Source organism: Lampris incognitus, chromosome 2 (genome assembly GCF_029633865.1).
Source record: "Lampris incognitus isolate fLamInc1 chromosome 2, fLamInc1.hap2, whole genome shotgun sequence".
NCBI lineage: Eukaryota > Metazoa > Chordata > Actinopteri > Lampriformes > Lampridae > Lampris > Lampris incognitus.
In genome coordinates, this window is record NC_079212.1 from 15868846 (window position 1) to 15940934 (window position 72089).

A 72089-nucleotide genomic window follows, 5' to 3' on the forward strand; every position below is an offset into this window, starting at 1 on the left:
TTCAGCACCGTCACTGGAACCTCAATTAGAGCCTAAACAGGCGATGCTCTTTTCGTGCACTTCAATTGTTTTAAAACGACAATATGATAACAATTTAGGTATTGTCTCGTTGATCCGTTCAACACAAGTATTTGTCCTTTAAATGCGTGATGAACGTCCAAGGCCCAAAGCGGTAATTCCTACAGTATGGTTTTTGACAAGTACCTTTCATACGTCTTAATGTGTGCTCAATAAACGCTGTGTCCAAGATGAACTGATTCAACTTTCTGTGATACCTTTCGTGTGACATACTAACATCCCAATTCTCTCCTCTTCCTCCTCCACGTCTATCACTGGTAACCGTGGAAACAGCCAGACGGGCCATGATCCAGATTGATGACACAGGCAAAAAATCTCTCACAGGGCTGATCTGTCGACAGATATATGCACATGATGTGCGTCTATGGCCCCATGCATCTCTGGCTCTGTCTTTGTGCCGCACCCCCCGGATTTCAGCAGACTGGCTCTGTAGGGGGTCTCCCATCAAAAGACTGGAAATGGAAATGATCGGCAAGCAGTTTTCAGTTCTTTTGATGTAGGGCTCGCGGGAATGTGGATGCTGGTGTTTCAGCTCAACAATCACCCCCCTGACACCTCCAACCCTCTTTCGCACCTCCCCAACCCCCACCCCCTATCTCAGCCTCCCATCCCCACTCTCTCAGATCTACACATCTCCCTCTTTTTGCAGAGACGGCGATGTGCTGCTGTTCATCCCAACTCCTGAGAACGAACACGTGGTTTTAAAATAATTCATTACTGTGCAAACTGTTTCAGCCGACCATCAATCACCCCGTTTCCCACAAACTGGTGCAGCCTCGTGAATTGTACGGTTGTCTAATGAATCACAGAAAACACTTTCACTTTTAAATAGCCATTTAACTTTCAACAGATTTCCTCCCCCCTCCCCCCTCTGGATCTTGACTGAGTTGGCCTCACTCATTTAATCAGTTTAATTGCCATGGATGAATGAATGAGAGCGTGCTCTGCTCTGTAGTTTGTGATTGTCGTCTTGCAGCTCATTTTCCATGGCCCTCGTCTTCCTCTATGTGACTTACAGACTTGGGAAGCAGCGCCCTCTAGTGAATTTATTCGCACTATTCCGCCATTGTGTTGAACGTTTTATCATGCAGAGTTTTCTTCTTTCTTTTTCTTTTTTTGTTGCTTATGTAAATATGCAAAGATGTGAATCGCAGTTATTATTTGTTTTGTTTTTTTTTGTTTTTATGTGAAGGCAAGAGATGGCTGTGCTCAATAAACACCAACAGAAATGAGAGAGAGAAAAAAAAGACAACCGAGGATGATAATCAGAAAACTCTTAGTTTATTAAGTTGTCTGGTACTGGGGGAATTGGGAATTAAGAAACATTTACTTCAAGTATGACCAACTGACCAGTAGTCGAACACGAGGATAGTGCAACGTCGTCAAAAGGTTTGCAACAAGGTGCTGATCGCAGCATCAGAAGGCACTTAAGGCCAGTCAGTGAGCTGATGAAAAGAGCTGTGCTATTAAGAGATGGACATGCCATTACATTGTATAGTGCTACTAACTTAATTGTGTTCATACCGTGCAGTGGTGCAAGCCAAGTTCACGTTAGCTTAGCTTTAGTTAGCCCTCATTCTTCAACGTGAGAGCCACTCAGCACTCTGCCTTGTCAATAATAATGTCCACTCCACTTAGCTGAAAAGCATGTCTTAAAACGAGAAGCTCCCATCATACACTTCATCATTAATGTCGAGCCAAGACTCCCACTGGTCTCAAGCACTGGTGTGGCACGTCATGCATTTTATTTCCTCCTTAGGATGGGGGGGGGGGGGTCAGCTGAGACAAACCTATGACAGGTCCATCGTGACACACACACACACACACACACACACACACACACACACACACACACACACACACACACAGAAGTACCACATAGGAGAAGTGTGTTGAGTCCCTCATATTTAGATTAAATCAAAATTTCAAGGATTACAAAACATGGAAATTGGTATTTACAAATATGTACAACTTAAAATAGCACCTCACAACTCCACTCATAAAGAGTTTGGCATAGCACAGTGGTATATTCTGGGTTTTGTTTTCCTCCTTGGAGTTTGTTCTTCAGCGTCCATGTTGCATGGCCTTATTTTCTTTTGGTTCCAGCGTCAACACAGGAAAGCAAAATGTTTTTAGCCCGGCTTCCCAGCCCTGCAGCCGAGCAGTGGAGAAACGGAGCGGTGCCCCTCAGTGTCTCGCCCTCTGTGGTTGGACAGAGCAGGACGGCAAAAGGGATGTGAAGAGAGAGGCGAGAAAGTTAAGGATAAGTGGAGGAGAGCAACCCGTTTCTCCAGTAGTATGTGTTGATATCGCGAGGTTTTGTTTTTTCCAGTCATCCTCTGAATATAATGCTGCCCCAGTAGCCATGTTCTCATTCAAATGTTAGGCAAATTTGAAGGGGACATTTGAAAAGCCAAAATTAAAATGGAAATAAGGTGCATTTCCTTTAGTGGGTTTTAAACCAATAAACAATTTCTGTGTGAACAGGACTCTAGAGGATGACGTAATCAAAATCAGAAAACAGAAAAAAAGGAGTTGATGAAAACTATTTTCCATTTAAGAATTCGGAACATTTTGTCTCTTACTCTTTATGCACAGTCTCTTTCAATGAATCACTTCGATTCTTTTTACCTCAAACAAGCAGAAACTTTCTTGGTGATATTTAGGAACCCCCCCCCACCCAAATTTTTTTTTTTGCATTTCCATTTAGCATGTGTGTGTGTGTGTGTGTGTGGGGGCTCTGATGGCCTGGCGGCCTGTCTAGGGTGTCTCCCCGCCTGCTGCCCAATGACTGCTGGGAGAGGCTCCAGCATCTCCGTGACCCTGAGAGCAGGATAAGCGGTTTGGATAATGGATGGATGGATGGATGGAACTTCAAAACTCTCATTAAAATAATTGTGGAAACATGATTTCTTCTTTCGGCTTATTCCCTGTTTCTCAGGGGTCGCCACAGCAGATTTTATAGTTTCCATTGGTACCCTGTGAGGGCACAGCACCAATGGAGGCCGTTGTTAACCCAGGCCTTGACCGATCTGGTCCTGTCAATCCGCATACAGATTTTGCAAAATTTTACATCGGATGCCCTTCCTGACACAACCACTAACCCTATGGATGGGGGCACAGGTAATGCGCTGGATGCCATCCCAGTACTCATGGACTTACACCCATCATGGAAACATGACTGATGTAGAGAAACTCTCCCCCTCTCTCTGTAACTCACCTCCATAATAATAGATCACAGCAAGGCAAACTGCAAAGCTGAAACAGGTCAGGAAGAACATGGGTCCTGCAGAGAGAAAGGAGGAACAGAGAGTGAGATTTCCCATCACCAGCTATAATGGCAGTTCAGCACTTACAGTCACCTTTAATGAATGATGCGGATTACGTAAACTGTCTTGATATGAAACGACAGGCAGGATCCAGATTATCGACCCGACACTACTTTGAGACAATATGCTACATTTAACTGAAAACAGGCCAAGTATACAGAGCGGGAATTACCTAAAAAGTACATTTTGCTCTAAACTGTTCACACCCCAAAAGATGTACGTCTAGGCTGTGTAATTTATACACCCTGAATGACCCAATTCCCTGTCTGGCACCACCTTTGACCTGTTGGATGCACTGCTGACTGTTCAAAGGAATGCAGGGCAGAGAAGGCCGTTTTGGAGGGGCGCCACACGTGAGCTCAACTGACCCACAAAACCAAAGGACTGGATGTAATTGGACAATGAATGGTCGAACGGCGCAGCGCACTGGGGCCTACATTGTGATGCTAGGGGTTATAAGGTTCAGCAGACAACTAAGTTTGGTGAAGAACAAAGCTTGACCGGGCTTAAGAGGCTTATTTGAGGCTGCAAATGGATCAGCGAGAGGTAAAGAAGAATTCCAGCCCACACAAACACAAAAGCGAAAGACCGCTTCACTTAAAAACTATCTGAGAGGTCGTGCAGCCATACTAACCCCCTAAAAACTAGAACAACAACAGACAGATTTACGCCAGTACTGTCGCAGTAGTTACCTTTGTCTGGCATAGAACCTCACAACCGCACTATAAAGACAGCAGATGTAATGATCTAGTCAGAAGCGGTGCAAAATGTAGATTAGATTTACCCCTGTCGTTAAGCACGTATTTCTCTGGGCGTACCGCTGCCAATTTAGCCCGTTTTGGGTCTGCCATCTCTGGAACAGAAAAAAAAAAGTTACTGAGCAATACCCACACATTAAAATCACATGTGTTACACCATCAAACCCACCAGTTGAATTGCAGTGTAGGTCTAAAAGTAGTCCATTAGCTTCTCTCAGTATCTTAAATAGGATGAGCTACCACAGCTGACAGTAAGGCAGGGGGACAAGGTGAATGCTCAGCAGGGGAGGGAGAGGGGTCAATGCTACGGGACACCGTAGAGGCGTCTTGTTTAATTCGCTTAATGTGGTTCAGTTTGTTTACATGATGGATAAACTCGAGACCGTAAGTTGGAGAACATGACAGGGAAGCAGATGGGGGGGGGGATGCACAAATGCGGGAAGACTAATTGTTACACAGTGTGCCACACTTCGCACCGAGACGATGAACATTTAGGTAATGAGGTAGCGCAATTACTGTAATTGCTTCATCCACAGGAGGTTGTTTCAGAGAATGAAGAAACAAGATTGTGAATTTGTATGATGCCCACCCACAAACGCACACCAATACATGAACGCAAAAGACATCTATTTCAAATGTTGTCTCATATTCACCCAAGAAAACATACATTTTTGCCTTGAACATGTGAAAACTTTGACAATGGTGCGAGATATTTCCACTTAATCCAAAAGCAGTTTCTCTCATTTCAGGAATTACAGAAGAACTGACACCAAATTAGACATAATACTCGACTAGTACCAGCAAAATAACACTGATTCAAGTTTTGTTTTTTTTTTGAAACAAGGTGATTGGCATGATAAATGAGGGAAACTCTCTCATCCTGTTAGCCACTGGATATTTCCAGTTGAAAGAAAAAAATTGGATAGTGTGCTTTTTTCCCTTTTGTTTTTGGTATGTACACGTCATAGTCCTTTTAGGCAAACAGTTTTTAAAGTGGTACCCTGAAGATCTCAGGTTACTGCCATGAAATGTCAAACAGTTGACTGTGCAAAAATCATACTTACAAAACGCCCATTTTCACTATACATTCAAAATCATTCACTGGTATCCCACCCACCTTAAAATCATATCTGAAATCATTTTCAGATATGGGTTTTGGGGAACTATAGGTTCTTCCAGAGGATTTCCCATCTCTTAATATATACTATACTTTGCAGTCTTCAGCATTCTAGAATGGATGACGATCCCTTCTCAAAGCAACGCTTACCTCTGCGTTGGACCCTGGTGGGCAGACTGAAGTAGATATCCTCTGCGTGGATGTGAAGGCCTCTGTAGAATTCATGGCATGCCTCCTCACCTTTCCACTGTAAGTGTTTTAGCAGCTCGGGCAATCTCACCTTGGTGGGCATGCTCAGGTTCCTAAACTGCAGAGACACGCATTATCTTTAATCAATATACAAATGATGAACTTCAGTTAAAGCTAAAATCATAAAGACTTACATGCAAACAAGAGTCACTTTGGATGACTTTGGATAACTTGCTATTTTCAATGGTTACTGCCGGTCTGATGAAAAATCATCCAGCACATTGTTTTACATCTTCTACATTGTTTTACATCATCGCCATTGCAGTTAAATGTATAAAAATGAGGTAAGTTTGAAGAGGAGGCAAGTTTTTTTGTGGCCAACATGCAGATATGACAGAACACACTAGTAAAAGAAATGTACCAAGCTAATGTTAAGTAATTGATATTAAAACATCAATCATTGTGGGGAAAGATGCTGCCACAACACAACTGGAGACTGTTTTGTTTCGATTGGACCTCATGGATTTAAAGCAGCTAAACAATGCAGTTGTTAATTCCATGACTGACACGTAGTTGCTAAACTGTAACCACGTGTCAGTAAAAGAAACAAAAATGACAATCTTCAGGATTATATCAAGAAGTAGTTAGAAAGCCTAAAGATGGGATGAAAACTCCAGTTATGTGTCTGAACAACTCCATCCTTTGCATGTCTAAATGGTCTTCTCTCTAACTAATCACCTTGTGGGCCTCCTTGTCATTGAGTATCTGAGGGTAGATCCTGTTGAGCTGCAAGACTAGTCTGTCTACTAGCTCGGTGTCCATCCTCTCCTCTGTGCACAGAAACTGGGCATCCTTCTGCAGCTGGTCCTGGTAACCTTCAATGTCTGACCAAGTAAGACAGAAATCACAGTACCGTATGAGTGAGTGAGTGAGTGAGTGAATGAGAGATAGATAGATAGATAGATAGATAGATAGATAGATAGATAGATAGATAGATAGATAGATAGATAGATAGATAGATAGACTTCTACATCTCTTATTGAACCCATGGTGAATTACTGACCACAACATTTTAAATGATGCATGCTTTGATCTACCACACACGTTCATTTACAGCAGTGCTCTAATAGCAGGCGTGTCGTATTTTTGTTTAATCGGAAATCCCTCTTAAACTCGTTTTGGCATCAGCCCTGATCTGAAAATAAACGCCTAAGAGGTTTACTCTCTCCTTTTGGATGTGATAGTGTTTTCACATGCTGGGCGTGTAACAACATACATTAAACGCCGTCTCAGCAAAAAAAGGGGAAAAAAGTGTTGAATTATCTATTTGGACTAAACAGGACACCATCTGAGATGACGCAATAGATAAGGAATGTAAATATACCCGGCTATCATATTAGTCTTGCTTTATTTATGCATAGATAATGCAGAGAAACTATTTCAAGGCTTGATCTGGCGTTAAACATCATGTTTTTTAATGGAGCATAAATAAGTGAGTGATAAGTGATTCGACTTTTTAACGATATAAAGGAAGGTGTTTGTCCTACCTTGTCGAAATGTCCTACCGTGGCAAAAATTCAAAAGTAACCCCAAACTCTGCCCTAATCCCAATCCGCGCATGCGCAATAACACTTGGTCGAACCGCCCGGCAGTCAGAATGAAATGTAAAAACATGATGGCTCAACAGGTAGCGGAGCCGCCGATACGAGAGAGCGTCATTAGCATACCGCCGCTCCCCTGTAACTCACGGAAACCACAGCTCGGATACAGGAGGACGGCAAAGCTCTAGAAAACAAGCACCGGCGTCATAATCCAGCTCGACAAACCTTCCATCGTGCTGACAAACGGGGTATTCATTCACGCTCCCGACCGAGCACCTCTTCACGCACTTAAAACTCCCTGATCTTCCCGATAGTCTTTTTGTCCGGGTGACATCACAGGATTATCCACAGACGCCGCCTTGTGGCCGCCGCTGCACATTGATTTTCTTGGCTGCAGGACGAGTAAACCTGAACGCTTTTTCTAGCCTGCACAGTGGCTGCATGGTGGCATGGCGGAGGCAGATTAACGAATACCCGGGGGGCAATACAGTAAAATGTATGATAAACCAGGCAGGGAAGTAGTGAGCAGTGATAAATGCTTACTTTAACCTTCAGTAAAGTCATCATCATCATCATCATCATCATCATCATCATCATCATCATCATCGTTGGGCATTGGTGAATGAAGTAGTCTGTCCCTTTAGAATTAGAGCTAGCCATTAGCACCAATAGTACCCTGGTAAAAGTCCTCAATCCAAAATCTACTTGGGAGAAAGTAGTATTTGATATTAAATGTACTTAAGTGTCAAAAGTAAAAGTGCAGATTTTTTTTTGCACGAGTTCCTTGTATCTTAATACTCAAATCCTCGATCCGCAAACCTCGAACATTTGATTGGAAAATACAGCACCTTTGTCGACTGACACCATATTTTGTGTGGAAAATCCTTTTTCTTAACAGAATCCGTTAATTCATGTGTTCATATTACTGCAGTTGAGTGTGGAGGCAATTTGTCTGCCATATAATCATATACTATGATGTTTGTTTACGTTTAATCTTTGACCATGTATGGCATACTAGCCTTAAATTTAGTCTATATTGCTTGGATATCGGCTTAAAGCTCATGTTATAAAGTATCGTCTCCATGTGAGCAAAGAAAGGCCTCTTGTTTACCGTTAGCTGACCGCAGAGGAATGTATGGGAAGCTCATTTGAGTGTAACAAGGTCTGAAGGAACAGGCCTGGGAAATTACGAGCTGGAAGATAAGGATGAGAGGAGACCTGACCTACGAACTTTTTGAAAAATATGCAAGTCCTGTTATCCATTAGGATGACAGTCCAGCAGTAAAGATAGGCTACTTCCTCCAAACAGGATGAGGGAAAAACTCTGGGTACATGCTATTGTGATCGTAGCTCAAGACATGTTTACAATAAGCATGACTCAGCAGTGGGCTGCAAGGTACATGGAGTGCACACTGAGATCAGGCCACGTGCTTAAGTAATTATGGCCACTGGCCACTAATAATAGGAATTCAGGAATCCTACATATTGGCTCTCCTGTGAGGTTTGTGAATCAGAAAAGATCCGAATGTAACCTCATTATTTAATCATTTCTATTAGAGTATAAGGAACACTTTCATTGGAATAAGTAGATATCGGCCTTTGCCAAAAACAGGCCTGCTCTTCAATTGCTAATGTGAAATGAGGTCTTAATGTGGACTGAAAATAAAGATTCATATGAAGACCTTTTCCTGCCCTGTGATGGCCTGGCGGCCTGTCCAGGGTGTCCCCCTGCCTGCCACCCAGTGACTGCTGGGATAGGCTCCAGCATCCCCACGACCCTGACAGCAGGATAAGAGGTTTGCATAATGGATGGATGGATGAAGACCTTTTCCTATATTGTCACAGGTTGTAGTGAAATGGACTGAAGTGACATGAACGCATCATTAAAACTGATGCGTTCATGTCATTTTTATCATTTTATCATTTACATGCCACATTATCACTGTTACTCTGATTCCATGTGTGTGAATTAATTAATTGTAAAGCGCTTTGAGTGGCTATTGCAGCTAAAAAAGTGCAATATAAAATGTAACTTGATTGATTGATTGATTGATTGGTTGATTGGATTGCATCTGTTCATGAACATATTGTAACATGCATGGATAAGGAGACATGTTAGGCTTCGACTGGTTAACGTTGTCGCTTGCGGAGTGGGAGACGCGGGTTCATGTCCCGGCTGTGGCGACGGTTCCCGGGCTTTAATGTAATAATAATGATATTATTATATATAAAATATATAATATTATATATTAATATAATATGATAATCATATATATAGGTGTATCATAGTATGTATAGTATGAAAAGGTGTGATGATACTGTAAGAGATTTCTGTGTCGCTCCTCATTTATTGTCAGAGTGGAATTAAATAGTTGCCATGACAGGAGTAAAACGTACATTATTTTCTTTGAAACTGTAGTATGATGTTCTCTATAATGAAAATACTCAAGTATTAAGTACCAGTACCTGAAAACTGTATTTAAGTGCACTACCTGAGTAAAATTACTTAAGGACTGCCCATCACTGAATATGGGCAACATTGAGAAGAAAAGCATTCACCTAGTATGTATTCTCCCATTGAAATACAGTATTCTGTATTACTTACAACAGTTTGATACCATTTACTTTCAATTAATCATTGACTGATATTGTATTGGTATGAAGTTCAGATACTGTCATATTGTGATACTCAATTTTGTTGTGCAATGAAAATAACAATCCAATACCTAAAATTTCTCACAAAATTAGGTGTCAAAGATTTGAGGGAGTGTTATTTGAAAACTAGTGTCAGTTTGATATTATACTTTATGTTACCAAACAGGTCAATGTGATGAACCTCAGTTGGATTATTAAACATTGTATTTTTGTATATGTAAGCAGATATTGTGATATGATATTGATAGCTTGAAAAATTCCCTTTGATTATTTTGATAATGACATTATTTTCCATATCGCCCAGCGATATGCCATTAGTGCTTGTTCATTAATGAGTCTGATTGTGTCTCAATGACATAACCGAAATTCAAGGGCCTAATGTAACACGCTTCACATTTCATTCAGTTTTTTTAACCATGGCATTTGAAATAAAGAAATTCTTACAGTGTAATCAACGTCATCTACACACTAGAACACTGTCTGTGTATTACTGGCCTTATCTAGTTTGCCTGTCTTGGTAAAAATTTAACAATAATCCCTGAGTTGAAACACTAACTTGTGGAACTCTTCTCATCATAGCACCAACCACGAGTCATTATCAACAAACATTTATTTACATTTCTTAAAAATCATATTTACATATTTTCCAGCACTGACATCATGCTTTCCTCACTAGTTATCGAATTATGTGGAAAACAATTCAATGATCATGAGGAGAACTCATCTAATTATTTTAGGTATAGACTACCTATGGAATAACAGGCTGTTTTCCTGGGAATGCAGTGGCTCTCTGTTTCCGACAGAGGGCAGTGTGCCAGAAGAATTTACAAAAGGCACAAAAGTTAATCTGATCAAAAGTTCATCTGATCTCTTGGTAGCCTTCGGATGATCCTGCAAACCGTCAAATCACGAAAATATTATTGATCAGGATCTGTAAAAATCCCAAATACTTTCTTTAGTCTTTGTTCGTACAGAGTTGATGCTGTCAAAGAGATTAGGTCATGAGGTTTATTCTCTTTACAGTAGTTGACAATAGTAAACAAGTCCTTGGCTGATGGTTACATGCTCCTTTTCCACCCTCCTCCATGCACTATGCATCCTCACACAAATATAGTCTGTATGCAGCTTTCCTTTGTAGTGTTCATGTTCACCCTGTAGGACTCCTGTGTGGCTGTGGGGTTCAGTGCTGACACACTGACCTCCTGCTGTCCTAAATATTGCCACACCAAATCAGTGTTGGGCCCTTCTGCTCCAGTCTGGACAGGACCTGGGCCCTGAGCTTGACTGGAGGACCAAGGGGGTCCCAGATGCTGCGGCGTGGCGATGCTCTGGAGTGGAACAGAATTCAGAAGTTTGCAACAGTTCTGGTCAAGTCTTGAGTTTTGGTGCAAGAGAGATTGGTCATAGGTACAGCCAGGAAGAGGAACTGAGCCATAGCTGCAGGCAGGTGGGACTGTCAGACCACCGTGGTGATGCTCACAACATCTGCAGGGAAAAAAAGACAAAAAGACAAGCAAAACATTATTGATTATTTCTACATGACACCTTCTAAGCAAATGTTTATTTTCTGTTTTGGGTGAACTTCTTGTTTTTGGGCAATGCCCCCTTTCTGCTGTAAATCAGTTGGAACCTTTCCCACTAAATCATAACCAGTGACAGAGATAAACAGTGTGAAATCAACACATAGATTAAACCAATTTTCCCTATGATGGTCTCACTGTTCTTCAGATAAACCAGCATAATATCAACATGAATTTGAGGATGAAATAATTAGATAAAAATTCTACTCTGGGTAGTGACCGAAAGGGTGACATCGCGGATATAAGTGGCTGAAATGAGTTTCCTCCATAGGGTGTCTGGGCTCAGCCTTAGAGATAGGGTGAAGAGCTCGGACATCTGGAGGGAGCTTGGAGTAGAGCTGCTCCTTCGCGTCGAAAGGAGCCAGTTGAGGTGGTTCGGGCATCTGATTAGGATGCCTCCTAGGCACCTTCCTTTGGAGGTTTTCCAGGCATGTCCAACTGGGAGGAGACCCCCGGGGTAGACCTAGACCTCACTGGAGGGACTACATGTCCAATCTGGCCTGAGAACGCCTCGAGATCTCCCCAGGAGGAGCTGGAGGGCGTTGCTGGGGAGAGGGATGTCTGGAGTGCCCTACTTAGCTGGCTGCCACCGTGACCCGACCCCGCAGAAGCGGCTGAAGATGAATGAATGAATGAATTCTACACATAGTATCGTTAAGGGGCCTACCCCAGAGGTTGGTTTTAGTGAAGCTCCAGCACTGTAAATTTTCAGTTGTGTGTGTTCTGCCTCGAAGAACCTACATCAGAGGGTGGTACTGAGCAAACATAATGCTTAATATATTCACCGTATGTCCACAGCAAACACATGAATCCTTTTGGTAGGAATGTAGTCAAGTCACATTTAGTTGTACAGCCCAGAATCACAGATTTGTCCTTATCACTTTGCAATCAATGCAATTTATGACAGCCCCTATCCTTAGACCCTCGACAAGAAAAACCTGATCAGGAAAAATAAATGGAAGAGCAAGAGAGGAGGGATCCTTCTTTTAGGACAGACAGACATGCAGACGGTCTCAAATGCACAGAGTAGACAAGAGTAGCAGAATGACAACGTACAACCAGAGATTACACACAGAGCGAGGCAATGTAGACTATAAACAGTTAATGGATAGATTTTAGCAAAGCAAATTTGCAAAAATTACAAACTTTTATTCACTGTCGTGGAACGGGCAAACGGGCACGGTGGCACAGTGATTAGCACAGTCGCCTCACAGCAAGAAGGTCTTGGGTTCGAGCCCCGGGGTAGTCCAACCTTGGGGGGTCATCCCAGGTCGTCCTCTGTGTGGAGTTTGCATGTACTCCCCGTGTCTGCGTGGGTTTCCTGCGGGTGCTCCGGTTTCCTCCCACAGTCCAAAGACATGTAGGTCAGGTGAATCAGCCAAACTAAATTGTCCCTAGGTGTGAATGTGTGTGTGTTGGCCCTGTGATGGACTGGCGGCCTGTCCAGAGTGTCTCCCCGCCTGGCGCCCAATGACTGCTGGGATAGGCTCCAGCATCCTGTGACCCCGGTTAGGATTATTAGAGCAGTATTTGAAGTAAAAGGGGGGGATTTAATTGAAGTTAAGTGAAAGTGAAACCATCTCTCACCTGCAGGACCTTTTGCTGTTGCACAGGGCAGGATCGTGGTCATCCCACAGAGACAGAGCCGGGTCCTGGTTGGTGTTGGTGTTGTTGTTGTTGTTGGTGTTCCTGCCCTTATGGCCGTAGTGAGACCTGCCCTCCATTCTCTCAATCTGCTCCACCGTTTGCCACAAATCTGCATCGCTGGCTCCATAAAAGATTAAAATGAACATATAAATGAATGAAAATGAATACTTCAGTGTATCAGTTTGAAACGGCATGCAGGACTAAATGACAAAAAGTCTCCTATTTTCCTCTAAGATCTCAATTTTGCTCAAACCTCTCGTTTTTTCTCCTGCGCTCCTTTTTCTTACAGTCACTCACACAGCAGGTCACAAAGGCCACAGACAAGAGGAGGATGACGGCAGAGCTCACAATGGAGACTAACACGGCCACGCGGAAACCAACATCTTCAAACATAGACAGAGCTGTGGTGAAAGAGAGGACGATAAAAGAATGACGCTGGACTGAAAATGACAAACTGTGCATCAGTTTGAAATTGGTCCTCCTGCTTTTCAACTGAATGATTTCCAGTAACTGAGAACATTAATTCATGCCAGTTGTAAACAGCATATAGGACCACAGTAACCCCGCCCCCCCCACTCACACACACACAAACACACACACACACATACATATATTTTGCTGATTAAGTATAAAATATGTGAATAATAGCTCCATCCATCCATCCATTATCCAAACCGCTTATCCTGCACAGGGTCACGGGGATGCTGGCGCCTATCCCAGCAGCAGTCATTGAGCAGCAGGCAGGGAGACACCCCTGGACAGGCTGCCAGGCCATCACAGCCCCCCCTCCCCTGCCCACACGCACACACACACTCACACCTAGGGACAATTTAGTATGGCCGATTCACCTGACCTGCATGTCTTTGGATTGTGGGAGGAAACCGGAGCACCCAGAGTAATTTTGCACCTGCACAACTACATTAAAATCTTGCTATAGGTCCCATTCTTTCTATAGTATCTGTGCCCAGTGGCCTGTGGCATACGTGTAAACAGCATCCAGATGACTCTTGCTAGGTTCTGACAATACTCTGTTGCTAAAGTACTTACGTTCACAGTAGGGCTCCCCAACCCACTGGGGGATGTTGGTGATTACGACACACCTCAGATCCCCCCCCACCAGCCTGTATTTGGCTGGGCACTGTCGAGAAATCACTGTGCCCACGTTGGTCCCATTGCCCTGGGTGACTCTCTGTGTGCCCAGGGCTGGCAGGGGCATGGGGGTACACTGACCTTGGTAAAAACCTAAAAGAAACATGAAGGTGAGGTGGTGATATTAACTAGATTGGTTTAGCATACTTCTTACTCTTAGCTTGTTTTACGGAACCACCAATAGCACTGACTGCATTGGCCTACATCTTGTTGCAGGCTAGCAAGTATCAGAAGGAGTTAGATGTGCATTATTTACCAATAGTTTTTTATGAATGCATAATTTATATATTTTGAAAAATGGATTTGCAGAGATCAGATCAGATCAGATGAGTCAAGGCCTCAAAAAGGCACATCAGATGTCGGCGTGAACGGCATTAACAACAAATGCATTGCACAGTGCGGCAATTATTCCACAGCTATCGGTACTGTAGCTCTTTAGGGACTGCTCCATACAGTATGACATAACACAGGCCCCTCCGTAACAGCCCCGCGCTTTGCTGACAGCATCGGAGAAAGAAATGTGATAAATCATTAAATAAGAGCCCTGCAATGTTGGTGGAAGCACATAGACCATCTGGAGCAATATTAAACAACCTGTTATCATCGCAGCCAAGCAAGAGTGCTCAGCACATTGCAGGAGGAGAGTAAACCAGACGGCTGCCATGAATGAACCATGCTCCCACTTACAATGTAGGCCTGTCACTTCATAATGACACACGCTCGTGGAATGTAAATAAACACTGACACCAATTTCGTGATTTCCAACAAGAGAATGTGGAAGTGGACTATGACAAATGTCAGACAAAGGCCAAACTACTCTTGTTTACTGCAGTAAAAGCGTTTCTATTTTTCCACAGGAAAAAAAACTCAAAAACGAGGACTTGGGGCCCCATGGGTTGTTTTTCTAGATTGCTCTTGGTCACAGCAGATATCAGGGTGTGTGAAGTGTTGATGAGTCTTACTGCATGTGTGTGTGTACGTGCGCGCGCGCACGCGCGTGTGGGGTGAGAGCCTATATTTCCGACAAAATGTGTAGTGCACCTTTGTCACCACAAGATGTCCCTCATCCTAACGGTACTGACCCCAAACTAAAAAGGCTGGACGTTAAAGAAAAAGTTCTTATTATCAGCTGAAAATGTAGGGAGAGAGAGTTGAGAGATGGCAGTGATGGAGGGGGGGAGAGGGGGGGGTAAATGCTGCTGAACCATGGCAAACTTCTGTTTAAAACGCTCAGAATGGCGTGCGAGGTTGAAGGCTGGCCTCAGCGGACCGCTGGAGGCCCGTCCGGGTAAGCTCATCGTATTTATATAACATAGGGTCGCCGTCTCTTGCAGGCAGACAGACACGGGTACTTTTATGTGACTCGGGGGCTCGCTTGTGTGTTCCGGTACAGCCGTGTTCAGAGTGTGAAACTGGTGACGTGCTGAGAGGCACCTGTGTTCCTTCAGACCGCTTGGTCTTTCACTTCCTCTTAGCAGCAGCGCAGTACAGAGCCTGAGGGTTGACAGACATGTGGCCTATACGGTCTACCACTCGGAAAGCATGCGCACACCACCAAGGGCAACACAAGCAACAAGCAAATAAACACCAAATCACGAATATAGATGCAGGGTGCCCATTGCACGACGGTCTCTGTCGTTATCAACGCAACTTTGTCGTCCTTTTCCTCACCCTCCCACCTGGGAAAAGTCTTATCTCACCACCTCACAGGAGTAGAAGCAATAGCTGACCCGCCATCTATAATAATTAAATAAAAAAATGTCCGCCTTGTTATTCCCGCTTCTGCAATGTATGCTGGTAGAAAAGGCGCAAAATAACCCCGACTCCTTTCCCCAAAACACGCAACCTGCTGAAGTGCACACGAATCCGCGTCGCTGTCCCGTCGTCGCACGTATTGTGAGGTGCCTTACCTGAAACATTCCGTGCAGGACTCGCATTTTCGTTCGTAAAACCGGCTCTGGACGTTGACATGTCGGTGAGCGAGACAAGACACCCTTCTCACACCCTTCTTCGGCGCAGAGACGCTCCCGCTGAGGCCAACACACACACACACACACACACACACACACACACACACACACACACACACACACACACACACACACACACACACACACACACACACACACACACACACACACACACAATAAACCAGCTCGGGATTCCGATACTGGAGTAGCGACCTGTATCGGTCCTATGCACCTCTTTCTCCCATTCAGAAGCAGGCAGACAATCCTTCGGGAGCGCATTCAAGTCTAGCCAAGTCCGATCACCCCTCCACCGGCACCGGCACGGCGCGCAACAGAGACGCAGGCAAGCCGATGGATGGACGCAAAGGGCGAAGTGAGATGGCCAGCCGCGCAAGGATCGCGGCGATGCTGAAACCAGAAGGGACTGTGTGGTTCACTCCAGTCTCTGAGGATGACATAGACGCACAGCTGCGCGTTGTAAGCAGCCCATTAAACTCCACCCGCTATTACAAGTTGTGCGTTATGGCCACGAGGGTGCCACATGCACGGCCGCCCTCCTCCAATACATCAGACCCCCCCCCCCAAAATCCCGTGTGTTTTTATTCAAAGTGCAAGTATATACATCAACGAGAGATGTTTGCCAGATTATATTCTTTGCACTTTTTTTTGAAAATTATAAAATGGTGATACAATTCACAATAAAAATGAGAATCAGAAAAGCATGTATATTCACACACTCACATGGGATGTACATACAACCAACCCCACAACACACATCAGCCATTATACACGCAACCCCGTCTCCGCCCCATAGTACTGTATCTCTTTTCACATCTGTTCATTTAAGCAAAATTAACCTCAATTGTAAAATAACATTAAACCGAACGAAAAATTGCAATTGTGCTTGCACAATGGAGTGAACGTTCAAGAAAAACAGCAAATCCGTTAATGGGAAAATAGAGCTAACCCAGTCTAGGCTGTTCCCACTGTCTAGTCCTCCTAATCTCAAGGCAATCAGAACCAAAATCATACTTATTGCCAAGTAGTTCAAGAACATACAATGAATTTGACTTGGCATTTTGGTGCAAGAGGGAAAAATTCACAGTAAATAGTAAGGTAAAAGTGTAAAGAATGATAAAATATAATAAAATATATATAATATAAAAAATTATATATATATATTGAAAATAGGTACAATAATGGGATATGGCAAATACTCAATGAAATTAAATGCGAACTTTTGAACGAGAAGTTATTTACAGGATGAGAAGTTGTTGAAGAATAAGGGTTATTTACAGGGTAGTGTAGACCTTATGCAAAGTGTCCATGTACAGTGGGCACAGTAGGGCAGATAGATATAGTGCATGCACTGTGTTTGTGCATATGTGCATGTTATGTCGTGGTGTGGAGAGAGGGTTAAAGGGGGTGGGGATGGTAGAGTGGGGGGAGTGTCGGTGTCTGTAACAGTGATAAGTGAGAGAGGAACGTTTGCCAGATAACATAAATACAATATTTTGAGCCTCTCATGGTATATTTTATGTTTCCGAGAGTCAAGCATGCCATAATATCCTTCAGAGGAATGAGAAGGTGGTGTAAGAAGATTTCCAGTTCAAAAGAATCCTGCTATAGGAGCAAAACGGGTTGTACATGCAATAATGTTAGTTCGTTTGGTATCAAAGTACACTTAAGTGGCGCTAATATGTAGTAGGAGGCCAGTTGAAACTGGTCACCCCCCCTTTTCTTACACAAATACGGTTTTACTAGTCTCAGAGAGCCATTACAAAATAAGCTTTCATTGCACCCCTGAGATCTAACTACAGATTTATAAGCAAACGTCTTTGCAGAACATTGTTGTGATATTGATTTTTAGTGTTTTAGTGAAGTAGGTGAATTCACTTTCAAGGATGACTTACGAGGGGGTTGAATTGACTTTGTTTGGCTATGTCAAAGCCATGTTGGGTAAGAGAAGAAGAGAAAGAGAAGGCAAGGCAGGGCAAATTTATTCACATAGCACATTTCAGCAACAAGGCAATTAAAGGTGCTTTACATAAAACATAAAAGGCATTAAGAGAAGCAACATAAGGCAATAACAAGACACTTAAAACAAAAAAGACAGCAAAAGTTTCAGTGCAGTGTGAGATGAAAATCAAAATCTTCAAGTTTGATTTAATAAAAGGCAGCGGCGAAGAGGGAAGTCTTCAGTCTAGATTTAAAAAAACAAAAAACTAAGAGTTGTAGCATACCTGCAGTTTTCAGGGAGTTTGTTCCAGATATGTGGTGCATAAAAACTGAAAGCTGCCTCTCCATATTTAGTTCTGACTCTGGGGACAGAAAGCAGACCTGTCCCAGATGATCTGAGCAGTCTGTATGGTTCATAGTGTAGCAGTAGAACAGAAATGTATTTTGGCCTTAAACCATTCAGTGCTTTATAAACCAAGAGCAGAGTTTTAAAATCAATTCTTTGATGGGCAGGGAGCCAATGTAGTGACCTCAGGACTGGAGTGATGTGATCTACTCTTTTGGTCTTAGTAAGGACTGGAGCAGCAGTGTTTTGAATCAGCTGCAGCTGTTTGATCAATTTTTTAGAAAGACCTGCAAAGACATTGTTACAGCAATCGAGTCGACTGAAGATAAATGCATGGACATGTTTTTTCAAATCCTGCTGAGACATAAACCCTTTAATTCTTGATATATTCTTCAGATGATGGTAGGCAAACTTTGTAATTGTCTTAATGTGGCTATCTAAATTCAGGTCTGACTATACCAAGATTTCTGGCTTGGTTCGTTGTTTTTAACATTACAGATTGTAGCCGAGTGGTGACTTTTAATCGTTCTTCCTTGGCTCCAAAGACAATTACTTCAGTTTTATCTTTGTTTAATTGAAGAAAATTCCGAGACATCCAATCATTCATTTGTTCAACGCACTTACTCAGTGCTTGTATGGGATTATAGTCCCCTGGTGATGTGATTATGTAAATCTGCATGTTGTCTGCATAATTATGGTAACATATTTTGTTGTTTTCCATAATCTGGACTAGTGGGAGCATATTGATGTTAAACAGAAGAGGCCCCAGAATGGAGCCGTTGGGAACTCCACAGGTCATTTTTGTATGCTCAGATTTGTAATTACCTATAGACACACATTAGTCACTGTCCTTTAAATAGGATTCAAACCAGTTTAGTGCTGTGCCAGAAAGTCCCGCCCAGTTTTCCAGTAATATCTTGCAGTCAACTGTGTTAAATGCAGTTCTGAGATCTAATACAAGGACTGAGATTCTGCCACTGTCTGTGTTTGAGTAGATGGAATTAAAGACCTTAACAAGAGCAGTCTCAGTGCTGTGGTGCAGTCAAAATCCTGACTGGAAGACATCGAAACTGTTGTTCAGTGCCAAAAGGTTCTTGAGCTGTTGGAAAACAGCTTTTTCAATTATTTTACTCAGAAACGTGAGGTTTGCTATGGGCCTATAACTGTTCATTAGTGAAGTGTCTAGATTATTCTTTTTTAAAAGTGGCTTGATGACTGCAGTTTTCAGGGCCTGTGGGAAGAGACCTGAAAGAAGAGATGTGTTGACAATTTGTAGAAGATCTGAGGACATGCAATTAGAAGAGAAGAGAAGAGAAGAGAAGAGAAATGAAAACCACTTTATTTTGTGACTGAATGGTTACAGTGACATTTATTCTCTGCATTTAACCCATCCTATTGCATAGGAGGAGTGGGCAACTGTGGCGCCTGGGGAGCAACCCATTCTTCTTTCCGTTGCCTTGGTCAGGGGCCCAGGCAGGAGTATTAACCCTAACATGCACGTGTTTTTTGTGGTGGGAGGAAACCGCAGCACCCTGAGGAAACCCATGCAGACATGAGGAGAACATGCAAACTCAACACAGAAAGGATCTGGGGCGGCCTGGGGTTCGAACCCAGGACCTTCTTGCTGCGAGGCAAACAGTGCTAACCACTGGGCCACTGTGCCGCCCAAGACAGGACAGCTGCGGGTCCAAGATTAGAACAAGTAATTTTGATCACCCCCCCCCCTTTTCTCCCAAATTGTACTTGGCCAATTACCCCACTCTTCCGAGCCGTCCCGGTCACTGCTCCACCCTGTTTACCGATTCGGGGAGGGCTGCAGACTACCACATGCCCCCTCCAATACATGTGGAGTCACCAGCCGCTTCTTTTCACCTGACAATAAGGCGTTTCACCAAGGGGACATAGTGCGTGGGAGGATGACGCCATTCCCCCCAGTTCCCCCTCCCCCCCAACCAACAAGAGGAGGCGCTAGTGCAGGGACCAGGACACATACCCACATCCGACTTCCTACCTACACATATGACCAATTATATCTGTAGGGACGCCCGATCAAGGTAACTTTGATCATTTAAAGATTATTTTTCTGATTCACATTCAAATTTTTGGGTGGATGCTGAACATTTCTTAGTGGCCTTTTGAGTTTGTAAACTTGAAGCTGCCTTAAATCAAATAAGTCTGACAAAAATAAATGAACTGACCATAACAGGTTCTCAAGAAAGCAAAGATGGAAACTGGTAGATGGTGGGTGAAAGATAGAACATGAGAAAAGAGACAACAATAGGAAGAGCTCTTAGTTTTCACCTGATATCAGATAGCATAAGTGGCAGTGATGAATAACCCGAGAGCACGGTGCAGCTGAAAAAAATGACCTTAAAGGGGTTGTGTGTCTTAAATATGTCTCACCCAAATGTTATCATAATTAGCCATTTTCCTTGAAGAAATATGTTATAACTGTTGTCCTTCTTGTTGCGATCAAAAGAGGCGAACAGGAATCCATATAAAATGGGTTTATTGTAGGATTAAAGGGAATAAATAACCCAGCCAATGAGGATGCATACCCAGCCACTGAGGATGCACAAGCCAGTGCATTCTTAGTGCCGGTCTCAAGCCCAGATAAATGGGGAGGGTTGCATCAGGAAGGGCATTCGTCATAAAATCTTTGGCAAATCAAATATGTGGATCATGAATCAGACTGCCATACCGGATCGGTCGAGGCCCGGGTTACCAATGACCGCTACCGGTACTGGTGGCCAGCAAGGTGCCGGTGGAAACTATGCTACTGTTGGCAAAGGAGAAGAAGGGGGGGAGAGGAGGAAGGGTAAAGGTATGGAGGTGAGAGAGTATGAACTTTGAATGTTGGCACTATGACTGGTAAAGGGAGAGAGCTGGCTGATATGATGGAGAGAAGAAAGGTAGGTATACTGTGTGTGCAAGAGACCAGGTGGAAGGGGAGTAAGGCCAGGAGCATCGGAGGAGGGTTCAAACTCTTCTACCATGGTGTGAATGGGAGGAGAAATGGGGTATGGGTAATTCTGAAAGAAGATTATGCCAAGAGTGTGTTGGAGGTGAAGAGACTATCAGACAGAGCGATGAGTATGAAGCTGGAAAGCGAAGGTGTGTTGATTAATTTTATCAGCGCATATGCCCCTCAAGTTGGGTGTGAGATGGAAGACAACGAAGAATTCTCAAGGAGGAGAGAGTGGTGACTGGACACACTTCAATGGGTATGTTGGTGAAGGGAACAGAGGTGATGGTTAGGTATGGTGTCAAGGAGAGGAATGTGGAAGGACAGATGGTGGTGGATTTTGCGAAAGGATGGAAATGGCTGTGGTGAACACATTTCAAGAAGAGGGAGGAACACGGGGTGACATATAAGAGTGGAGGAAAGTGCACACAGGTGGACTATATCTTATGTAGGAAATGTGATCTGAAAGGGATTGGAGACTATAAGGTGGTGACAGGGAGAAACGTAGCTAGTCAGCATCAGATGGTGGTCTGTAGGATGACTTTGGAAACCAAGAAGAGGAAGCAAGTGAAGGCAGAGCCAAGAATCAAATGGTGGAAGTTAAAGAAGACTGTTGTGTGGAGCTCAGGGAGGGGTTAAGACAGGCACTGGATGGTAGTGAAGAGTTGCCAGATGGCTGGGCAACTACTGCAGAAATAATGAGGTAGACAGCTAGGAAGGCACTTGGTGTGTCATCTGGACAGAGGAAGGAAGACAAGGAGACTTGGAGGTGGAATGAGAAAGTACAGGAAAGTATACGGAGGGAGAAGCTGGCAAAAAAGAAGTGGGATAGCCAGCGAGATGAAGAAAGTAGACAGGAGTACAAGGAGATGCAGCGTAAAGCAAAGAGAGAGATGGCAAAGGCAATGGAAAAGGTGTATGGTGAGTTGTATGAGAGGCTGGACACTAAGGAAGGAAAAAAGGACTTGTACTGATTGGCTAGACAGAGGGACCGAGCTGGGAAGGATGTGCAACAAGTTAGGGCGATCAAGGATAGAGATGGAAATGTGCTGACAAGTGAGGGGAGTGTGTTGAGAAGGTGGAAAGAGTACTTTGAGGGGCTGATGAATGAAGAAAATGAGAGCGAGAGAAGGTTGGATGATGTGGGGCTAGTGAGTCAGGAAGTAAGGTGGATTAGCAAGGAGGAAGTGAGGGCAGCTATGAAGAGGATGATGAGTGGAAAGGCGGTTGGTCCAGATGACATACCTGTGGAGGCATGGAGGTGTTTAGGAGAGATGGCAGTAAGAGTTTTTAACTAGATTGTTTAACACAATCTTGGAAAGTGAGAGGATGCCTGAGGAGTGGGGAAGAAGCATACTGGTACTGATTTTCAAGAATAAGGGCGATGTGCAGAACTATGGCAACTAAGGAGGTATAAAGTTGATCAGCCACAGCATGAAGATATGGGAAAGAGTAATAGAAGCTAGGTTAAGAGGAGAGGTGATGATTTGCGAGCAGCAGTATGGTTTTATGCCATGAAAGAGCACTACAGATGTAATGTTTGCTTTGAGAATGTTGATTGAGAAGTATAGAGAAGGCCAGAAGGAGTTACTTTGTGTCTTTGTGGATTTAGAGAAAGCATATGACAGGGTGCCGAGAGAGGAGGTGTAGTATTGTATGAGGAAGGCGGGAGTGGCAGAGAAGTATGTAGGAGTGTTGCAGGATATGTATGAGGGAAGTGTGCCAATGGTGAGGTGTGCGGTTGGAGTGACAGATGGGTTCAAGGTGGAGGTGGGATTACATCAAGAATCAGCTCTGAGCCCTTTTTTGTTTGCAGGGCTGATGGACAGGTTGATGGACGAAATCAGGCAGGAGTCTCCATGGATGATGATGTTCGCAGATGACATTGTGATCTGTAGCGAGAGTAGGGTAGAGGTTGAGGAGAGCCTGGAGAGGTGGAGGTATGCACTGGAGAGAAGAGGAACGAATGTCAGTAGGAGCAAGATGGAATACCTATGCGTGAATGAGAGGGAGGACAGTGGAATGGTGAGGATGCAAGGAGTAGAGGTGACAAAGTCATATGCATTTAAATACTTGGGGTAAACGTTTTAAAATAACAGTGACTGCAGACAAGAGGTGAAGAAATGAGTGCAGGCAGGGTAGATATACTGTTGAGTTGATGGAGGGCAGGTGTGCAGGCTTGGGCAGGTGAGGTGAATGAGCCCCAATCAGGACGGAATACCAAGGAAGGAAGCCACACACACACACACACACACACACACACACACACACACACACACACAGGCAAACAGGAGACACAGGGGAAAAGGGAAATACATGGAAACACGGGCGGCACAGTGGCCTAGTGGTTAGCACTGTTACCTCACAGCAAGAAGGTCCTGGGTTCGAATCCCAGGCTGTCCCAGGTCCTTTCTGTGTGGAATTTGTATGTTCTCCCCATGTCTGCATGGGTTTCCTCCCACCATCAAAAAGACATGCATGTCAGGGTTAATACTCCTGTCTGTGCCCCTGACCAAGGCAATGGAAAGAAGAACTGGAATTGGTCCCCGGGCGCTGCAGCTGCCCACTGCTCCTATACAATAGGATGGGTTAAATGCAGAGAACACATTCAAGTGGCTTTCTTTCTTTCTTTTTTCTTTAAACACAAGGGGAAAACTGGAGGCACAGCTAGGGCCGTGATACTTCTGATCTTTTAATGTAAAGACAATGAATTTTCAACTTTTTGCTGTACACTTGTGTCACATTAGAATTAGTTAGAATTTGAGTAAATAAGCTTACCAGGTGCTATTAGTCAGTTTGCATTTTGTATATCATTAACAGGATTTTAAATGAGATACACATAAAAGTAAAGGGAATACAGAAATATCTTTGAAACGTTGGAAAAGGTCAGCTTCTATCTGGAGAAAATCCCATTAAACTAGACAATCACACATCATGCATGTGGCGGCGGCGGCACCCCCCCCCCCACACACACACACAAATGCACAAAAAATGCAATTAGAAGGCTTTATACCTATTTTTCACTTAGCATTCGTGTCAATAAGCTGCACTTCGCTCATGTTAAAATTCCTCATTGGCCTGTGTAAATGAAGATGCTTGGCATGCATGAGGCTGTGTCTGCTCTGGGTGATAAGTGGTTCTCCGGGCTGGGAAAGTCCTGTTCACCTGAGCAACACCGTCCACCACCTCAGATACAGTGGGCGTCTGTTCAAGCTGCAGTTAGCGTCACCAGCCAATGAATGTATTCGAAATGCTTTTTAACGCTTACAACCTCCGAAAATTATTGGAATGCACAAGTCTTATTACCCTTAACTATCATGATATATATTATATTCATATTTTAGGAAGCTTGTCAAATAAGTGAAAAATCATAGGACAAGTTAATTTACATCTGACACATATGCCCCCCCCCTCAAATTGTCAGGGTTTATATCTTGTCTCAAGAATAATACGATTTTTGGCCCAGCACTAGGCTAAATGACTTGTTAAGATGGTCTTTTTTTTTCCTGGGGAAGTGCTGAAGTATGAATTAAATTAGATCAAATGTATGCTAATTGTTTCTGCAGCACTCTGCACCAGTCTGTGGGCGGGAAGCGGTTCTTGCCCTGAAGCTGAGGCTTGTAGCGCAAGGAAAAAAAAACTAGTCTCACACATCGTGCCAGCACTCGAGTTCCTGTGAAGTTAGGCTGCAGTTCAACCCAGGATGTTTTGCAGACAGCAATACTGGAGAGAACCAGGGGTGCAGTGAAGCCCTCCTAAACACTCCCAAACTCAGCTCACCCACCATGTTATTAGTGTAATCACGTTTACAAGTTGCCATTTAAATTAACAATGTCAATGGAAAGATTACGTCATGATATCAAAGAACAAGTTTAGCGAAGAAACGTATCTGTCAATAAACACTGTATCCAGATGAACTGATTCAACCTTCTTTGATTTTTCTCCCCTGCATTATTGAGCATGCATCAAGACATTACACCATGATAAGAAGCTTTAAAGTGGTGTACAGTTACTTATGTGAAGACTGCATTGTTTCAGGGAAAATAGTACAAATCAATTCATTTTTGAAAATATAATTGATTTGTATTGATATTTTTGATTATGTGCCTTTCGATAATTACCTACTTGGTGTCGTAGTTCATCACATTTTAGTTTACCATCACATTAATAAAGACAATATACCAGAGCCGTGAAGGTATGAGCGTTTTCAACCACCGTTTCCTGTTTCACAAGAATAAGAATTTCGTTGCCGTCACAGTTGAAGGCAAAGAAAAGCTAACTCATTTGCAACACCCCTAACTTTCGAACCACAAATCTCTGAACTGATAACCTATAGCTACTGAGAGGAACAAAAAAAAAAGCAAAACTACAAATAACTACTGGCAGCAAAGTGAATTGCAATGTTTCAAGGTATTTTACTTCACAGAGAAGAAGAGAGAGGAAGAGAGCGAGAGTGAGAGACAAATGGAAATCTACTGACCTGAGATCAGTTAGTCTGATCACAAAGCTTTTGAGTTTCTGTTTCGGAGAAACTTTCCAGACAGTTTGGGCTCATGGTGGTTTCTACGCTATCCTCCACCCAAGTTTGATGTAATGAGGGCTTTGTTTGCTCCAGCAGACTACACCAGGAAGCTTGCTAATGAGGTCTGGGCGAATCAATAATGCCTCCTTTAATCTGTTAAACAGGACCAGAGTACATAGTGGTTACCTTTACTTACCATGCATGCATGATGCCCAAAATAATGTTCGAAATCAATAGTCCCACAAAGACAGAGGAAATGAAAGCTGAAGAGGAGAATGAAAGGGAAAAATGAGAAACACAGTCAGGAATATTGGAAAAGGCAGAGAAAGTCGGTGAAATACTTGGTCACCGAGAAACGGTGGATGGGAAGAGGAGAGGTTTCAGGCTGTGAAGATGATATCATTAATCTGATGTGGAAAGAAATGGGGGGAAAAGTGAGGGCAGGTGAGAGCGGTCACCTCTTTGTGTCCGTCCTGCCCCTGACACAGTGGGACCCTATGGCTCGGCCGGTGGGGGAACCATTCCATCATAGAGGTAATTAAGTAGAGCAGGAGGGGTACAACACCACACTGCCAACAGACCCATCAACACTCCCACACCAACTAGGCCACATATGGCTGGAGGTCTAGGTGGAGGAAACTGAAGGTGCCCTCTTTTATGTGTTCTAGGTTGTCTCCTAAAGTGTAAAAACAGTTGTTCCATTCAAAATAGAGAACTAATCATTCAGGCTTCTGATCTTTGCCCTCGTAATTATCTCAGCCAAAGGCATCCAAGCAACACAATAGGACTTTAATTCAAAAGTTAGACACGCATCACTGCAAGACCACCCCTGCACAATGGTTGCAGGCACAAAAGTAAAGCACTGTGGGTAACTTTTAAAACTAAGACTCGGGGCATCCGGGTAGCGTAGCGGTCTATTCCGTTGCCTACCAACACCGGGATCGCCAGTTCGAATCCCCGTGTTACGTTCGGCTTGGTCAGGTGTCCATAGAGACACAACTGGCTGTGTCTGCGGGTGGGAAGCCGGATTTGGGTAAGTCTACTGGTCACTGCACTAGTGCCTCTTCTGGTCGGTCGAAGCGCCTGTTCGGGGGGGGGGGATGGCATGATCCTCCCATGCGCTATGTCCCCCTGGCAAAACTCCTCACTGTCAGGTGAAAAGAAGCAGCTGGTGACTCCACGTGTATCGGGGGAGGCATGTGGCAGACTGCATGGATCGGCAGAAGGGGTGGAGCAGCGACTGGGACAGCTCGGAAGAAAAAGGGGGAAAATGCCAGAAAAAAAACAAAAATTAAGACTCATCTTGAGAGCAGGTGTTCAGCAGTTTTTTGAGAGGTGCACACCATAGTCTGACCTCTCGAAAGATAATCACACCTCCAAATCAGCACAGTCAGGAAAACAAAATAAAAACACCACACACATGCAAATCCATTGTGTTGGTTTGAATTATGGCCACCAGCATCTTGGTTGCCTCATTAAGCCACACCACACCTTCACAGTGAGAGTGGAAGGTTTAGAAGGGCGAGGAGACGGGGACAGGGTGGCAGGCAAGAAGAATGAGACTGAGAGGAAATGGAGTTGATCAAGCATTTCTGCACCCTAGCACTAACTCAGACTTGCACAGCATGCAGCGCAGCATTAGTGTGGCACTACAAAGGATGAAGGAGAGTGATACTGTGCCGCCAATGGGAGGGAAAAAATGAGTCAATTAAGCATTTTTTGGGAGAAGGGATTTGTCCGCTGAGACAGGTGCAACATTATTTGTACATTCATAAGCTTAGAGGTTAAGTCCCACAGAGCTGAGAGTTTGGTTTTCAACACACAGCAGAATTCTGTGTGAGGTCTTGAATTGCATAAGAGGTAAGATTGTGTAAAATATGGTGAAAATAAGAAAATGGTTTGAGTTTCAACTGGCATGAAGGATGTATTTAATGAAAGTGTGCCTGATCCGCATATGGCGTTTGAAACTGCACGACACAGGGAGGCACTTGTCATTAGTAATGATAATGAGATTTTCCTGAGGGGAAATTCTTTTTTTTGCTTGACCCTCCTCTACAAAGGGCTCGGAGAGCACGGGCAGCCACAGAACACCACCAACGGAGCTGATTGGTATTCACGGACTTGCTCAAGGACACTTCGGCAGGACAGATGCTTGCTGAATAACGGAAGAAAAGTGAATGGCCCTTTGGCTAGTGCCCTTCTCCCTATGCCATCCTGCCTATCTCCTAAAAAGAAAGCTATAATCATGGCATCAATTTAACCGAAATAAAAGATGGAAAAAGACAAACTGAAGTAAATTACACACTGATTACTGGTAGGCAGCACGGTGGCCCAGTGGCTAGCACTGTTGCCTCACAGCAAGAAAGTCCTGGGTTCGAACCCCATGCAATCCCAGGTCCTTTCTGTGTGGAGTTTGCATGTTCTCCGCATGTCTGGGTTTCCTCCGGGTGTTCCGGTTTCCTCTCACCATCAAAAAGAAACATGCATGTTAGGGTTAATACTCCCGTCTGTGTCCCTGAGCAAGGCAATGGAAAGAAGAACTGGAGTTGGTCCCCGGGCGCTGCAGCTGCCCACTGCTCCTATACAATAGGATGGGTTAAATGCAGAGAACACATTTCGTTGTATGCATGTACAATGACAAAGTGTCTTCCATACAATGCATCCGCAACTATACATCCTTCCACGACCCCTCACGCTGATAGTGTGACCAGTGTCCTTTAACAATGTCCTAACACTAATAACTCAAATGTCTATGCTGTCATCACTGAAACAAAAAAGACAGCTAAAGGAGAAAGAGACATAGACAGCAAGACAGAGACGGATAGCGGGGGCAGGAGGGTGAGAGAGAGAGAACACTAGAGAGAGAGAGAATAAATACCCCCTATAGATCCCTAAAGGGCTTGGAAACTGCCTGTCCTTGTGCCATGTTTGTATTTGAAGCAGTGATAATGTGACAGGTGCAGTAAAGAGCACCTTCCAGAGAGACATTGGCACAGATCTCCTGGCGGGGTGTCCGTGAGGCAACTGGGGACAGGGAAGCTAGGGAGGAGCGGAAGCAGTGATACAGGAGCAGAGCTGGTGAAGGAGGCAGGAGTGAATGGGAAAAAAAAGGGTTGTGGTGAGTTTGTCAGGAACAGGAATGATGAGGATGTGACAAACTGAGAAAGATAGAAGGGGCGTCTGGGTAGCGTAGTGGTCTAATCCGTTGCCTACCAACACGGGGATCCAGGTTCGAATCCCCGTGTTGCCTCCGGTTTGGTCGGGCGTCCCTATAGACACAACTGGCCGTGTCAGTGGGTGGGAAGCCGGGTGTGGGTATGTGTCCTGGTCGCTTCACTAGCGCCTCCTCTGGTCAGTCGGGGCGCCTGTTCAGGGGGGAGGGGAATAGTGTGATCCTCCCACACGGTACGTCCCCCTAGCGAAACTCCTCACTGTCAGGTGAAGAGAAGCGGTTTGCGACTCCACATGTACTGGAAGAGGCATGTGGAAGTCTGCAAAAAGAAAGATAGAAAGGTAGAGATTTGGGGATGGGGGGCGTCTGTATGGTGGTGTGGTTTATGTTTCTCATTTCGGTTAAAACAGAAGAGGGCAGGAGAAAGGTCTCTCTCTTTTCGTGTCAGGCTTGCTACGGTTAGTGCAGTCAAGAAAGACGTTGGCGCTTAGACTCAACAGGGAGATTTTTTAATCGAGGGGCATCAGCCCTGAGCAGCAGCATGATGAATCCCCTCATGGAGTCCAGACACTGGTGGTGGTGACTGATGACTTCTGCTGAGAGCACACCAACGCAGGCACGGGGAGAACATGCAAACTCCACACAGAAGGGACCTGGGGCGATGAAGCTGATGAAGACCTGAAACTTATGATCTGTGAAGACTAGGTGGTGATGGGGAGGTGGAGGGGCGTGTATAAAAGCAGCACAAATGCCTAGAGGCGGAGAGAGAAACATGTTTAAAAAAGACAACAGCCCCGGCTTGGTCGGGCGTCCCTAGAGACACAATTGGCTGTGTGTGTGGGTGGGAAGCCGAATGCGAGTATGTGTCCTGGTCGCTGCATTAGCGCCACTCTGATCGGTCGGGGCGTCTGTTGGGGGGGGGGGGACTGAGGGGAATAGAGTGATCATCCCACATGCTACGTCCCCCTGGTGAAACTCCTCAGTCAGGTGAAAAGAAGCGGCTGGCGACCCCACGTACCGGAGGAGACGTGGTAGTCTGCAGCCCTCCTCGGATCGGCAGAAGGGATGGAGCAGAGATTGCGATGGCTCGGAAGAGTGGGGTAATTGGCCAAGTACAATTGGGGAGGGGAAAAAAAGGGGGGGGGACAACAGCAAGATTATTTGCAGTCACGTGATTCTGATGACGCGCAAGACTCAGATGGAGGGCAGGAGGTGAAAAGCAGAATGGACGAGATGGAGCTAGTTTAGCCCGAACTGTGCTAGTTTAGATGACATTATGAGGGAAAGGTATAAACAGAAAGTAAGATATGTTGGACATGATCCTTATGTTATGAAGAGTGATTTTTTTTTTTTGGACAAAGTGGTCACTGCACACACGCGCGTTATCCGCCCCCCCGACCGCAGACGATGGTTCGCAAGCCATTTTTTTCCTGCCGTTTTCAGTCAATTTCTTGCACCCCCCCCCATGAACAACAACTTTTAGGACTCAATAAAAACTCCTTGTGGTTTCTCAGTTAATGACGCCAAACATAGGCATTTCGAAAGTTTGTGAAAGTGCTTCCTATGTAGAAAATCACTTCCTGCCCTCCATCTGTAGTTCGTGACGTCATATGCAAACAACCTAGAGGTTAACCATGCAGGTGTCTCGCTGTGCTATTGGACAGATGAGAACAGGTGATGTGATCAGGCGATAGCTCAATTAACAGCCTCAGACAATGACGGCAAAGGGAAATATGAGTGAGCATGCGTGAGAGATGAGACTGGCAGGATAGAATAAGGAATATAACTACAGGCCTATGCATGCAAAAGATAGTCTTCCTGACTGAACTTTCGCTAAAGCTCCATGAATGTCTGGGTGTGGGGCTCATACATTTTATGCCTGTTCTGTCTAGGTGCTCTGCGGTGGCTCATTGTGCATCTAATCCTGACCGGCACGAGGTTACCATGGTGACGCCGAGACAAATCCTGCCTAGTACCTTGGAGATACGGCGCGAAATAATAACCCTAACTTGAGTGAATGTCGCAGCCCAACTCACTTTTCTTTTTTTCTGTTTAGAAGATCAATTATGTTTTCAGTCGGCCAGATATCATTCTGGGGAAAGCTGAACGACTTATGATAAGAGATGAGTCCATATCATAAGTCGCTTCGCTTTGGAGGCGAGAACTTGAGATACACCCAGTTGCACAACACCCGCCGTTCTGCCTCATACCCAAGCTCTCCCTCTCTCACCGTCCTTCGCTCTCTCTCTAAATAACAAACACAAACACACACACAAACACACACACACACACACACACACACACACACACACACACACACACACACACACACACACACACAGGTGGGGACTAACACAAAGACAGATCTATATTGATTGTGTAAATATGTCAGCCTGTGACTAACTCCAATGGAGCTGTGAGAGAAGATGCTGTTGTGAACGTCCTCTCCAGGCTGGGTAGCTGATCTAACAGTGGCTGAATTCACTGGTGTATGGGTGGATCAACGGCCCTCTCCTTTCAGGCTATTTTTGTGTATCTCTGCGAGGTGTTTTCGTTTGGAAGTGTCTCACTCGCCATTCTGTTTCTTTGTTTTTGCCAAGTTGAGTCATCCTGGGGTGAGACGCGCAATTCTGATGCCCCAAATGGCCCCAATTCTGCCTTGTTTGTTTGAGCGAGCTTCAAACGGTGCTCTGTCGCTCCATATCCTCTCACAGTGGTCCATGCAGGCTGATGAGGTGGTAGATACTTAGTCAGGTCTGGTGTTTTACAATATCATTTGCTCAATGGCCCAGAGCAGATTGCGTTAGTAAATGAGTGGAATTTCCTTCATTAGATGTGCTCATGTGTGCAAGAATTCTGTTTTGGATGTGATGTAATGTATGTGCGTATGTGTGTGTGAGAGAGAAAGAAAGCGAGAGAGAGATCGAGAGAGAGAGATAGAGAGAAAGACAGAGACAGAAAGAGAGAGCGTTATCGAGAGCGAGCAAGCGAGCGAGAGAGCACATCCCAAACATAAACGTGTGCAATACAGAAGGGTAAATCTCGATATCAGATTTAATAAGGAAGCCTCTGATAAACAGACAAACCTCCCATGTGCTAGCTCAGTGAAACAGCTCTAAATGGAGTTTTTCATATAGTGTGAATGTGTTACAGGCGGGTTGAATTTAACGGACGGAAATGGGCACATTAACTTGCCAGATAAAATGGTTCTCCTCGGGCCATTCCTATCATTCACTTAAATAGACCATACGCCATTAAATCATCACTTAAACGGACATCACATCGCATCGTCATCATCATTATCAAATTCATCCTAATGATTTCTAATGTGCGCATAGGATGATAAGCCTCTCCTAGTGGCTTTTTAATTGACCCCCCCCCCCCTTGACTAAATGACACAGGGACTTGAACGATGCCGGCTGCAGTCATGTATTGCTCTATTATATCAGTTCGTCATCATGTGTCTGCCCCATCAAGGATTCATGCGTGCTACCATCAGACATGTTCTCCAGGGCTTCACGGTGCAGCCCAGAGAGAGGCCAGGCAGGGTGTGTAGCCGATTAGATCCTGCTCAGATAATGAAGCTGCAGAAACCGTTGGTATGACGTTAACCCATGGCAACAACGCTAAGTGCTGTACCAACACGGAAAGAGATATGATATCGGTGATTGTGGGAAAGAAATGGTCCACCTCGCGTTGTCTTGAGTTTTGTTTGGCGTCACAAAATGTTTACAAAGTTGAGGTTGCCTGTAATGCAAAGGTACAATGTATATTGCGAAAGACCAAGTCCTGAGGGTTTGCTTGACGTGCGCCAAAAACTTAGGCAGGAAACTGTTGCAACCACTTCCCGCACAGGAAAGAAGAAGTATCTACAGTCTTGCCACACTTAATAAGGCACACACAAAGTTTCAGCATGCCAGCAATTCTGGGAACTAATGTATTGCTTTAAATCTGCAACAAACATAGGTAAAAGAAAGAAAACCACAGATTAGGCACTGAGCAGTAGAAAGGAGAGGAGAGGAAATGATATAGAGGAGAAGTTACAGAGGAGAGGAGATACTGCCCATGTGTACAGGGATCAGAGAGTGGAGTTATTATGAAATGCAAGAGGCTATTTGCTATTCATATCCTTTCCCAATAGGTAGGTCAGCAGGGGTGTGTGTTTGAGAGTTTGAGAAAGCAAAATGCAAATTTTCCTGAACCAAATACACCCAAAAACACAGACAGAGATGAGCGTGCAGACACACACACACACACACACACACACACACACACACACACACACACACACACACACACACACACAGAGCTGGAAGATGCTAATGCTTCAGTAGCATATCACAGCTTCCCTACTCGCTCCTCTCGCTCCCTCCCAGCTGCTGGGAGGGAGCGAGAGGAGAAACAAGCCTCACGGAATTTTTCCCCCATAACCTTAATACCTGAATAAATATTATCTGCTATTTGAAAAGTCTCTTCTCTGCCCTCACCCACAACCATTCTGTATCACACTGCTGGACTGCGTTCAACCAACCTCGCCTTTTGTGTTGTATTCAGAGAGGTGTGTCCTTGATGAATGAAGCCATTAAGACGAGCCTTGAAGCCTCTCGTAGAGGGCACATGGCAGAGTCTCCCCATAACCTTGGTGCCACACACACACACACACACACACACACTTCTCTTTAGTAAGCACTTATTTGTTTGCCTCAATAATATCAATTACATTGTGGTTAATTGCCAGTGGGATTGGCCTCGGTGCCGCCTGTTGTCAGGTCCAACCACACCATTTACATAACATTTCACCATCATCTTCTGACTGATTTGCACAATCTGACAAAGGCTAAGGCATCTTTCTGTTGGCTGTTGCAGCTAGAAAAGCACTATATAAAATGCAACTTGATTGATTGATTACTCAAACTTTGATTATGGTGCCACAAGCACACGATGTGACCTAAGTTTAGGTTTTTTTCCCCCCCATCAACTGTACACAGTATTGCGTTTATAAGCTGGTGAAACTGTTTTTTCCTCGTAACTACAGTCTGAGGTTATGTTTGGATCACTGGCGTCAGACCTGTATGTTAAGGTTTTTTTTTTTTTTAAACACACCCCCTTTTTTTTCTCTCCCCAATTGACCCTTTGTTGGCCTTCTGATTGGTCTGCTATACCCACCAACCAGAGGGCTCCTACCCATGGTTACCGTTGCTAACGTACTTGGGGTTAGACAAACAAATCGAGCGGATAAATTCTCATGCGTTCCGATGGTAGGTGAATTTGAGAGCGAACGGGAAAATGGTTAAAAGGTGTGCGTGGGGTACCTGTAACAGTGACTCACGATCCAGAACGCAGTCCTGGAGCTGTTTTTATTCCTTCCATCAAACCCAAAACAAATAAAATACATGACGTTTGTTTACCTGATAACCAAGTGTCCACTTGCAACTTGTGTCTTCCTTTTAAGTTTGGCTTTCATGGCCTTGACATTTGGTACAGGTTCACCGAGTATTGTCCTGCCCCGTGGTTTGTGGCACATTTGTTGAAGACTTGTACAGGATGGTGGAGTGCAGACCTCTTTTGCCCACGACAAAGGTCTAATGTGTCCATCAGTCCAACAATGTGGGAACAGTAACCAGCAGATCTGAATGAGCAGAGCCAAGATTAAAAATGTTTTAATGTTAACATTGGATAATGAAAACATGTAGTAGGCCTATATTATAACAATATTAATACTAATAATAATTTTATTATTAGTATTATAATTATTAGCATTATATTTAGTATTTGTATTTCTATATTATCATTATCAGCATTTTATTAGGCCTAAGTCTTTTTTAGTTATTGCATTTGTATGATTATCTTAACAGTGTTGTTGATGTATGCTGTACATCACTTTGGATAAAAGTGTCTGCTAAGCACACTAACCATAACCACGACCTATATAACATTAGTCATTTAGCAGATGATTTTATCCAAAGCGACATAATAAGTTCATTTAACGTAGGCCTAGTCAAGAGAACTGCTAGTCGTGTGTCTCATTACTAAACAAGCATCCAAGAGCCTAACCAGTGTAACGTAGCTCAATCAATGCCCGCTGCAGAATTCGATCCGAGGTGCACTGCACCACAAGGCGACATCGCTGACCGCTCGGCTAAGGGGCCGACCCCCAGACCCCCAAGCCAACTGGCCAATGAGTCTTTCTGTAGTTTAAAGTAGTCACCTTCTCCTGGAAGCGCATCCTCACGCTGTGTCATTCCGCGCTCCGAAGAGACTTCTGAGGCTCTGCATGCTTCCGGACACTTCCAGATCCCACCGCTGCCACCGATGTAATGTAGCTCAATCAATACCCGCAGCAGGCATTGATTGAGCTACGTTACACCAGCGCTGAAGTACCAGTGCAAGAACTACAAACACAATACAATATCTGCTAAGAGGAAGCATCAGTTCATCATGCTTGAAGTATTATATATTCTTTGCTATAAAAACGTGATATAATATTGTTTGCTACTTACCCAGCAGTGCACGAGCAGTTCTGCCCTGTGACAGTCCCGTTGGCCATCACTTCCAGACAGCAAATGAGGCCTCTCTTTTTGTCATTGAGCGGTAGCATTTTGCATTTATGGATGCAGCTGCGAATGTCACATCGTGAACATAACGCTCCACAGCATATTGAAGTCCCTGTTGTCTGGCTTTAGAAGATATTTGAGACCCCTGGCTCAAGAAATGCTGGCTGATAGAGTCTAGACTAGCTAATGTCAAGTCTGTGGCGGCTAGACAGCTAACGTTAGCAGCTGTGCTAACGTTGGCAGCCATTGGTAAAAATACCTAACTTTAATACGTTTTTAGATTTTATGTGCTGGCTATTCCCTCCACTGTACACACACTTGTTCACTGTATGCTTTTTACGTTTTTTAAGAATCAAAATTATGAGTTTTAATGTTAACTACGTGTACAAGTTTTCCATGTTTTTCCATGGGAATGGACCCCCTCAGAGCTTTGTTTGTTTGTCTAACCTAGCAACAGTAACAAAGGACAAAGGGTCAATTGTATCCGGCCCAGTCGCTGCTCCACTAGTCCATGGGCCAGAGCCCAAAATTTCCTATTTCGGTACACTCAAGGTGGCAAAACTTACTTATAATTTTTGAAAGGATCCATGTCTGTAGATGATATTTTGGTATGATAACCATTCCTGAGTGGCAGCTGTATCACAGTTATCAGCTCATGAAGTTAACCACCCCCTAAAGTAAATTGCATTTTAGACGCTGGTGCATATCCTGGTTTAGCCTCATGGTCAGGACATGTTTCAGTGTTCTATAATATTGTCCTTGGTATCATTTTAAAGGGGACCTTCTTAGCTTTCATTCAAGCCCTGTTGTGGATATTTCTCGCAAATATTGAGGTCACTTGAGCTCTTCAACCCGTCAATAACACACATCTTTCTGCAATGTTCGCCTAAACTATATACTTTCTTTTAGCCCTGTGGCATCTAGGAATATCAGGGACACAAAACACAAAAACTGGAATACTCACAGGACTGTAAAGATTCAGGAAATGTATAATATACCCATACTATTTCATTGTGTGAGGTGATTGTGAACCTTAAATTAGAAGGGCATTATTACTAAGAAACTAACTAGACCAAAGCCAGTTAGTCCATGGGTCAGACCAGATATCGATATCACCCAAGGTGACACAACTTCACTGGTGCCATTTTATTTGGTACACTAACAGAAGTAAAATAATACATGATAACCTTTCCAAATGAGCAGCTATTTCATTTTTCTTTCAGGAAACCTGTTTCCGTGCCTCTCACGATTGTGTATTTGCCCAGATTTTTACAAATATAGCATTTCAACACCCCTGGTACTGATTAGCCTAGCTTAAACTCTGGGACAGTTCTTAGTTGGCCAACAACCAAGGCTAACCAGTACTGTGTACTTCCATTCATTGTGCTAAGCTAGGCTAACGTGCAGCCAGATAGCTTTCTACTAAACACATATAGAGGAAACTGGTATCTATCTTCTTGTCTCACTCTGGAGAAGATTGTAAGCTAATTTCCCATAATGTTAGCATGTTCTTTTAATGTATATGTTAATATGATTAGTTAAAGTGGCTACGAGGAACTTTCATCTTGTGTTGATTTTAGCGGCCTCATGTGGACAAAATACAGCTGTTGCATAGCAACTAGGTAATGTATCTATTTGTGGCTATGTAAGATAAATAATGGTAATATGACGCTGGTGAAGCAAAGTAAACTTTGTTTTAGTAGTGTTCATACGCCTAAGTTACATGTATTTGTTTGTATGTGGCAGGTGAAAACTGACTGAATATGGCCACTGGTGAACAAGCAAGTTTTTACCCAATACCAAAGCGCCCACGGGTGGAGTGCATTATCCACTGTTCTGATGATACAGATAAGCTGGTTTCACTACAAAGTGTCGACTCATGGAGAACTCTGCTCAGGGCAGCTCAGATACGAAATCATGCACCAGTTTTGAAACTGGCAAAAGACATTCCTGAGGGACAGATTCCAGCAATCTACCACAGAAAGTGTCGCAGTATCTTCACTATGAAGCAAATTCTTGATGGCCTCCTCGCAAAAGAAAAGAAAAGTTGTGTCTCTGCTGAAGAGAAACAATCTAAGAGAGTAGCTCGACATGCTCCAAGTACATCTAGGACTTATGATGCAGAGTGCATATTTTGTCAGAAAAACAGCAAATATTCCAAGAGACAGAATACGAGAGAAGTACTGGTGCAGTGTCGAGAACTGCGAGCTGATGCAAAGATCAGGAGTGCAGCCACAAAGAAAAGGGACAGCAGAATCCTTGCCATTGTGAGTAGAGACCTTGTAGCAGCTGAAGGGCACTACCACAGGTCATGCTATAGACTTTACACCAAAGAAGAGGTTTCCAAAGGAGAGGTTGCCAGCAATGAAGATGATGATGCTGCAGCCCAGTATGAAGCTGCTGTGAATAAGGCATACAATGAGCTGTTCCTCTTCATCAGGATGGAGCTTTTTGGCAATCCTCAAGTGATGACAATGACTGACCTCTCTTCTAGACTGGTAGCTTCAATGAACTCCCAAGGCATTGCCCAAGTCAAGGAATCAACCAAGAAGCACATAAGGCGAAACCTGGAGAGGGAGTTTGCTGGAGCCTTGCAGATATTCCCTGATGAGAAAGGAAAATTCCTCCTCTATCCCGATAACTTGTCCATGAGGGAACTTGCCAAAGAAAATTAGTCTCTCAAAAGGGAGCTGCAGACCCTGAAAAGTGTCAGTGCACAAGATGTTATAGCCAAAGCAGCCATCAAATTGAGAGCAGACATTAAAAGTCAAGATGTTCCTCAAACCTGGCTGCCTGAAGTCAAACCAGAAGCAGAATGTCCTACCATTCCAGAGTCGCTCATTATCTTCCTGTACTCTCTACTCACAGGCTCAAATGATCCTGATCATGCATCCCAGAGAGTGCAGTGCCTTCTGCAGTCATTTGGCCATGACATAGTATATGCAGTGACATGTGGAAATACCAAGCCTTCCAAGCACATTGTTCTGCCATTCAGTGTCAAATCGTTGACAGGAAATGTAGAGTTGATAAACATCCTCAACCGACTTGGTCACAGTGTGTCCTATTCACAGATGGAAGAGATCAACACTGCCCTGTGTCTCCAGAAACTCTCATCATCAGGGAGTGGCATTGCCCTTCCAGCTAACATCCATCCTGGCATATTCACAACTTTAGCCTGAGACAATATCGACCGTCTTGAAGAAACTGTCAGTGGTGAGGGAACATCTCACAGAGTAAATGGGATTGCTGTGCAAGCAAAGCCAGTCAACCCACTTCCTGTCCAACCCATGCCCACTGTTCCCAAAACAAAGAAGAGAAGCATTGATGGACCCCCACCAATGTTACCAACTTACAATGCTGGACAACGGGTAGGGCCACCACAAAGCAAAAAGTCAGATGCCGATACTGCAGCCAATACTAAGCTTGCCAGAGAGAAAAACCTTCTTTGGGTCCTAGCACGCATGTCACAACAAGAAGAAAAGTCAGTCAGCAGCTGGACAGGCTTCAACATCCTGACTCGAGGAGAGATGACGGTCATCCCCGACAATATAGGCTATCTGCCTACCATCAATGCTCCAGCGACACAAATGTCTACTGTCAACGAGGTGCTTAACCAGTCACTGAGCATCATGCAGTGCTTAGGCCTGAGGAAGATAGTCTGTGTCTTTGACCAAGCCCTGTATGCGAAGGCTGTCGAGATCACATGGAAACACCATGACAAGTTCCATGATATCATCGTTAGGCTTGGGGTATTCCACACCATCTGCACACTGCTGGCAATAATAGAAAAGCGTTTCCAAGATGCTGGACTCAAAGACCTCTGCATTGAGTCTGGCATGATTGCAGAAGGCTCAATTGCTGGTGTTATGGATGGCCGCAAGTACAACAGGGCAGTGCGACTACACAAGCTCCTGTATGAGGCTCTCATGCGACTGACCTTGAATGGTTTCCTGTCTTGGTTGGAAGAAACTCACAGGAATGACATGGTTCACCTGAATGAGACACTGAAGACCATTGACAGCCTTGGGAAAGAAGTCTCACAACATGCTTTGAAGGAGGTCCTCGAGAACAGCTCTTGTACACGCATCATGGATCTATTTGAAGTCTACCGTGAGTTCCTTAGAGGTGGAAACGGCAGCCTCTCGAACTTCTGGATGTCCTATTTGGACATGGTTGAAATCTTGTTGGGGCTCATCCGAGCATCCAGAGAGGGAGACTGGATGCTACACTTGGCTAGCATTCGAGCAATGATCCCATGGTGCTTTGCTTATGACAGGATGAATTATGCACGCTACCTCCCCTACTACTACGCCGAGATGTCTGAGCTGCCCATCACACACCCAGATGTGTACACAGAATTCATGGAAGGAGGCTTCTCAGTCCAACTGGGCTCCACCAATCCCTTTGGCCGAATCCCTGTTGACCAAGCTATAGAAGAAACGGTGAACAAAGACACCCAAACAGCTGGAGGGACAAAGGGATTCAGCTTGAAGCCAGGAGCTGTGACCAAATATTATCTCACAGCTGAGTATAGAAGCATGTACCTCAGACAGCTGAGAGACCTGACAGGTCAAGGCAGGTGCAAATGGTCTCATCCAGATCTACAGAGTCCAAGGATCAAGAGAGATGAAGCAGATGTCCAGTCTCTCATGGACCTTATGGAGAATAACTGGCTCAATCCTATGTCCCCTGATGAGATTGATTTGGTTAGCCTCTCCACTGGCAACATGGCTCCACCTGATGTGACCATAGATCTCTTGAGAGCTCTTGAGAAAGGAGAAGAGGCCTACCAAGCATTCCAGCAAACAAGGTTAGATGCAGATCCACCACCTGTGAAATTCCACGACAAGATGACCAAGTAAAGTCTGAAAACATTCTCCAATGTCAGCACAAAACAAGCTCATGGAAAGAAAGCACAGGATGTGGTTCTGAAGGCAGATAGAAACCTTTTCAGTCACATGATCCTGGTGGCTGAAAGAAGGAAGGCGAATCTGAAGGATGTCCTTGCCTACCCATTGGGCCCACTACCATGGGCACTGGCAAATGCTGATGGGTCCTTACGAAAAACAAACAAGGCTGCACTTGCCAGAGAGCTTGAAAAGAATGTATCTCCTGCAGAAGACATCCCAATCCCATCTACTTCCATCATTGATGGGATGAGCCTGGTCCAAAAAATGAATGGCAACAACAAAACCTTTGCACAGGTGGCAGAGTCAGCCTTGACCCAGGTCCTCCATGAGGGAGCACAGAGTGGGAGGATTGATGTTGTTTTTTATGTCTATCACCAGACTTCGATCAAAGATGCTGAACGACTGAACCGGGGTGGAGACATCACTCTCCAGTACAAGAATCTTGCAGGGGGACACCACGTCCAGCAGTGGAGAAAATTTCTGTGCAGTTCCTCCAACAAGACCAGTCTCATCAAGTTTCTGGTGGAAGAGTGGAAACTCCCACGATGCAGAGCTATGCTGCATGGCAAGGTGTTGTACATGACCTGTGAGGAAACCTGCTACAAGTTGACAGAAGATGGGTGTGAGGAAGCAGCAGAACTGCACTCCACACATGAAGAAGCTGACACCCATCTGCTCCTGCATGCATTGCATGCAGCAAATGCGGGCTCAAAGTCATTTATCATCACAGCTGAGGACACTGATGTCATGGTGCTTTGTCTTGGCTTCCAGAAGGACATCACCTGTCCCATCTACCAGAAGTGTGGGACTCAGAACCGCACACGGTTTGTCGACATCACCAAACTGGCAAGTTCACTTGGCGACAGCATCTGTGACAGCCTAATTGGCTTACATGCCTTCACAGGCTGCGACACTGTCAGTGCATTCGCTGGTCGAGGGAAGCTGAATGCCCTGAAGATAGTGAGAAAGCACACTTCCTGCCAAGAGACTTTTAGTCAACTGGGACAGACATGGAATGTGAGCGATGAGCTGTTCCAGAAAATTGAGCAGTTCACCTGTCGGATGTATGTTGCTAATAGCAGCACTGCTGAGGTGAACAAACTGCGTTACCAGCTCTTCTGCACCAAAAGGGGAGAGGTTGAGTCCAGCCAGCTGCCACCATGTAGAGACTGTCTCTTTATGCATGTTCAACGAGCCAACTATCAGGCAGCAATATGGAAGTGCTGTCTGCAGGCTAACCCTGTGGTGCCAAGCCCAACTGAGTATGGATGGACAGACGATGAAGGCAAGCTGGCCATTTACTGGATGCGCTCCCCACCTGCACCAGATGTGGTCTTGGAAATGCTAACATGCAAGTGTGTGCATTCATGCAAAATGCCAAGCTGCATGTGCCTGTCAAATGGACTTCCATGCACAGACATGTGCAGGTTACAGACCTGCAGTAACCAAAAACAGCAGGATGGTCCAGAACTGGACTTTGAACTTGGGGAGTCAGATGATGAGAGAAACGAGCAGTTTGATGAATGACAGTGTGATGATTCTGATGGTATTACTGTGGTAGTAGTCTATTGATGCACAGGATGTTGATTCTGGACTTGGTTACCCAGAGCTTGATAACAATAATGTAACCATATTCACATATACCCATTACCCTACCCATTACCATTACATATACCCACTAATGATATGGGATTACATGTATCATTGACTAAGTATATGTAAATGTCAATGTTGTTTAAAATATTAAAATAGTTCATTACCTCACTATGGTATTCCTTTTTATCATGTATTTTGATTGTGTATTTAAACAAATGTATAGAGACCAGTTTGTGACCTAACTGGCTTTGGTCTAGTTCTCATTTACACAATGAAATACACTGCTCAAAAAAATAAAGGGAACACATAAGCAATGCAATGTAGCTCCAAGTCAATCACACATTTGAGATATCAACCTGTCCAGTTAGGAAGCAACACTGATTTGTGAATCAATTTCACCTTTTGGTAAATTGTCTAATTTCCACCAGGTGGAAATTAGACAATTTGCAAGACAACCCCTATAAAAGGAATGGATTTGCAGGTGGTGGCCACAGACCATTTGCCTGTCCTCATCTTTTCTGGCCGATCTTTGGTTAGTTTTTCATTTTGCTAGTGCCCGCACCACTAGAGGTGGCATGAGGCGGTATCTGCAACCTACAGAAGTTGCTCAGGTAGTGCAGCTCATCCAGGATGGCACATCAATGCATGCTGTGGCAAGAAGATTTGATGTGTCTCCCAGCACAGTGTCCAGAGCATGGAGGAGGTACCAGGAGACAGGCCAGTACACCAGGAGACGTGGAGGGGGCCGCAGGAGGACAACAACCCCGCAGCAGGACCGCTATCTGGTCCTTTGTGCAAGGAGGAACAGGAGGAGCACTGCCGGAGCCCTACAAAACGACCTTCAACAGGCCACTAATGTGCAGGTTTCTGCTCAAACAGAATGCATGAGGATGGTATGAGGGCCCGACGTCCACAATTGGGGCCTGTGCTCACAGCCCAACACCGTGCAGCCCGATTGACCTTTGCCAGAGAACATCTTGGTTGGCAGATTCGCAATTGGTGCCCTGTGCTCTTCACAGATGAGAGCAGGTTCACACTGAACACATGTGACAGACGTGAGAGAGTCTGGAGACGCTATGGAGAACGTTCTGCTGCCTGCAACATCCTCCAGCATGACCGGTTTGGCGGTGGGTCAGTGATGGTCTGGGGAGGCATATCCTTGGAGGGCCGCACAGACCTCTACGTGCTAGCCAGAGGTACCATGACTGCCATTAGGTACCGGGATGAGATCCTCAGACCCATTGTCAGACCATATGCTGGTGCAGTGGGCCCTGGGTTCCTGCTCATGCATGACAATGCTCGTCCTCATGTGGCCAGAGTGTGTCAGCAGTTCCTGTATGTCGAGGGCATTGATGCTATGGACTGGCGTGCACGTTCCCCAGACCTGAATCCAATCGAGCACCTCTGGGACATCATGTCTCGTACCATCCGCCAATGCGATGTCGCACCACAGACTGTCCAGGAGTTGATCGATGCCCTGATCCAGGTCTGGGAGGAGATCCCTCAGGAGACCATCCGTCGTCTCATCAGGAGCACGCCCAGACGTTGTAGGGAGTGCATACAGGCACGTGGAGGCCACACACACTACTGAGCCTCATTTTGAATCGTCTTGAGGAATTTCCACAGAAGTTGGATCAGCCTATGTTCTCATTTTCCACTTTGATTTTGAGTATGATTCTGAATCCAGACCTTAATGGGCTAATGATTTTGATTTCCATTGATCATTCTTAGGTTATTTTGCTCTAAACACATTCCTCTGTCTAATAAATAAAGATTTTCAGCTGAAATATTTCATTCATCGAGGTCTATATTGTGTTTTTAGGTGTTCCCTTTATTTTTTTGAGCAGTATAGTATGGGTATATTATACATTTTCTGAATCTTTACAGTCCTGTGAGTATTCCAGTTTTTGTGTTTTGTGTCCCTGATATTCCTAGATGCCACAGGGCTAAAAGAAAGTATATAGTTTAGGTGAAAATTGCAGAAAGATGTGTGTTATTGACGGGTTGAAGAGCTCAAGTGACCTCTATATTTGTGAGAAATATCCACAACAGGGCTTGAATGAAAGCTAAGAAGGTCCCCTTTAAAATGATACCAAAGACAATATTATAGAACATTGAAAAATGTCCTGACCATGAGGCTAAACCAGGATATGCACCAGCGTCCAAAATGCAATTTAGTTTAGCGGGTGGTTAACTTCATGAGCTGATAACTGTGATACAGCTGCCACTCAGGAATGGTTATCATACCAAAATATCATCTACAGACATGGATCCTTTCAAAAATTATAAGTAAGTTTTGCCACCTTGAGTGTACCGAAATATCGTCTGGCCCATGGACTACACCCACTCTGTCGATCCGGGGAGGGCTGCAGACTACCACATGCCTCTTCGGATACATGTGGAGTCGCCAGCCGCTTCTTTTCACCTGACAGTGAGGAGTTTCGCCAGGGGGACGTAGCGCGTTGGAGGATCATGCTATTCCACCCAGTTCCTCCTCCTCCTGAACAGGCGCCCAGACCGACCAGAGGAGGCGCTAGTGCAGCGACCAGGACAGATACCAACATCCGGCTTCCCACCCGCAGACTCCCGCCAAACCGGAGTTAACACGGGGATTAGAACCGAAGAGCCCCGTGCTGGTAGGCAAAGGAATAGACCGCTACGCTACCCAGACGCCCCTTTCAAACAGCTGAAATGACTCTAGCGTTATTTAACAGGTCATGTTACAGTGTTGAAACAAGATTTGCTGGTTTGTTAAGGGAGATGTGAGGAGGGGTGTGAGTTTATCCAACTAGCTAAACTTTTTTGACATTAACTTATAAGTATAACAATGAAATTATTTACTCATGACATTGCCTCTGTGGCGTTTACAGTGTGGGTTGTCTCATATTTCCTTGGGTTTGTAACTAAGCGAACGCACACGTTAAACAAATTCAGCCGGCTTCTTCAACATGACTGAGGGGACGTGATGACTAACACTTATCAAAATAAAGGTCTTGTCAAAATAAAAGTCCACCCATCATTATGCCTTAAAGGCAACACAGAGGCCAAATTTTTTAGTCAAGTAAGCTAGTGTGAGTACGGCTCTGTGCATAACTGTAGTCCACTGACTTCCGGTTTCTACTGCAGCGGTCATACCAGTTTCCTGTTTGTTGGTGTGCGCTATTGACCGTGGCCTATTTTTCGCGATGCCTGCGGGATTTACCATGAATAAATGTAAACGACATGCACAGAATTGTCGACAAACGTTCACCTGCACCTACCAGCAAACGGGTGAAAAGCTTCAAGTTGTACATATAGGTGCAGGTGAACGTTTGTCGACAATTCTGTGCAAGTCTTTGACATTTATTCATGGTAAATCGTGCAGGCATCGCGAAAAATAGGCCACCGTCAATAGCGCACGCCAACAAACAGGAAACTGGTATGACCGCTGCAGTAGAAACCGGAAGTCAATGCACTACAGTTATGCACAGAGAATATCGGTATATTACTACGGTATCTGTTCTTCTAACCAACTACACTGTAGCACATTTGAAGTTTTGCAAATTTTTGCAAGTAGATATTTTGTCCACACCTAAATTTGCACCGTTTTCTTTTTTATGTAGCCTGCTTTTGGAGGTACAAGTAATTTCTACTACTACTACTACATCCGTTTCAATTTCTTCCTGTCCTCTTCATCTTCCTCTGTCACACCAGGCACCTGCATGTCCTCCTTCACGTCCTCCCTCACCACAACTAGTTTTAAATGTATCAAAGACGAAATGTGTTGTTTTTGGCTCAAAGCATGCATTAAGATGTCAGAACCAATTAAGCATATCTATCAAGGGCAGCTGCACAGAACAAGTTACTGAGCCTAAACTTCTAGGAGTCATTCTTGATGAACAACTATCGTGGCAGAATCACATAGACAAAATAATTGGAAAATGGGGAGAGGAATATCTATGATAAGAAGATACTCCTCTTTCTGCACGCCAACTACCATTGTAGCTGCCCTCGATATTTTTAATAAAGACGAAACGTGGAGAGTCTCACCGGGTGCATTTATTGCTTCAAACGCCACACAGGTACATTCTTGTCGAGCACCGTGAAAACTATATAAAGAATTGAATGTCAGTCACAACACAATTAGGTTAACTACTTCATAGCTTCACAAAATAATATACATTTAAAGGAACGTACCATAAAAGAAAACACATGCGCAATAGTATGCTATACTTAACGTAAAACATGACGTACCTCGCTCCGCTTATCAAGGGGCTTGGAAAATCTTAGAACGCCATCTTGAGACACGTCTTGAAACAACTGGCAACAGAAACTCTGCAACTTGCTCTTCATCTCTAACAGTCTTCTGGTCGCAAACGTTTTAAACTGCTTACCAATGTTTCGAATCAATCGTTGTTCAGTAATCGTAAACATTTAGGCTAATTCTCGAGTTATGCAGTGAACACTACGATCCTTTTCATATTGTGATGTCACATGCCTTCACCTGCTTTATCGTTGAGCCAACGTGAACTTCCGCTAGCTAGTCGGACGGCAAGGAAAACATTCTTCAAAATAAAAGTCCTCCTACGTAGGCATAGCTATCGCAAATTAAAAGTAGGTAAAAAACGGCATTAGGGTTGCGGTCACTTACGAACAGTGGTGGATCTAGAGATTTTTTCCTGGGGTGGCAAAGGGGTGGCAAAGACTGTGTCCCAGAGGTGGCAGCTGCCCCCCCTTGCCACCCTGTAGATCCGCGCCTGTGAGGGGGAGGGGGATTCTAAATCGGCGACTTCTGTTTGAGATGAGTTTGGTGCGGGTCTCATTGACCTTCACCATGCATGTACATAAAATATACTTTAAAAATATATTATCTGATTTATAAATGGGGTGGCAACAGGGGTGGCAAGACTGTGTCCCAGAGGTGGCAGCTGCCACCCCTTGCCACCCTGTAGATCCGCCCCTGCTTAAAAATGTAAATACATGTAAATAAAACCCTTTTAATTACAAACAATTCAAATGCTTTTTCACGTAAATAACTTTTTTAACATTAATTCACAAATATAACAATGAAATTATTTACTCACGACATTGTCTCTGTAGCGTTGACAGTGGGTTGTCTCAGATTTCTTTGGGTCTGGAACTAAGCGAACGCACATGTAAAACAAATTCAGCCGGCTTCCTCAACATGAGTGAGAGGACGTGACGACTAACACTTATCAAAATAAAGGTCTTGTCAAAATAAAAGTCCACCCATCATTACGCCATAAAGGCAGCACAGAGTCCAATTTTTTTTAGTCAAGTAAGCTAGTGTGAGTACGGCTCTGTGCATAATTGTAGTCCACTGACTTCCGGTTTCTACTGCAGCGGTCATACCAGTTTCCTGTTTGTTGGCGTGCGCTATTGACGGTGGCCTATTTTTCGCGATGCCTGCGGGATTTACCATGAATAAATGTCAACGACATGCACAGAATTGTCGACAAACGGGGTGAAAAGCTTCAAGTTGTTCATATTGTAACGTGCATGGATAAGTAGATACGTTGGCCCTTGGCTAACGGGTCGGACCCTTTAGTGTTTAGTCGACTGGTTAACGTCCCGCGAACCCGTATCTCCCGCGCGTCCCGGCTGTGGCGGCTCCCGCGGGCGACAACGTTAACCAGTCGACTAAAGGGTCCGACCCGTCAGCCAAGGGCCAACTTGTCTACTTATCCATGCACGTTACAATATCAAGTTACGTGAGCGGACGGACGTAACTTGATATGTACAACTTGAAACTGTTCACCCGTCTGCTGGTAGGTGCAGGTGAAAGTTTGTCGACAATTCTGTGCATGTCGTTGACATTTATTCATGGTAAATATTGCAGGTATCGCGAAAAATATGCCACTGTCAATAGCGCACGCCAACAATCAGGAGACTGGTATGACCGCTGCAGTAGAAACCGGAAGTCAATGGACTAATGTTATGCAAAGAGAAGATTGGTATTGTGGGAGTGCAGGAATGAGGAGACGGAGAGATCGAGTCTAGTCAATTCGGTTTACTCGCCACACAAAACGACACCGACACAGCACAATCTCTCGTGGCAACCAGCCAACCGCTAGGCTGCTGCAAACATGGCTCCACCCCGGAAACTCTAAGCAGTGCCTACGTCAGCACTCCGAACGTCTGCCTTAAAGGAGCAGCAGCCCCTGGTAAATCTACCCTCAATTGTGCATCGCCACAGTATATTATTACAGTATCTGTTCTTCTAACCAACTACACTGTAGCACATTTGAAGTTTTGATAAATTTTTTCAAGTAAATATTTTGTCCACACCTAAATTTGCACTGTTTCCTTTTTTATGTAGCCTACTTTTGGAGGCACAAGTCATTTCTACAACAACAACTACTACTACTACTACATCCGTTTCCATTTCTTCCTGTCCTCTTCATCTTCCTCTGTCACACCAGGCACCTGCATGTCCTCCCTCACCACATCCTGCATGTCCTCTCTCACCACATCTAGTTTTAAATGTATCAAAGACGAAATGTGTTGTTTTTGGCTCAAAGCATGCATTAAGATGTCAGAACCAATTAAGCATATCTATCAAGGGCAGCTGCATAGAACAAGTTACTGAGGCTAAACTTCTAGGAGTCATTCTTGATGAACAACTATTGTGGAATCACATAGACAAAATAATTGGAAAATGGGGAGAGGAATATCTATGATAAGAAGATACTCCTCTTTCTGTACGCCAACTACCGTCTTACAGGTTATACAAACCTTGGTTTTGTCACACCTTGACTACTGCCCAGCAATCTGGTCAAGTGCAGCAAAACAGGAGCAAAACAAGCTTCAGACAGTGCAGAATAGAGCAGCACATCTTGCACTCAGGTGTTCAATGAGAAAAGGTATAGACCAAATGCACCGTGATTTTGCCTGGTTGAAAGTAGAAGACAGATTAACTAACACGCAGTCTTCTACTGCTATTCAGGAATATAGTTGTGTCAAAACAACCCTACTGCCTGTACTCAAGAATAACTTTTTCCCATGACAGACATGAACATCCCACCCACAAAACAAGTTAGCAGGGGCCATGTTACAATTCCTCAACCCAGAACAAATGCAAAGAAAAGAACTGCTATGTATAGGGCAATTTCACAGTGGACTAGGTTGCCATACGTTATTACTCAAGCAACAAGTAAAGAAAGTTTTAAAATGCAATTTAAGAGGTTACTTTTGGGTACATATATACACAATGTCTAAAATGTCTAATACATAACTTTTTTATATTTTTATTCTGAAATATGTAGCTCAAAGCAGTTGGTAGGAGTAGTCTGTGATAGATGCTACTGTAAGTGTGAGTGTGTGCGTGGGGGGGGGGTATGTGTTTGACTTCTCTAATAATGCTGGTTTAATTGAGGTGGGTGGGATGGGGTGGGGGATGAATTGAATTTAGTGATGCAATTGTGTTTATTTATGTATGCATGCATGTGAAAGCATGTGTATACATAGATGTTGTTGTAGGATGTTTTTAATGTGGACCCCAGGAAGAGCAGCTGTTGCCTTTCATAACAGCTAATGAGGATCTAAATAAACATAAACATAAACATCCATAAACCTCCTCTTTGGCCTTCTTCTTTTCCTCTTCCCTGGCAGCTCCATATTCAGCATCCTTCTCCTAATATACCCAGCATCTCTCCGCCACACATGTCCAAGCCATGGAAGCTTTATATTACATCGTGGAGAGGGTAGTGGAGACAAAAATGGTTAATTGGTGCTATTCTGACGTATGAGTGTGTGTGCATGCGGTCATACTTCATGCTACCCCTGCATAAGTCAGTGCCCCACTTGGGCAACCCCAGTCAAAAAAAAGTCTGGACATGCCACTGCCCTGGCCTCCAAATTCTCCAGATCTCAACCTGATTGAGCTTCTGTGGGATGTGCTGGACTGACAAGTCTGATCCACGGCAGCTCCACCTCACAACTTACAGGACTTGAAGGATCTGCTGTTAATGTTTTGGTGCCAGATACCACAGGACACCTTCAGGGATCTTGTAGAGTCAAGTCAAGTCAATTTTATTTGTATAGCCCATTATCACAAATTATAAATTTGCCTCAGTGGGCTTTATACTAACACAACACCCTGTCCTCAGACCCTCGCATTGGATAAGGAACAACTACCTAAGAAAAAAACCTTTAACAGAGAGAAAAAATAGGAAGAAACCTCAGGGAGAGCAACAGAGGAGGGATCTCTCTCCCAAGACGGACAATGTGCAATGGATGCTGTGTGTACAGAATAAAACACAATTTACAGAATACAATATTGAAAGAGGATAACAGAATTATAGTCGATTTATAAAATATATGAACAATATGATGAGGAGGATGCCAAGTAGTGTCCAGATGCCGCCGGAACAGCCCAGGACCTAAGCCATGTGACCACCATCACCATGTAAACCAAAAAACAAAAAACAAAACACATTAGTCACACGTCTGAGTGAGAGAAGGATATAACATTGAAACAGGATAACAAACTTATATGGATTTATAAGGTATATGAAAAAATGTGATGAGGGGGATGACAAGCAATGTCGAGGTGGCGTCCACTGTCACCATGGAGACCTGGTGGGAGGACAGACTGCACATGCACACAAGGGAGACTCACAACACACCATTCACATACACAGAAGAAGAAAAAGGAGAAGACATCATTCAGAGAGAGAGAAAAGACATTTGAGAGAAGAGAACAGTTTGCAATAGTCAATAATCTATATGCTATAATCTCGTCGGCATAATAGTGCTTGGTAAATTCATTGAGATAGAAACCGACACACCATGCAGTACAAGTCGTGAAATATTGAATTTAAAGGCAACTAATTGTAGGTTAAGGCAAAAAGATGAGTTTGAAGTTTGGATTTAAAGGACTTGACAGACTGATTGTCTGACAGCAGCATGCAGGTTTATTTCACAAGAACAGGGCCAATAGGAAAAGGCCATGCGACCAGCTGACTTCTTTTTAACTTTGGGTATATAAAGGAGCCTCGTATTTTGAGAGCAAAGATCTCGAGATGGAATATAAGGTTTAAGGAGATTAGATAGGTATGATGGGGAGAGCCAATTTAGGCTTTTATAAGTCAGCAGGAGCACATTGAAGGCTGATCTAACGTGGATAGGAAGCCAATGAAGGGAGACACGATTTTGTTAGGATTCTAGCTGCAGCATTCTGAACCATCTGAAGATTTTTAGTACTAGCATGTGGCAGACATGAAAACATAACATTACAGTAATCAAGTCTGGATGAAAAAAATGCATGTATTAGAATCTCTGCATCAGCCATAGACAGGAAAGACCGAATTTTAGCTATGTTATATAAGTGAAAAAAGGCAGTCTTGGTGATTTCTTTAATGCATTTATCACATGAAAGGCTGATATCAAACGTAACACCAAGATTTTTGGCTGCCACACTTTGTGAAATCAGAGTTGCTGATTGTTAATGTTACTTGATCAAATTGGTGTCTGTGTCTAACAGGGCCAACAACCAACATCTTAGTTTTATCTGAATTTAAAAGCAGGAAATTTAGTTACATCCAAATTCTCACAGTAGCCAAGCAGGCCCCTAAATTAGTCATTTGAGTATGATCATCAGCCCTTATAGGCACATACAGCTCAGTATCATCAGCATAGCAATGGAAGATGATTCCATGACTTCGTATAATTTGGCTAAGAGGTGAAATATAAAGAAAGAAAAATAGAGGGCCAAGAATCAAGCCCTGGGGTACACCATATTTAACGTCAGATGATTTTGATGTAATATTATTATAGCAGACAGAATGTGTTCTTCCAGATAGGTAGGACTTAAGTCAAGAGAGAGTTAAGTCACAGACACCAAAATTATTATTTAATCTGTCTAATACAGTGATCAGTGGTTTCAATGGCTGCACTAAGGTCCAGTAGTAGAAGCACAGAAGTGGAATCAGAGTCCATAGCTAGTAAAAGATCATTCACATCTCTGGTCAGAGCAGTTTCAGTGGAGTGACAGGCCGTGAAAGCCGATTGAAAAGGTTCATATAGATAGTTTTCTTTTTTATGGGTCGAAAGTTGTTGATTGACAACTCTCTCTAGTACTTTAGAAACGACTGGAAGATTAGTGAATGGTCGATAGTTATTAAGAGACCCTGGATCGAGGTGTGGTTTTATAAGTAGCGGTTTAACCACAGCTGTCTTAAAACTGCTAGGAACAATTTCAGTAGTAAGTGATAAACTAACAATGTCTAGCATTGTAGGTCCCAGGAAAGGCCAGGGGTCTTTAAAAAGTTTTGCTGGTAAAGGGTCAAGTAGGCAACTAGTTGGTTTAAAAGCTGACACGAGCTTAGTCAAAGTATGAAGAGAGATAGTCTCAAAAGTTGTAATAACAGGGGCTATCAGTGACTCATTTTATAGATATGAATTTGGTAAGACGAGATCTGCAGGAGTAGCTGAAGTTGAAGAATTAATTTTGTTTATGATCTCATCAACCTTATCGGAGAAAAAGTCTAAAAACTCATGGGCCGTGAATGGTGAGCAGCTAATAGATGGCTGCTTTTTAGTAAGTTTAGATACAGTGTCAAAGAGAAATCTGGGGTTATCTTTATTCATATTGATTAAGCGAGAGAGATACGCTGCTTTTGCAATGCATAGAGCATGCTTGTATTTCAATAAACACTCATGTCAAGATAGGTAAAAAGCTTCCAATGTTGATTTTCGCCATTTACGTTCCAGTCTCCATGCCTCGGCGGGTTGGCGCTGTTTTGGCAGCACACGGAGGACCAACAGCATATTAGGCACGTGGTCATAATGTTTTGGCTCATCAGTGTATGCACACGCATATAGACACACACACACACACACACACACACACACACACACACACACACACACACACACACACACACACAGGTCTGGGCACGGAAAAAACCAGCAGGGGAGTGTGTGAGACAGCGTAGCATAAACGTTAACAGATGCATCACTTGACAAGAAAATATGCTCTCGTAAAAGATTTTGGAAAAGGAGAGGCAGCCTCCTCAAGCTGCCACATGCAGTGAGTCATCAGTCCTCTGATCTTCTACACTTTCTTGCCTTGGAAGAGAAAAGCTACAGAACACCTGCCTTTGCAAGAAAGAAAACATGCATACAAAGAAAAAACAACACAGCCAAACCCAAACTGGAGAGAGAGAGGAGAGAGAGAGAGAGAGAGAGAGAGAGAGAGAGAGAGAGAGAGAGAGAGAGAGAGAGAGAGAGAGAGAGAGAGTTCTCTTGGAAAGGACTCGTGAGGGATGAGGGATGATGAGAGCTTATCTCAGCATGGTCCCTGTCCTGCATCAGACACAATACCCACCCTGTTCTGTTCTCGCTGTACAGTATGTAAAACTATGACAGAAGGCAACAGTCAGCAGTTTGCTCTCTATCTCCGCACCACAGCTCACAGCTCTGGAGAAGCCAGCCTCCTAATTCATCATTTTGACACTTAGTGCAGAATTGCTAAATAATAAAAAAAAGGTCCACACCACCTATCAATAGCTGTCTTCTATCCTTCTGCAAATGTACGTACATCAATAAATGCCCGCCTGCATGCTAAATGCAAAAGGTGCAAACACTGCCGTGGTGACCCCAAAACGAAAAGTTGATGTGAGAGGGGACGAAACCGCATGAACCCGGCAAAATGTAAATAAAGCAATGGGCGGATGTGTTTCCACACCCTTTTCATACGTCAGTGGTGTTTTTCATACACGCATGTCTGAGAGCTGAACCAGCTGTGATGTGCTCCACTTGAATGGTCCAATGAGCCTGGTGTCTCTAAAGCGCTCTTATTGTGTACGTGTGCAAGTTGAAGAAAACGAGAAATAAAGCATCTGAATTTCAAAGAAAAACTAATTCACAACACACACCCATTCACAACAAAACAGCAGGGCAGCCCAGAGCCACGAAACTAAACGCATTATCAGCGTTGTCATCATCTACACACACAAAAAAAGAAAGAACGGGCCGTGTCGTTCCACAACCACACGCTTATTTCCAAAACAATCACTTGGTGGTGCTGATAAGCAAAGAGACATTGTCTTCCTGTGGCTTTGGGATCATTGTTGTTTGAGTCCAGATCGAGGCATCAGAAACGAGCATGCCATTAAGTGCTGTGCCTCTATTGCTCTCCATGTTGAGAAGCTTACGTTAAGTCGCCTGAGTGCACGAGCTGCAGCGCCCATGATGACTGACAGCTGATAATATCGCAGCTGAGAGCAGGCGTTTGTTTTTGTGTGTGTGTGTGTGTGTGTGTGTGTGTGCGTGCGCGCGTGCGCGTGTTTTCACCATGACTTCTTCGTGTCAACATAAACTTTTCCCATCCTCACTGTTGCAACAGATCGATCTTCCTCTCTAAGTATTTCAAAATCATTATCAGCACACTCACCTTATTTGTTGAGCACTATCCCTACCGTTGAGTGTTTCTTTTAACAAAGTTATATATATATCCATCTATTATCTGTGCCGCTTATCCTGCTCTCAGTGATGCTGGAGCCTATTCCAGCAGTCATTGGGCGGCAGGCGGGGAGACACCCAGGACAGGCCGCCAGGCCATCACAGGGCCGACACAGCTATACTTATTTATTTTTTTATTCAACAAATAAGGAGTAAAATAATCCAGTTAGTCAAAAAATTCTCTATAAGACAGTACAGGACTGTTTCATGCTATAAGCAGTCATCAGCTAACTGGATTTTATATATATATATATAGTAAATATTATGATAATTAATCTGTTCAGAACTTTATTCATCTTTATATTTGCATTTTTGATCTTGATAGAATTGTGATGGACGCAAACAGATCCCGGATCCTACGGGAATCTTTTCACACTTTCTCCTATGAGGAAAAAGTAGGAGTGAAGGCACATGGGAGACCAAGCCCCCATCAAGCTGGTGCAGAGAGTGGGCTCAGTAAGTCGGGAGTTTTAAGTGTTGCAGGTATGACAAGGTGGAGTGGCTAACGGGGAGTGTGCTAACAAACTGCTTGTATTGCTGGCCTTGCGTGATGTTTAAGTGTGCTGAGATGGGTGTTCTTCAAAGTTTGCAAGAGATGGATTTGAGGATCTATGAAATTTTGACAGATCTGTTAAGCTCCCATGAAAAATCAAAGGAGCATGTCAGTGCGGCCATGCAATCAAGTCTGTTGTGAGGATTGATACTCTGGTTGATGAAGGCAAGCGTCTCCAGTTGGCAAAGCATAACGACACGGTCCGGAAAAACCGTGACATTCTGACAAGGTTGATTGATTCTGTGTCATCATTGAGTCGTCGGGAGCAGCAGCATTTAGGGGTCATGATGAGAGTGAAAAATCCAATAATAAAGGAAACTGCAGAGAGACGGTAGAAGTGTTTCCCCACTATGACGAGGTTCTGGCTGCTCATTTGAAATCAGTGAGGGATGTTTTAAAAATATAATGGGGGGGGTTCATCCTGACTAACGTTTGTTCCCTTGGACAGTGATTTTTTTGCTTAGTATATGTGTTAGTTTTGATACGTATGTTCTTGTGGTTTTTGATTGTGTTTTTGTCTTTGTGTTGCTCTACTGTGGGCTGGGGGAAACGGCATTTAGTTTCATTTCATGTACTCAAGTGCATGAAGTGAAATGACAAAGTGTTCCTGATTCCTGAATCAACATCAGTTCATATACTATGTAGAGGAATATTTGTGACGTGGTTTTTTACTCGGTGTAAAATCTGTTGCCTCTGAGAGTGAATGACAAAGAAATACAGCGAAAGAGAGAGAGCGAGAAAGAGAGAGGGACAGAAAAAAAGGAGACATTTTCAAACAGGAACTGACACAGTGACAAGGTATCTTCTTCGACAACATGGTGCCAAATGAACCACGCGTCTGTTTATTGATGATATGCTTGACTGCTTTTCCACTGTGCACAATCCAGGTTAAAACACGCAAAATACTGACTTCGTTCACTTACAGTACACCAAGAATGCATTTTGGAGCGAAAAAGGGGGGGAAGAAGGAAGGGGCGGGGGGGGGCTTGGCGAGGTTTCAGAGCACGGTACATAAATATGAGTGGGTTCACATGCACACAGAGATCCAATGTCGAGCTTTTGCTACTTTGCTTAGAGACTGGTGCTGAGGGGAGCAGGCTACAGGGGGGAGGAGCAAATAGTCTTACAGTACAGTACTCAGTACATCCTCACATATCACCAAAGGGGGTGAAGCAGGCCAATAGCTGATATGGGAGTGGGAGAGAGAGAACTGAGAGACAACTACTTGGAGTGGATTTATTTACCATGTGTACAAATATAGGCTGAGAGACTCAACCTGCGGCACAGGGGTCAGAAACAAGGCCCACGTAATCCGCCGCCTTAACCGTATGAGCTGAGACAACGAAACGGGAGAAATAGATGGGTCTGAACGGAGGCCGACTCAGATTGGAGGTCTCGGAGCTCAAAGAGCGCATAGGGAGGGACTCGGCATAACAGCGAGTAATATGGAGGAAGGGTTTAGGGGGACGAATCCATAAGATGATAGTGGGAGCATCAGGTGGCCAGCCACAAGCGTACACATCTCTGTATCATTTAAGTTAAAATGTTTTTTTTCTCTCCTTTGTTTCCTTACAACACACTATAGTATACACACTGTACAATACCCGCTGAGCTGCCACTGTGACCCGAGCAGGGATGGAGAGAGTAGAGAGGAGGCGCAGGGTTTTTACACTAACATTCAATACTGAAAAAAAAAACAATAATCACAGGAACAACACATGCTCACATATGTAAAATGTGTAAAACAGACACGCGCACACACACGCGCACACACACACGCACACACACACACACACAAAAATGGAAAGACAGACATATAGGAGTTAATGCTTCACAACACAGTCGCATAATGTACAAGTAACTTCATCTTAAAAAAAAAATACAAAGGAAGCATCATAAATGCCTTCTTCAACTATATTACAAATCAAATTCGAGGAAGTTTTTCTCTGCTCCTCGCAGCTGATGGATGATGGCCCGAGAGAAATAAAATATAACGAAACGTCGTCACACACAAAATGGCAGAGGGGACTTGGTGGCACGAGTCCTTGTTCATGCGCGTCGGTGCGAGAGAGCGATGTGGCGCTCGGGAGAGTTGTAGAGAGACGGCGGGACGGGGAGAGAAGAAGCAGCTGTGTGGTTCGCGAGGACGTGGGTGAAGTGGCATATGAGGGAACGAGTGGTCCTTTTCAAAGGGGGGGAAAAAAAACAAAAAGTGCCAAGGTAAAGTGAATTCAAGTAATGTGTGCTCTGTACACAGGAGGAGGGTGGGAAGGGGAGAGAGTCCTGGGGCCTCGACTCGGCCGCTCTATTGGCTCTTCCTGTCCTCATTCAGGCTGACGGGCGCATCCGTGGGCGTCTCTCCACGGACGGCTTTGGAGAGAAGGTCCACCCACTTGGCCTGCAGCTCGGCATCCGGGGCGCTGAAGTGCAAAGCTTGCTGGATGTGACTCAGCCGGAACACGTGTTTGACCTCTGACTTATCGGCCCCTGATGGCAAGACCACATTCACCTCGAACCCCGGCAAAGGAACCGCCCGCGCCCCCTTGGAGTCCTAGAGGAGACGAGGACAAAAGGGCGATCAGAGCAAAACAGTAAGTACGAGAATCTCATCGGCAGCCTGGCTTTCGGTTCACATGATACAACGAACGGCACGATGCACATGCACAACAGAATAGCCTCGAGTCGACCCCCCTTTATTGAGAAAACCCAAGTTATTTTACAAGATATTTGTCACGTCTGACCTTATGTGTCCGCTCTTTGTTCCCCTCATTTAATGTAGGATCGAGGGTTAATCTACCGAGCGTGTGTAGCGATAGCCCACCCTCCCCCTCCATTTTCCCTGTAATCAGAAAATGCTCATCCATCCCCCATTTAATCCTAATCTTTGGAATGGTGGTTTTCTGCGGTGGGATTTGGATACTGGTCTTGGAAATGACACGGGCAGAGGCTTTGCCGGCCGACTTCCCTCTCCGCCATCCACCATAAATGGCTTAAGAGGGAAAAACACCCCTCCGATGAAAAACTTTCCAAACATGATTGCTTTGGGAATCTTTTTCAGCAGATATGTCGACCACTATTGACATACATCTCCCCGGGACTTTCTGAGTAGATTTACTGCTACACAGAGAGCCGCGATTTCAAGGAACAAAATCCAAGTTGTGCTTCCTCTGGTTTGCGCAAACTATAAACCACTATCAGATGGCTGAGTGGCTTCCACAACAGCAGCAATACCTCAGGCCAAATCTAGGACAACCAAATCCTCCTGGCCCAAATCTACAGAGCGCAGACAGTGTGCAGGCAACCTGGCAGGATCAGATAGATTTGATGCATACATACACATCAGTGTAGCCAGATATGACCCAGTACATGTGTCCAGAGTTTCAAAGCAGGGATGCAGACAGGACGTACAGTAAAGTACACCTGCCCAGACAGCCAAGGCGGGAGAATGAGCACACATACGGGAGAAGATTTGAGCACATGGGGTAATAGGTGTGACTGGCGCACAAATCCCTTGTGTTGGTTTGTGCATTGACGCATTTATTCATTCGTCCGCTCATTCATTCATGCATTCACTCAATTATTCTTTCGGGTAATCTTTTTTAAATCATGGGAAACATTCAAAGGGGAAGTGGTCATTGACATGGTCATCTGTCCACGTCTTTGTTTGATGGCTGGGAGGGCTGGATTGGCTGGGAGAGCTTGGTCTGCTGTGTCCTGTGGGCCCAGGGACTATTGCCTGGAGCTGTGCCCGAAGAGGAAACACCGAGGGCAGTCTGACAGGACGCAGAAGTGAGGCAGGCTAAGCTAACTGCTAGCCCATGCAGACCGGCAGTTTTGATAACACCGAGGGTGGTCTGGCGGCGGCCTTGCCTAGTGTTGACTGTGTTTTTGGTGTTGCCATGTGGAGTGAAGGGAGGTGTGTTAAAGGTGTCCGGCTGGGAGAGCTGGCGTTGGATTGGTGGAGGGAGCCCGGTCTGCTGCGTCCACTAGGCCCAGGGACCACAGCCCTGGCTGGAGCTGCACCCGGGGGGGAAACGCCAAGGGCAGTCTGATAGGACGCAGAAGCGGGGCAGGCTAAGCTAACTGCTAGCCCATGCAGACCGGCAGTTCCGACAGTCCTCTTGCCATTCGTTCTCTCGGACAGTGATATATTCATTTATTTATTTTGTAGTTTGATATATGTGTTGTAGTTTTTACATAGGTGTTTTTGTCTTTGTGTTGCACTGCTGTGGGGCTGGGGGAAACGATATATCATTTCATTTCATGTATATTTCATGTACACAAGTACATGAAATGAAATGACAAAGTGTTCCTGATTCCTGACATTGATAATGTGTATTAAGACCAAGCAAAAAAAACAACAAAACAAAGGGAGCAAACTTAAATAAAAAACGGGCACATTACCGAACAAAACCTAAACAAAACTTACCTGACCGCTGCTTTGCATGTAAAGCACCAGTGGTTCAGCCTTGGTGACAGCCACCCACATCTTGGTCCAGCTCTTCCCCTTCTCCTGCAGTTGGAGGTGGCCACAGTACAGACAGTTCTCCCCTGTCAGTGAAATCTGTCTCTAAAGAAAGAGTACAAATACACACAGTACTTACATGAAGTCCAGGCCAGAAAACTACAGTGACAACACACTACCAATGTGCATCTAAGATACTCCGTATGCAGCCATGCACAATCGCTATTAAACTGCTACTATGACTATTTATATCACTACTACTACTACTACTGCTAGTAATAATAATAATAATATTTACTTTTACAGTGTTGATAAATTCACTACTAATGTCTACAGAGCACTTCACCATCAAGCCAAACAAAAGTAGCTGTGCATGTTTAGATAATCAAGAGGGCAGCAACTAATGCTTAGCAATGTGATTACCCAGTTCAAGCGGCCGACTTTCATGTGTGACTGAAAACTGATGGCGTTAAATCCCCTGTGCTGAAAATGGCCCCTGTCATAAAGTGGTCCACAACAGCAGTTTGAGGTTAACTTGAATTAGTTTGCTATCCAAATCCGTCTTGTGTCACGTTTGGCAGATTTAAATGTGATGAGCAAATGCCAGCGAGGATCTTCCACTGCGCACCATTATGTAACGGCATTTCATGAGGAGAATGTAGGACGCAGTGAGCTTTGGGGACATGGACAGGTGCTCACACTCCCGCTGCCCCTCGTCTGACCTTGATGTTAGTCTACAGCGCCCCCATATGGTCACTAGTCTTACTGCGGTTGATAGTGTCAGTTCATTCATTGTTTTGAGTTCTGGGTGGAAAATATTTTATTGCATTGAATCAGTAACTAAATTATGGGGCAGCACCATTTCGGCATAAACTGAATATAAGAAGAGATACTGATAGGACGTCAGTGACCTTTCCAGTGCACAGTCATAGACAGACAGGAGAAATCCTATAGAGTCCAGCCTGTTGAGTCCGCAGAGATGATTGGTCCTCCCTAAGCCTCAGATCGTATTATCATATTTATCATCACGTCGGGATTATTTACTCTTTACATGCATGTGGATATGTGTGTGTACACATGTGTGCATGTGCCATGCACATGCAAAGGGGACATACTTAACACCACTGGCCAATACAGTTCCTCAAAGATTTAATGGGTATACTGTGCTGGATTTAATGAAGATACAATGATGTGCTTCATCCAGGCTGCTGTGTTCTGCAGTCTGTGGCGAGCAGCATAGCCAGTCTATTAAACACTGACTCACAATGACTGATGGTACACTGGGGAACATGGATCCTATTGGTCTGCCACAAATCAAGGGGGCAAACTGAGCTATTGTGTGCACAACTCCAGAACATACTTGCACACCAGAGAGTGTGCATGTATGTGTGTGTATCTGTATACTGTAGTATATGTGTGTATACATGCATGCCCATTGACTGTGCTCCTGCACACATTTTCAGCCTGCTCACCTCAAGGGCAGCTTTCTTCTTTTGTTCAGTACCGCCTATTAACCCCTCCAGACTGAGGCTGGCTTCAAAACACTCCGGACACACTCTGCTTGTCTTGTTGTCCAAGGTCTTGGAACATTTTGCACAGATGGCCTGCAGAAGAGCATAGAGAGAAAGAAAGAGTGGGAGTTGAGAAGGCTTCACAGTTGCTGACAGTTAATTGTCTGGAAAAAAAATGGAAAAAAATATTTTTCCACCTCTGCCGCAACCTTTTCTCCATCCCTTCATCCCCCACCCCACCCTTCATCCCCCTCCATCTGTTCTCACCGCTCCGCAGGACTTGCAGTGGTGTTTACGCTTGGTGAAATTGAAGCTCTCATTGCAGCCCTTGCAAGTCTGCTTCTCCTTCTCCTTCTTCCTGGAACTCTTCTGGAAAACAAAAAGAGGCGAGAGTCATGTGTCAGTGGCCCAGGCCTGTTCAATTATGACACAAACCAAGTGAAGAGGGAATCCTCCTGATTTCATATCCCTCATACAGTATCTCACTGCCTGTCTTTCCCCTCTCTTTTCCATTCTCTAGTCACCATCACATACCCACTTCAAAAGACAACAAAATGGAGAACAGATGGAGGTGTCAATGGCAGTGTGGGCCACCAGATTGTTAATGCAGATGCATTGTGGGAGGAAGTGCAAAATTTATCTTCCGACTTTATCCGCAGACGGGCGGAAGGAGCTGCCTGTGCCAGCTACAGATAACCAGAGAGTATTTCATATCTTTACAGAGAAACAGAAGGCTGTTTGGTGAGGACAGACTATTCATCCTGTCTGTTAAAAACACTGGAGAACATGGCTATTTCCAAAGCGACCTAATTATCCCAAACACAGTCAGCCTGCCCTCGTGACCAAGCTGGGACCTCTGTCTCTGCCCTTACGAACAAAGTCAACTACAGAGGACATGCCAGGGCTCAGCTGTTTCCACAGCTCTCCAATTCTGTTTAACCTGGTTATCACACTATGCCTGCTCAAAGGCTTTGGGGAACATAGATAGGCTCCTCAGTATTCATCCTCTTCGACTGTGTGATATTGAATTTCTACCATTTACAAATTTGACTTTGAGATTTACTTATTTCCTGATGGTGATTATGCATTCGAGGGGTCAACTGTACTCTAATTGCACAATGGATCCTGAATGGATCATCATGAATGAATCATGAATGGTTCATCAGAACGCGACCTCCAGCGTGCACTGGGGTGGTTTGCAGCTGAGTGTGAAATGGCCGGGATGAGAGTCAGCACCTTCAAGTCTGAGGCCATGGTTCTCTACTGGAAAATGGTGGTTTGCTCCCTCTGGGTTGGGGGTGAGTTGTTGCCTCAAGTGAAGGAGTTCAAGTATCTCGGAGTCTTGTTCACGAGTGAGGGTAGGATGGAGCGGGGGATTGACAGGCGGATGGGTGCAGCATCAGCAGTAATGCGGACATTGTACTGGAATGTTGTGGTGAAGAGGGAGCTGAGCCGGAAGGCAAAGCTCTCAATTTACCAGTCAATCTTTATTCCAACCCTCAGCTATGGTCATGAGCTTTGGGTAGTGACTGAAAGGGTGAACTCATGGATACGAGCGGCTGAAATGAGTTTCCTCCGTAGGGTGTCTGGGCTCAGCCTTAGAGATAGGTGAGGAGCTTGGACATCCGGAGGGAGCTCGGAGTAGAACCGCTGCTCCTTCATGTCAAAGGGGGCCAGTTGGGGCATCTGATTAGGATGTCTCCTAGGCGCCTTCCTTTGGAGGTTTTCTGGGCACGTCCAACTGGGAGGAGACCCCAGGGTACACCCAGAACTCACTGGAGGGATTACATGTCCAATCTGGACTGGGAACGCCTTGGGACCCCTAGGAGGAGCTGGAGGGCATTGCTGGGGAGAGGGACGTCTGGAGTGCCCTACTTAGCTTGCTGCCACCGCGACCGACCCCAGAGAAGCGGCTGATGATGAGATGGGATGAGATGATATCCTGAATGGGTCACACCTCAGGAAACCACTCCATACCTTTTCCCTTCCCCCAGTTTACCCTCCAGTACATTTAATAGCTTTGTACAGTACACTTAAATGCACTGATACGACAACTAGAGATGCAAGGAGATGCAACTTTGCATTTACCAAGAGAGACGAGAGTTCACCAATCACTGGCAGATGACAACAGAGCAGTTTGTATTGCTTTTAGTAAATGTGAAAATAAGAGAACTGCTTGTAATTAACCGTTCGCGTTTGTACTTTTGTGCCTTCTGTAAATATAGAAGCTTGATAGCTGGCTGTCATCGAGCTACTGAATTAGTCTGGAGGCTGCCTTTCCTCCAATCTGTTTGTGCTATTTAAACTATCGATTTTCATTTTGAAATATTTGTGAGTTTGTGCCCTTTCCAAGTCATGGGTGAACCACTCCTCTGATGCCACTGCACAAAAACTTCAGAAGAGGAACCAACCAAGTATGCACACATCCAGAAAACATTAAGGTGTAAGACAAAAATAGCAAAACTAGAATGAAGGAGTGAGGTCTGCACACTAAATTGCTCCCAAAAACCACCTTATTCGGCGAGATCTAACTGATCGAAACATTGCCGAATAAAATAGCTTTTGGGAGGCAATTTAATGCACAAAAGCTTAACAAAAGCTGACCGATCACATTAATCACAACAACACCACATATTGTAAAGACTGCTCCACTCCAGGTTTCAAAAGACATGCTGCGAGAAGCTTTGCTATGTAAATGTGTTCAGAAAAATCAACATGATCTCCACCCTTTAGAGACCCCTTTCATGTATTCGATTTCCAGGCAGGAAAAGATGTTGAATTTCTCACATTTTTAAAATCAATATATCAGCGGTCTCAGCAGTGCTGCTTACCCTCTCATGCAGCCTTTCACCATCTGAGTCAATGGACGTGTTAATCCAGGGGCCCTGGAGGACAAGAACGGACAAACATTGAACACCGGTGGTCTCTGCCTGCAGCTTTACATCTCTATCACTAGGGGTCAGTCATGACCAAGACCTGCCGGCGCCAGTCAAATTTGGCCAGAGCCCAGTCCAGCCAGCAAAAGTGGGTCAGAGGAGATCCATAAGAGTTTTGTATATACTATGAGTCGGGCTTCCCCTATTAGGTCATGAGAGAGTTCTGGGAAGCTTGAGACAAGCAGACACTCGGTGTGTGACTGTCAGGCGACGGAAAGAAAGACCTGTTTTATATGTGTGGCTTGTGTGTGTGTGTTTATGTCCATAGATGGTGAGTTGTCCAGACAGACAAATACCAGTCCATGACATACTCTTCTGCTGAACAATTTAGCCTGCTGTGATTAACCTTTCATTGTGCCAAGTGATGCATCGCTCGACCTGATCAATTAATTGATTGGACTGATTGAAGGACAGAGTGACGAACCGGTGACTCAGGCTGGTGGTCATCCTCACGGGAGAAGGAGCTGTTGAAAGCTTTGTTGAACGTTTCGCTGTTCTGTTTGTGCCTGTCGATAGTGGCCAGAATCACCTGAGAAAGGGGGAGAGGTGGAAAAATTGGGGGAGAGGGGGTTAGAGAAATAAGGGCAGAAAGAGAAAGAGTGGGAAAAAATAAAACATTTATTCCCTATATGCTTGTGATGAAATCAGTGAAAGAGCAGGGTATGCTAAATTTCAGGCATTAGAGACACTGGATACCAACAACACTAAGAGACCAACGAGCAGATCAGACGATCAGATCTCGGCACTGTCAGGGAATGGTGTATTTGCAGTCTTAAAGGAAAGGAGAGAACAGAAGTTTTTCCTTCACTGTCTGAATGGAGAACAAAGAGAGCGACTGTGGCATGCTGTCGGCCATCCCACTGTGGCCCGCCCATGCCACAGTGGGATGACAACAGCCATGACATCACTGATCCAAAAGGCATCATGGTCCTCATGCCACAGCCCTGACTCCAGTGTCAGAGTCCAGAGACCGGCCCAGCTAGTCCTGCATTGAACGCTTCCTGCTCTCACATTCCACTGCTGATTTTCTGAAGGCTCTATGTATTCTCTTCAGCTCTCCTTTGGGTGCTAATAAAATTCTTTCTGCCTTCCTTTTATTACACACACACGCACGCGCGCGCACACACACACATTCCCTAACCCCTCTCGGCTTGGAGCCCACTCTCCTACAGCCTATGAGGAGTTTTAATCAGCTTTAGTCAGCTGTAATGGGCTAAATGAGCAATAATGAGAAGCTTTATTAGAGAACACAATTCCCAAAGACACAGAATGGATGTGGAGGGGAAAGCCTCTCTAATACCGTTTTCTAATCGAGTGGAAAAGTTGGAGGCATAATTCCAAACTGCTGTGTGTGTGTGTGTGTGTGTGTGTGAGAGAGAGACATACTCACGCACACACACACACACACACACACACACAGAGTGTGTCTGTGTAACAGTGTACATGCATGATGATGATGCTTTTTGTGCACAAATGTGTGTGTGAGATCCTAACCTGGATCCAATCTTCTTTCTCCTCTGCTGTCCTGTAAGACAATCATCAATGGAAAATGTTATTTTACAATCAGAATCACATCGAGCCCCAGCAAAATGACATGGCTGGTATCACTCAAACATTACGTTATCTGAGGCGGCAGGACTGGAAGACATAACTACTCTTTGGACTGTGCTCAACTGATTTGCATTTTACACATGTAGATGGAAGCTGATAGAGGTGAATGTTTGCTTTGTGGCTGATACCTGGCCTGCAGCTCCAGTGAGCGCCGTTTTCCGATAATGGCGAACGTGTGCGGGAGGTTGTGTTTGACGTTCTCCTGCACCTGGAGTCGAAAACCATGTACACGTTTTTAAAAATCGCCCTCTAGTGCAAAGGCAAGTGCGGTGGCACAGAAAAACAAAAGACAAAAAACTCCAATGGGGTGAGTGGTGCACCCTACCTCCATGCCAGCAATGTCGATCCTTTCTCTGACGCTGAACTTCTGTCCTATCAGCCTGAGTTTAGGCACGCAGTAGAGCACCATGTTGTTAAACTAGAGCAAGCCAGAGACACCACAATGTTGAGACAAACACAAAGCACACACAGAGAAAGGCTAATACCTTCAATGCTGTCATTCACGATTTATACTTCTTTTTTCTTACCACGTAGAGGTATCTGTCCTGCGCTGTCCCATTTTTGGCAGACATTTTCTTGATGTGTCCCTCTTTGATGAGCTCGTTGGCTGGGTTTACTATGTCCTCTTCTCCCCCAAGCCTCTCATAAACCTCCAGCAGCTTGTGCATCTTCTCCTGAAAAAAACCAAGCCCAAGGAACAACCGGATGAACACAGCCAGGATGGACGTAACTGGCAGTCCATAAACCAGAGAGGATAGATTAAGCTGTGAGCCAAACTCCACCAGGGGGAGTCATTATGTTATTGGCTGAAATTAAGCAAAGCTCCGAAGAGCTCGTTCATTTGAATTGGATTGGGACGTGAGATGGAAAGCAGGTGTTGCATGTCCATATCGACTGATATGAGAGGGTTTATCTGTGCTCGCGTTTCCAATTTGCTTGGTGGATGGGGGAAATAAGAGCAGTGTGGCCAGACGGAGAGAGGAAGGAGAAGAGAAAGATGAGTGTTGAGAGAGACAGCAGTCAGCCAGTCAGTCTTCCGGAGGCTGTGAAACCCGAGGCAGGAAACAGCAACTTCCTGTCTACACTAATTCAACCTGCTGCCTTCCTCAGAATAACACACACACACACACGGCTGCTGATTGACGGTACACTATTAGCAGCTCTATAACTGAGTCACAGATTGGCTGGGTTTTGCAATGATGAAAATAAAGGGAAGACAGGGGTATACCTAAAAAGATGGCAAAAAGTTCAAGAAAGAAGAATATAGAGAAAGACAGTGAGAAAGATTAGAAAGAGGGACTATCATAAAGAGGTGAGGAGGTAAAAAGTATAGTGATGATATGGTTCTTACCATTTTTCTGATTGCTGCATTGGAGTGGTTAGCTGCAGTAGATATCAACTCAAGTGCTTCTGTAAAAACAAACACATAAAAAAACACATCAACACCTATAGGGGGCAGCACGGTGGCACATTGGTTAGTGCATCGCCTCACAGCAAGAAGGTCCTAGGTTTGAGCCCCGGGGTAGTCCAACCTTGGGGGTCTTCCCGGGTCGTCCTCTGTGTGGAGTTTGCATGTTCTCCCCATGTCTGCGTGGGTTTCCTCTGGGGGCTCCGGTTTCCTCCCACAGTCCAAAGACATGTAGGTCAGGTGAATCGGCATTACTAAATTGTCTCTAGGTATGAATTGTGTGTGTGTGTGTGTGTGTGTGTGTGTGTGTGTGGGCCTTATGTGATGGCCTGGCGGCCTGTCCAGGGTGCCTCCCCGCCTATCGCCCAATGACTGCTGGGATAGGCTCCAGCATCCCCGCGACCCTGAGAGCAGGATAAGCGGTGCGGATAACGGATGGACGGATAACACATACAGGCTTATAAAAACACACACATAGTCATATCCCGACACAGAGTGCAACAAACAGATGTAAAAGTACTTTTATAATCTCCACGCTAGGGATGGGTATCGTTAGGATTTTATCGATACTACTACTCTTATTGGTACTGCTTATCAGTTCGGTACTTTATCGATACTCTTATCGGTTCTTTTTGATTATTATGCAAGAAAAAAGACACTTAATTAAGAACAGAATCAACATTGCTTTATTATTCTATTATATAACTTTATATAAATATAAACAAATATTATTTATTCAGCAGCAACAGCAGCAGCAATGTTTTAAATGCGTCTGAATTATAGACTTTATAATCAACATTCAACAACAACAAATAAGATAAGAAAATAAAAGTAGATAAAGATAAAGAAAAAAAATATTAAATTTTTACAGCAAAAGGCTAACGGAAGTTCAAACAAACAAGAACCTAGAACATTAATCTAACAGTTCTTCTGCAGAAAAATCAACATATCTGCCTTCTCCGGCAGGAGTCGTGATCTCTCCTGACTTATAGTGTCCCCGGCTATTAGCCTAGCTAACTCCGTATCTATGGCTTATATATTTGTAGCTAAACAATTAGCTAAGCAATTATATTTTATTTATTGGCCTATTTGTAATAATTCGGTATTAGCCTAGCTAACTCCGTATCTATGGCTCATACGGCTTACCTGCAGTGGACCTGGATGGAACACTACGAGCAAAGCAGTCGAAAACGCTGCATTTCTGCAGATTAATACCATGTTTCGACAAAAGATGTTTCGACAGATTGCTTGTATTGCCACCCTTACTGGCAAATGATTTGTTGCACTTGTGGCAACGAGCGTTGTTGTCATCGACTTTTGAAAATATACCCAAACTTTTGAACGTTTAGTTCTCTCCGCCATGATGAGCCCTTGAGCAGAGCGGTCTGTGTGTGAGCGAGTGTGTGGAGCACAGCACAGCCCCGCCCCTCGCGCAGCAAGAGAGAGAGACAGAGAGATGGAGAAAACGGCAAACAAGATTATGTTCGCGACGTTTAAATTCCTCGAAAAACACAATTGCCACAATATAAATCTCACTCCATGATTTCTCGAGTACCTACCGACTACCGATAGCAGAACCGAAAACGTCGGATCTTAAAAATGCTCCGGTTTTTACTAATTTAGAACTGGTTCCCGTTTAGAACCGGGTTTCGGGGGGCATCCCTACTCCACGCACGCACAAACAAACATACACACACTTGCATAGAAACAGGCACATGTGTGAATACACCACACATAAAAAGATTAGCATCAGATAGTGCGGCTGGCCTGCATATCATTATACATCATTAGCACTGTACATTACCATACCTCCCTTGGAGACATACACACACACACACACACACACACACACACACACACACACATGTGGTGTAATACATGTGTAAGCAGAATGGAGAGAAATATTAGGTGACGGGCCACCAAGTCACTGTACTTTTAACCATCGCCATAATTTATCTTCACACACAGCTGAAAGTTAGCATTACACTAGATTGTAGGAAACGCATTGCTAATGTTTCTGTGCACCTTCAGCGGCCATCTTAATCATGGCCTAAATAAACAGAAGAAGCATGTAGCCAGAGGCAGACCAGACTGAATCACTTTGTGAAAAACCACCGTTCTGCAAGAGTGGAAGCCAGTACTCCTTACTTAGACTTCAAACCACCGAGCAAAGTGAAGATAGTGTGTTAAAGTTAGAGAACATGTGATATGTGGGATGAAACGAGGGACTAGTGTGTACTTTGGTATGCAAATTGAGGACTTCACATGAATTCTGTCTCTACCATCCTGTGCACAAAACTTAAACCATCCCGCACAAAACCAAGAGATACGTGTGATATGAACAATGTAGCCTGATGCCAAAAAGCAATATTGTCTTCATGGTAATAACAATGTATATCTTAGCTCTTATATACAGTATTATACTACTTCCATACTATTGTCCAAAAGCGTGGAATGGTGAAATTTCAAGATATGTTTTATATTCCACTGCCGTTGTGGACAAAAAAGCGAAAGTGGAGTAGTAAGAGGGAATGAAGAACCCACTTCCGCTTCTGGTATGGGAAGATGGCGGCGCAAATTCATGTTTGCAGCGGCCTCACCCAGTTCCGGTGTGGGAAGATGGCAGCGCGAATTCACGTTTGCTGCGGCCTCACCCTATACTGTCCATGCAGTGTCTTTGTCCACGTCTGTGTTTAAGTTTGTCTTCATTTGATGACTGGGGGAGCTGGTGCTGGATCGGCTGGGAGAGCTTGGTCTGCTGCGTCCTGTGGGCCCAGGGACCATGGCCCTACATGAAGCTGTGCCCGAAGAGGTAAAACCGAGGGCGGTCTGACAGGACACGGAAGCAGAGCAGGCTAAGCTAACTGCTAGCCCATGTAGACCAGCAGTTCCGATAACACCAAGGGCGGTCTGATGGCAGCCTCGCCTAGCCTTGACTGTGGTTTTAGTGTCATGGTGTGGAGTGCGGGGAGGTTTGCCGAAGGTGTCTGGCTGGGAGAGCTAGCGTTGGATCAGCTGAGGGAGCTTGGTCTTCTGCATCCTGTGGGACCAAGGACAACGGACCTGACCGGAGCTGCGCCCGAAGAGGAAACACCAAGGGCAGTCTGACAGCACATGGAAGCGGGGTAGGCTAAGCTAACTGCTAGCCCATGCAGACCGGCAGTTCTGACAGCCATCCAGGCTGGCGTTCGTTCTCCTGAACAGTGATTTTTTTTTAGTTTAGATATATGTGTTAGTTTGGATATATGTGTTCTTGTCATTTTTGGATATGTGTTTTTGTCTTTGTGTTGCTCTGTTGTGGGCTGGGGGAAACGATGTTTCGCTTCATTTCATGTGTGCAAGTGCATGAAATGAAATGACAAATAAAGTGTTTCTGATTCTGATGGTTAATTGGTTCAAGGATTCCGATAAAACCAGCTGTTTGTCGAGTTTGATAACTCACTTTCTGCATCCTTCCTGTCTAGTGCATCATCAGGAAGTTTCTTCAGGTAGTCTTTGAGCAGCAGCTCGTAACGTGGGATCCTCTGGACAGGCTCCAGCATGTGATGCTGCAATGTCAAGTTCCCGCACACATCCTGTTTCTATTGAGACAAATGCAAACAATTATTGAAACAAAAAAAAACCCAGAGTTGTAAAATAAAACACACACACACACACACACACACACACACACACACATTACCTGTATATTCTGGACCACACTCTTGAACTGATGTGAACGCTGTGTCCAGGTGTTGACCAAGTCCATGGCTCGATCAAAGTTCTTCACATATTCCCCGTACATCTTCATGAATGGAGCCAGCTTCTGAAGAATGTCGCCAAAACGAGGGTTGGAGTCCCTAAAGCACAGACAACAACCCAAGGCCTGAGAAAGTGGATAACACTGACATGCTTTTTAAGTCTTTATGTGTGTGTGTGTGTGTGTGTGTGTGTGTGTGTGTGTGTGTGTGTGTGTGTGTGTGTGTCTTTGTAAGTAAATTATGATTAAACTCTTAATGTTTGACTCGGTTAATTTTAATATGTTCACAACATGCAAGGGTAGCACAATAATAACAGGTGAACTCCTAACACACAGTTCTCTGGAGGAGTCACTATTATCTACCAAGAAGGACAGCTGACGCTGGCACAATAACACACACCAGGGGTAAATTTCCTTTCCACCGTGAACACAGGCAGACATTCTTCAAGACATACACACACACACACACACACACACACACACACACACACACACACACACACACACACACATATATAACCCAAAAGCTTGGGTACTGAAACAGCCCCGCTGTCAACCAGCTGTCTATGTTTTACAGCCAACACACACTGACCACCTGACCACTATGAGCTCAGACCTCCTTCAGTGCTGTGACACACACATGCCATTTGAACCAGGGAAAGTCCCAAAATGTCTCGTTGTGTCTCTTACCATTCTCCAGTGATGCGTGTCTTGAGTTCAGGGAGAAGGAACTTGTCATGGAAGCAGTAGATGGAGGAGATGTTGGAGAAGATCCCTGTAATGACGTCCTGAGGGATTCCAGCTTCTGTCAGCTTAGTGCAAAATACCTGCAGCAAACACAGTGGGTGGGGTGTGTGGGCGTGTGACTCAGGTTTACACGAAAACAGGAAGTTTCATGTTGTTTTGCACACAAATGGTGTATTTTTTTTTTACCTTTGCTCTTATTACTGCTGAATTGCCATCTTTCATTGGTGGCCAATATCTAAATGAACCCATGCTAACACAAGGTTTCAAGGGATTGCGATGGTTTATACACCAATAGAGGGAAGGAAGTGAGATTAAAATCCTTCTTTAGAGGGTGGATTGTTTTACTTGAAAACAGACTCCAAAACACATAAAATAAGAATTAGCGGTTACACATTACAATAAGGGTACATTAATCAACCAGTATTAAGCATTAACTAACAGTAAACTAACAGCTAACTAATGTGTCTAGTACTAACTTTAGTTAGTACCTGTACACCCTTAATAAACATTAACAACAGATATTTGTTAGGGTTTGTCAATGCTTATTACCGCATTAG

At 44.5% G+C, this 72089-nt stretch overlaps 3 protein-coding genes across 4 annotated transcripts in view; all 3 read right to left on the reverse strand.

Moving 5' to 3' along the window:
- Positions 1-1382: 1382 nt before the first annotated feature.
- LOC130108234 (caspase recruitment domain-containing protein 19-like) lies at positions 1383-7374 on the reverse strand. Of its 2 annotated transcripts, none has more exons than XM_056275099.1 (7): positions 7019-7374; positions 6210-6355; positions 5433-5589; positions 4192-4260; positions 3299-3364; positions 2063-2280; positions 1383-1868 (listed from the first exon to the last, which is right to left on the reverse strand). In XM_056275099.1, the coding sequence occupies exons 1-6, from the start codon at positions 7143-7145 to the stop codon at positions 2165-2167; spliced, it is 681 nt and encodes a 226-aa protein (XP_056131074.1). In that variant the 5' UTR covers positions 7146-7374; the 3' UTR covers positions 1383-1868; positions 2063-2164. The 2 variants fall into 2 exon arrangements, with proteins under 2 accessions (XP_056131074.1, XP_056131075.1); XM_056275100.1 differs by having other exon boundaries at positions 7298-7344.
- Positions 7375-10335: 2961 nt separating this feature from the next.
- LOC130107806 (sushi domain-containing protein 3) lies at positions 10336-16151 on the reverse strand. The gene is made up of 5 exons (XM_056274567.1): positions 16014-16151; positions 14002-14196; positions 13208-13355; positions 12895-13071; positions 10336-11212 (listed from the first exon to the last, which is right to left on the reverse strand). Exons 1-5 carry the CDS (start codon positions 16072-16074, stop codon positions 10828-10830), a joined length of 966 nt encoding a protein of 321 aa, XP_056130542.1. The 5' UTR covers positions 16075-16151; the 3' UTR covers positions 10336-10827.
- A 39816-nt stretch (positions 16152-55967) lies between these two features.
- fgd (faciogenital dysplasia) overlaps positions 55968-72089 on the reverse strand; it is an 88683-nt gene continuing 72561 nt past the window's right edge. Inside the window, exons 6-19 of the mRNA XM_056275373.1 lie at positions 71476-71612; positions 70729-70885; positions 70489-70627; positions 66990-67048; positions 66166-66312; positions 65964-66056; positions 65767-65846; positions 65522-65552; positions 64452-64556; positions 63923-63976; positions 61359-61460; positions 61053-61184; positions 59545-59685; positions 55968-57666 (exon numbers count right to left, since the gene is read on the reverse strand). Coding sequence (XP_056131348.1) covers positions 57421-57666; positions 59545-59685; positions 61053-61184; positions 61359-61460; positions 63923-63976; positions 64452-64556; positions 65522-65552; positions 65767-65846; positions 65964-66056; positions 66166-66312; positions 66990-67048; positions 70489-70627; positions 70729-70885; positions 71476-71612 — 1623 coding nt within the window. The 3' untranslated portion in view covers positions 55968-57420. The remainder of the gene's footprint in view (positions 57667-59544; positions 59686-61052; positions 61185-61358; positions 61461-63922; positions 63977-64451; positions 64557-65521; positions 65553-65766; positions 65847-65963; positions 66057-66165; positions 66313-66989; positions 67049-70488; positions 70628-70728; positions 70886-71475; positions 71613-72089) is intronic.

Excerpts from the sequence above, each read along its gene's own strand:
- LOC130108234 (XM_056275099.1), bottom strand. The coding sequence starts at position 7,145 with ATGTTTTTACATTTCATTCTGACTGCCGGGCGGTTCGACCAAGTGTTA. Across the intron at positions 4,261-5,432 it reads CACCAGGGTCCAACGCAGAG|AGATGGCAGACCCAAAACGG; the intron begins GTAAGCGTTGCT and ends TTTCTGTTCCAG. Across the intron at positions 2,281-3,298 it reads TGTGATCTATTATTATGGAG|AGGGCGAGACACTGAGGGGC; the intron begins GTGAGTTACAGA and ends GTCCAACCACAG.
- LOC130107806 (XM_056274567.1), bottom strand. The coding sequence starts at position 16,074 with ATGTCAACGTCCAGAGCCGGTTTTACGAACGAAAATGCGAGTCCTGCA. Across the intron at positions 14,197-16,013 it reads TCCTGCACGGAATGTTTCAG|GTTTTTACCAAGGTCAGTGT; the intron begins GTAAGGCACCTC and ends TGTTTCTTTTAG. Across the intron at positions 13,356-14,001 it reads TGGGGAGCCCTACTGTGAAC|CTCTGTCTATGTTTGAAGAT; the intron begins GTAAGTACTTTA and ends CTTTCACCACAG.